At 40.8% G+C, this 72,089-nt stretch overlaps 1 protein-coding gene across 2 annotated transcripts; it reads left to right on the top strand.

The window, feature by feature from the left end:
• Positions 1-15,206: 15,206 nt before the first annotated feature.
• Positions 15,207-27,132, top strand: LOC114304919 (WAT1-related protein At4g30420-like). 2 transcript variants are annotated; one of them, XM_082924567.1, is made up of 7 exons: positions 15,207-15,660; positions 16,352-16,420; positions 16,523-16,639; positions 19,129-19,357; positions 25,414-25,572; positions 25,655-25,806; positions 26,781-27,132. In XM_082924567.1, exons 1-7 carry the CDS (start codon positions 15,482-15,484, stop codon positions 27,004-27,006), a joined length of 1,131 nt encoding a protein of 376 aa, XP_082780693.1. In that variant the 5' UTR covers positions 15,207-15,481; the 3' UTR covers positions 27,007-27,132. The 2 variants fall into 2 exon arrangements, with proteins under 2 accessions (XP_082780693.1, XP_082780694.1); XM_082924568.1 differs by lacking the exon at positions 25,414-25,572.
• The last annotated feature ends 44,957 nt before the right edge of the window (positions 27,133-72,089 follow it).

Raw genomic sequence — 72,089 nt, 5'->3', positions numbered from 1 at the left:
TTTAAGAAAGCAACTAATCGCTCGCGTCGAAGACAATGCAGAACCAATCTGGATCAAGCCAAGATCCTTCTCAGTACTCACATTAACAAACATGATCTCAATCATTAAGGGCTTAGCATGCCTCTTTTTCTCTTAATTGATCAAATTTTTTTGCAAATCCCGAGGAATTCCTTCTTCTTTGTTTTTATCACAATGTTCAAAAAGTTTTGAAAAACTCAGGTCAATGTAATGATTTCAAAGCACAGAAAAGACACAGTTTTTAGTCAAATACTGTCATCTCATTCAGAACTTCTGGCACAACTAGCATAAGGCAGAAGCAAACACAAGAGTGTGAAAATCACTGCTGTTCATTCAAATCTGTTGGTATTACTGGCTCCAAGGCAGAAACAGACTCAAAAGAAAACGAAAAGACAAACACAAAACAAGCAAGTGACGTCCGAGGTAACACCCCCGAAATCACCCGACTCCAACAAAACAGGACTGACTCGGTACAACAAGACAGACCCAACTGACTCAGTAAGAAAAGACTGACTCTGTATAGCACAACAAGACTGACCCAATACCCAAGTCAGAAAGTAAAGTATACAGCATTCGTAAATACTCAAAATAGTGCGTGTCATCCCCACAGCTGGAGTGAACTAAGTGCCATCCGCAGGTGGTTCATCCCCGATCACATGGTCACATTATCCCCTAAGAGTTTACGGATCAAGTGCCGATAGACTTTGCAGGACCCGGTGCGATGATGACCTTGTTGTCAATCAAATTTTTTATCTCATGGTGAAGACGGACGCAACTGTCAGTGTCATGACCAGTTTGTTGATGGAAAGCACAGTACATAGCCGGGTCATGCTTTGGAGGGAGAGGATCGGGCAGAGGCCGTTGTTCTAACGGTTTCAGATGTCCTTTCCTGAGTAGGACCGCTAGAGCTTTAGACAAAGGCATATAAAGTGGGGGTGAAAGCCCTCTTGCCTCGGGATAGATAGTCCGAAGTTCGGAGGTTTGGATTGGATGTGCCAACAAAGGGGGTGGCTGTTTTTAGAGTGATGGTGGTCATTCCAACTTCAGAAGATCTTGCAGCTGCGTCACCACTGGTTGTCGCATTCGAACTGCGTGTAAACGCCCTCCTGGGTTGCTCCCTCTCCTGGTTAATAAGGCCCTGCTTCATGGCATCCTCAATCTGCACCCCAATCTCGTGTAGGTCCGCAAATGTGGGAAAGGGTATGACGATCATCTTTTGCATTAGCCTGGGGTAGAGGTTGCGCACAACCATCCTTATCTGGTCTTTGTCGGAAGGCCTTGTAGTCATCATCGAGGCCTTTGCTCTTCATCTCGTCACAAACTCTGAAAAACCCTCATTTGTCTCTTGGCGGGTGACTTCAAGATCACGAGTTGTGACCTCGATCTGTGTGTTGTAGGAGTATTGAGCAACGAAAGCCTCAGCCATCTCTTTCCAGTTCTGTTTCGCAGACTTCTCCAATTTTGCATACCAGATTGCGGCTATCCCAGACAAGGTTCGGCCGAATAGTGACAACTTCTAGGTCGTGGTTAAACCCATTGGCCTCAAGACATCAGAAAACAGGTGGAGGTGCACCATTGGGTCTCTAGAACCATCGAAGCGGTCGATGTGTGGCATCTTGAACCGGTCCGGCAGAGTTACGGCCGAATCGGTGTATCCATCCTCTATGTCCGGAATGGATCTCACGCCTTGAGTCTGCTTGAACAGCTTTTCTAGCTTGCTCACTTTTAGTGTTGTGGGGTCCACCTTGAACTCAAAAGGAGAATCCGGTAGATTGGTGGGCGTGGGTGCCTTGGACAACTGAGGTAAGATTGGGGGCGGAGCCGGCCCCGTTGGGATGCCCGTATCTTCCTGGACATATGCTGTCTCCTCGAGTATTGGGACTCTTGGTAGGGGAGGAGCTTGGTGTGAAGCGGATGCTCTGGTTTGCTGTTGTAACCTGGCAATTAACTCTGCCTGTTGAGCCATGACCTCGGCTTGTTGTTTGGCAAATTCTGCTTGACGAGCAGCGTCCTGCTGCATGGTTCTCATACTCTCCTGGAGCTGACGCATCATCTCTTCCATTCTAACTGAAAACTGCTGATCAAACTGAACAAGTGTGTATCCCTTTTCTAAGGTGGAAACAAATATCTCAGCCCAACTGCGCACAGTTGAGGTGGATAATGACCGCTGAACTGAGGACTGTTAAGCGGATGATCTATGCCTGATTGGCCTTTTTGTTGCCTTACCATTGGCGAAGGAAACACTGGTTGGTCTGAACTGAATCTCTAACCTGACAAAGTCTATCAGCACGAATCCAATGTACCAAGGGGATATTGGAGCCCTCTGAAGCTATAGTTCCACGACTATCTTGCAAAAGAGAAAACAAACAGCATCTTAGCTTGATTTCACTAGAACAGGTATAAACATAGCTGAACGACTGTGCTCTCTACTGAATTCTGCCCAAAACTCTGCCTGTAAACTAATACCTTCGGGTAAAACTGATCCCCCCAAAATACTGATGCCCTCAGGCCTGATACCCAGACTTGCAAACTGATACATGCATTCCTTGTAGAGGCACACTCTAAAAGCACATAACAAGCAAAGGAGAGCCAAAACACCCCTATGTTGGGGTAGGGTTTCCCTGTCCTATTTTGTCAGGAGTTAGGATTTCACTACGCACGCAGCGGTTTCAAACAACCTACAATCAAGTAAGCAACATGTCCTAGTTTGGAATGGTCACTATGGATTCCGATATGCACTAGGTCGAATGGTCAAAAAGGGTGCCCCGGTAAAAACCGGGGTTTGTGTTCCCATCGTGGCAGAGCCCGTAACCGGTCAGCCTTATGGCACACTTCTCAAAGCGAGCCTCCTGCAAACCGTTCAGGAATAGCAGATGGCAAACACGGTGTCCTAGGCGCACCAATGCAAATACAATGCAAAAAAAAACACATAAGTGTAATCAAAACAAGATATTATGAGTTCGAGTCAAGTTCTCTAAATCCCCAGCAGAGTCACCAGAAACTGTAGACGTCCCCGAACGTCCCAGGAGGGAATCCCGTTTTGTTCATTGGGGCTTACTACAGTTTGGACTTAATGTCACGGTCCTGTATCTAATCTCGCGGAGTGCAATGCAAGACCGATGAATCATCAAAGAGTCCAAATTCGGCAAATCGTTTTGAAAAACTGATTTTTAGAAAGAAGTGTCAAACATGGACTGCTTTGCCAGATACAGAGTCGCCTCCTAAATATTTTATTTTAGGGGAATTTAGAAAACCCTGACTCGTGCCTAAGGCTACGTGTCCGTCATCACCAAAGTTGCCTCGGCTCGGGAACTTGGATACGATTGGGGAAGGTCACTTCGTGAGCACCCCCGCTCGCCCGATCAAAGATCGGCCTTTATTAACCATGATATCGAGTTTTGAAAACATTATGTGCTCTTATTGCGATTATTACCCAAGAATTACTATGTGATGCACACAACATACAAGTATAGACTGGATCGTTTGAGCTGGAACAAAACATTTCATGTTTGTTTATTTGAAAGATGGTTTGATGGTGCTACTCGCAAGTAGGCTAAGATGTGGATTTGCCACCCTCAAGCAGGCTTAAGAAAATATGATTTTGCTACTCTCAAGTGGGCTTAAAACTCTCAATTGGTGAATTGTTCCAATTCAAATAACCCAACCTTCACCCACAGGCATTCAGACAGTTACATCACATAAGCAAATAGCCTCATGGTAAGCATGCTATCATGGCAGTCACTCACACGCATGCAAGGATGCTAAAGCATAAATACTTACCGAGTACTCCAAGCCAAACGAAGAAGCTAATTAGAAATCATGCATGAATCCTAACTATGCTGAAATGCCTAATGCAACACATGCAAAAATGCAGCTAAGATAGGCTCAGCTATTCTAAAATGGCATATGAAATGTAACAACTGATACACGTATTCAACTCGGAATTGAAATAGAATGCAGTTAGTATGATACGCCGAGCCCGGTGCATGCAAGACAGATAAATGGATACAAATATGCGAGCATAAGTATGCTAATTGAAACGTGCCCTAAACTAACCATCACAAGCTGGTAAATAAAAGGGAGAAAGACGTGGGGTTAGAAGGCATGCATCACAGACACATGCACACTTATTACAACATTGCCCTTCTCGGAGGGTCCGAATGAATAGTACAGAATAAACTAGCTAATCTAAGCTAATTAAACTAATTATTACACAACATTAATTAATTAACGAATTAACTAAGTAAGTAAGGAAACTAGCATGCAAATTAAACAAAATGGACTGTCTCAGCTCTATTCCGAATGATAGGGATGCATGCATGCTCAAGTCGCCTTGTCGGGAAATCCATCGCGATGCCTCGATTTGCCTCTGTTTGCAACTGGTCCCAGAACACTGTATAAAGCTCCAGAAGGCTGCTGACCAGTTTTTGCTGCTGGTTTCCGGTTTGCTGCAACAGAGAGCGAGAAAGGGGCATGGCAAAGTATTTTCAACATATGTGTGCATGACCACCCTCCCCATCATTTCACAAGCTCCAAGGAGTGTAGTCTTTGATCCTCGTGCCACCAATTGCGTATTTCGATGCATGATGGCTGAGGAGTCGGATTGTATGACTCGATGTAAAATGAATGCACATATAAACACAACAAGTCCTAAACTCCATCATGGGTAATCCGGAGTGTCGGCGATCGAGAATCGAGGCACGTTTCATCACTTGGAGTACGAAACGTCTCTCGTTTCCCGTGTTTGGACTAAACCCTATGCCAAACACAATGCAATATACATGGCATACACAATACGATTAGCATGCAACCCTAAACGTAATGCAACCTAATCATGCTAGCATGCGAGGGATGATATGCAAACATGCAACTAGCATACACAATGCTATGAACTAAGAATGGCATACTCAATGCACATGAACTATATGGCATACGGAACAGACATATGAAGATGGACATGCACGAAGACATGAACAAGGCATACACAATGCGACGATCAAGCATGCGACAACATGGATATGGCATACATAATGCAAGATGGACTTAAACTAAAATGAATGGGCCTCGGCCACACTCAAATCAGTGGCCCTAGATGACGAAAATGAAGCAACAACACACATGCAAACATGCACAAATGCAAAGGACCAAACCTAAGGCACAAAGTGCAACTCCACCAAAGCATGGTAAGCATGAAATATGGCATACAATCACATATTTTCCAGCTCTGAAATGACATGCAAGATGGTCCTGAATCATGCAAACACCTCACACAATGCATGCTAGATGGCTCAAATACCGAAACTAGTGAAGTGGATTACACTATAGGTATGCAAAGCAATACTCAAATGGCCAAACCAGTCCCAAACAGTCCCTATGCAGGCCAAAACAGTAGCAAATATGGACTAAAATGATGGCTCGCAAAGCATGAAAATGAAGCTCATGCAATGGTCCAAAAATAAGGTTTTCATGCATAACTCTCAAACACATTTAAAGAGTGGAAAACATGGAAATATGGCATACATATAAGCTCTGAAATATGATTCACAATGATGTCAAAACATGGAAACACCTCAAAATACACATGCAATAGGCTTCAAAACTCAAAGCTAGGCAAGGGTATTGAATTACAACCATGCATAGCAAACATCATTCGACCATGAGGCCCAAAAACAGAGCTAAGGCAGTACAAAACATGCACAAAATCAGTTTAAGGCATGGCCAAAAAGTGCTAGAATCAAAGGCCAAAATAGCATTCAATGTAAGCTAGTAAAGAGGATTTGCACTACAAGCATGTGAGGCAATCAAGAGGCCACTAAACCAGCAAAATTCAGAGGTATGACATGCCAAATAAAGCCCAAAAACTCACTGAAACATGGTTAATGCATGCAAGAATGAGATGCTCATTTCATATGCTATGAAGAGGGTTATTCTACACATGTAAACTGGACATCCAATATGGCAAAACAAGCTCTGGAAAGAGCCTATGCAGGTTCTAAAACTCATAAAAAATGGCCTAAAACATGGCTTGGAAGCATGCAAATAAGGGCTCTTTTGTAAGGCCAAAAGTGCTAGAAAACAAAACAAGGAGAGAGAGGGTCACCCCTCTCTGATTTTGGCAGTCAAAATAGCATGCTAACCACTAAAAATCCACTGGATTTCAGTGGCTAAAAGGCCAAACAAAGGCCAACACAAATGCTCTAAGGCATGGCTCAAAACAAGGTAAAATGAGGCATGCAAGGGGGTAGATGACCCCCAACAACAAAGTGACCTCAAACAAACATGAAAAGGACCTCAAAACAAAACTTTTTTCAGTTTACACCAAAGCTCAAATATGCTTGCAAGTATGGCTAAAAGATGGAGCAAAATAAAACTTAAAAGAGGGAATAGTGTGTTACCCTTGTAGCTTCAGCAAAACCAGCAGCTTCTTGGACCAAAAACCAGCTCTTTGAGACCTCTCAAGACCCTCCAAGAACCTTATATCAATGGTGGAGGTGTGTGGCTATGAGGTGTGGTGTTAAAAGCCAAGAAGAAACACCCTTTCTAAGCCTAGAATGTAGAGATATAGAGAGATATTTGTGTTTTTCCTTAGACAAATTTTTTTCAACCCCTCTAAAGGAGAGGGAGGCCCTTTCTTATAGAGAAGCAAGTGGGTTCAAGCTTCTTGGAGAAGCTAGAGCAAAAGGTTTAAGCTTCTTGGAGAAGCTAGAGCAAAAGGTTCAAGCTTCTTCAAGAAGCTAAAACAAAGGTTCAAAAGGTTCAAGCTCCCTCAAGAAGTTAAAACAAGGGTTCAAAAGGTTCAAGCTTCCTCAAGAAGCTAAAACGAAGGTTCAAAAGGTTCAAGCTTCCTCAATAAGCTAAAATAAGGGTTCAAAAGATTCAAGCTTCATCAAGAAGCTAAAACGAAGGTTCAAAATGTTCAAGCTCTCCAAAAATCGTGCCAAACAGAGAAAGTTAAGCGGTCCCGAACCGAAGCGCACGGTCGACGGCTCTGAAAATCAGAAACTGGTCTCCAAACAGGAACAGTGGTCTACGACCACGAAAAGTAGCCTACGGCCACTGAGAGATGGTCTACGAGACCTCTCCCTCCCTTCGGGAAGAGAAAACAGAACCTGGTTCGCAAACCGAGGCAAAGCACAAAAGAGTCCCGAGGTTCGAAGGTAAGGCTCTCAACCGAAACTTCAGAACGAGCACAACATGCACCATCACCGAGCGCTAAATCAATGACGTCTGAATCTTAAGATCAGTCAAAAATGGGGTGTCTACAATTATACAAATTAATTTATTACAATAATTAGGGCATTTTCCCCCCTTTTCTCAATATCAACCCTAAGGTTCGATTTCACCAATTTGACAACAATAATACCATTTTTCAATGTCTTACACACATATGAGTTTTAACATTTGGAAACCCCTCTTTTATAAATTACACAACAACCCTAACTTTCCCAAAATTACCAAACAATACCATTTTTTCCAAAATACACAATGTCTATGTCAAAACTCATAGAATGGAGTAAGAATCCCTACCTCAAAATGGAGAAACCAAGTGGAGAAGATGGTGAAAATCCAAAGTGCTCCAAACCCACAAATCTTCAGATTAAAAGGAAGCCCAAGTCACCCTCTATCTTTCTTACAAAGAGGTTAGGGTAGAAACACACTATAAGTAGATCAATCCCTAGAGAGAAGGTATATAGAGAGAGAAGATGCAGCTGGTCTAGGGTTTGTATGAAAAGAGAGGATGAAAAAGTGAAGTGTAATCCCGCTGCTGTCAACTGAAATACACCAGGCTCGCTCGAGCGAAGGAGTGGTCGCTCGAGCGACCAAACACAAAGGATACTCGCTCGAGCGTAGAAAGCCTCGCTCGAGCCAACAATTCGAATCTTCAGGTCTGCAACCCAGAAGCATGCTCGAGTGAAGAAAAGCTCGCTCGAGCGAAAAAATCCAAAACATATAGCTCGCTCGCTCGAGCGAAGGAAAGCTCGCTTGAGCCAAGAATCAAAACCATCAGGTCAAAAACAGACGTAGACGCAAGCTTGAGCGCAAGACTTCTCGCTCGAGCCACCAGACACAATACCCAACTCTCGCTCGAGCGAAAGAACCCTGGATCGAGCGAAGGAACTAAAACACAGAGCTTGCTCGAGTGACAAAAGCCTCGGTCGAGCGAAGAACCAAAATTCTGGCAGCAACCATTTGTTCTCAATCACACCCAACTTGTAACAAACCTGCCCAAAACATCCTATAACTCAAATACAAAGTATTGAAGGACGGAAAACAAGATATATACAACAATGCTCAACCACGGAACTCAAGTTTAGAATACTGTACATAAAGAGGAAAACTCGGGATCGCCATAGATAGAATCGAACAAAATGTGTAGATCTTAGAGTTTTAAAGTAAAAAATTTATGTTAGAATTTGTTCAAATGTAACTCTCTTAATATTTATAAATAATTTTTTATTGATTGACAAAAAGCACCATAAACATTTAGATTGTTTTTTTTTTAATTATTATATTGAGTTATTAAAATAAGATGTATTATATGCTTAAACCAAGAATTGTTGGAAAAAAAATCGACTCAAACTAAATTTTCTAGACTCATTTTTAATATTTAATCTAATATTGGAACTCTTAAACTAACTTATCTCGGTTACAAACTGATAAATATAATTTTAAACAATCAAGACAATTTTTAATGACTACGTGAATGTCACATTGGCATAAATATTCAGTCAATTAGTTTTCAGGTCACTTCTAATATTTAGTTTAACACCACAAGTCAATTTTAATCCATTTTCACACAAGAGTTATAACTAGCAGTAACCCGTGCTATGCATGAGACTTTATAAATTTAAAAAAAAATCATTATAATTATCTTGAAGTAATTTAATATTTTATTTTGCGGTATACATGAAATTTATAAGTTAACTTTTATATTTATAACTTTTAAAATTATTTGTTTTAAAAAATTAATATATATACATATATATTTAGTGCAATTTTGATAATTTGTATTAAAAAAAAGTTAAACCTGATTAAATCAGATTAACTGAGTTATGACATACCTCTTCTTGTTATGAAAATATATAAATTTAAAAGATATAATTAAAACAAATATATAATTTTATTATTAAATATGAAGTGAAGTGATATTTAACAATAATTAATATGATGTTTCTATTATTAATCCAATAATTTAAGTTACATTTATTTTGATTTCAATTTCATAACTAAAAATACAATATAAATATAATACACATACGGATTTCTAGTCTTTATAAATAAGAATGTTTCAAAATATTTTCAAACTTTCATTATTTTCTTTTAATTTTTTTGATCTAATTTAATTTTAAATTTGAATAAAAAATTTGATTTGATATGAATTACTTTAACTTTTTCTTTAAATTTTTATTAATTTTTAAAAGAACTTTCATTCTTATCTCAATTTTTTTTTCTTTTCACCAATTTTGATGGAAAAACAATAATTTTTAACGTTTCATCTTTTTAAATTGTTATCAAATTATAATTTGATAAAAAATATATTAATGGTTGAAAATTCTTTTAATTGGAAATATAGTACAATAATATCTTGAAATAGTCAAAGTTTGAGTATGTAGTTGGTTGAAATGTACGATTTAATTCTTTCTCTTCTCATATTTGTATAAAAATTGACACTTATGACTACATCATTATAAGTTGGATTATGGAAAAAATTTTGGAGTGTCAAACATTTTCCATTTGTAAATATCTTACATATTAAAAGATGAAAAAAGAAAAAGAAAAAGAAATTGTAATTCTTGATATGTGTTTATGAGTTTTGTTTATGGACATAAACAATTAATGTTTCAATTTAAAAAATTAAAAAGTAAAAAAAAAAACTTGGTTTTTTAGAGATAAAGAAACCATCTAACTCTTCTATATACTATTAAGATGGACTATTTTAATCACATAAAAAAATTAGAAAATATATTTAGATATTATCCCTATATATTATGCTATTATATACAACCATAGTTGTAACAAATTAACTATAATATATATGAAAAGTTATATTAAGCTTTCATTTTCAATTAATTGAATTATAATTAACAAACTAACAAATAACAGTAATGGTCTAATGTGATGGAAAAAGGATAAAAATAAAGAACACAATGATATTTAAAAGTTTTAAATTTACCTAGTTATACAAAAATCTAATGTTATAGTAAAATCTTGAATTCTTAATAAATTTTCACATTTTTTAAAAAATAAAATGACAATAAAAAATAAAAAATTTGACGCTCATTTTTTTTTTTACTTCAATTTTATGGTCTTCACTAAAAAAACAAAATCCTTGGTATGGAACGGATATAGATATTTCGATTACAACCATAATCACTAATAATTAATCTCTACCATGCAAACCTGTAAACAAACACATGAACCTCACTAAAATCAAAATCAAAACCAAACCAACAGTAGAGAAAGAGAATCACACGGGAAAAAAATAAAATTAAAAAATAAATAAATTTATAGAGTGGGAGAATGTTACCTCCAACAACTTAAACCTCACCTAACTCAATCCGTTAGCTCCTCTACCAATGCTCGTGAAGTTTAGGAGTTGAGATGACTAATCAGATTATTCTTTAAATACGACTTGAAGATTGATTAATTTGTCTCATTAAGTGATTTAAAATTTTGATATATATACATCAGAAAAATAGATAATTATTTTATTAAATCATAATTCAAATTTAAATATTGTCATATGTTTTTAGATTCATATCTAAATTCTTATCTTTTTGTTTTTTTATTTTTGTGTGGTTTCTATTTTTTCAATTTATTTAAGATGGGTTGTGGGGTTCTATTTTTTTTAAATTTAATTTATCTGTGATTTCTATTTGTTTTTAATTATTATTATTTTAGGTAAGTTATGATGTGAGTTAGATATGTGATGACAAGTGAGTTTTATCGATTTAAAGTATAATGGTATGAGATATTTTCAAATTAGATTTGTTTAGATAAAATTTAAAGATTTTTAAAATTTAAAATTGGATATTGAGATACAAAAGAAAGATTTTAACTGAATAAATAAAATTAAATTTATTAATTTTATCTGTTTGTATATCTGATTTTTATTTTTATCTTTTTTTGGTTATGTTATAATATAATATATAAGATATAGATAGATATCTACAACTTTGATAAAAAATATTATCTGATTTTTTGGGGAAGAGAGAAGGAAGGCAAGTTTTAATATGTTTTTTAGAAATCGGAAAGAGAGATTAAGATTGAGAGATTATGAAATATTTTTGCTATTAAATAAATAAATTAGTCAATAGTTTTTTTTAATCTATTTTACAAATTAAAAAATCAATAATTTTAGAAAATTGATTAATTTGTCCCATTATCTTTGGTTTCTATTTGTTTTTAATTATTATTATTAAAGATTAGTGATGTAGATGGAATCAAACAAAATGTGTAGGTCTTAGAGTTTTAAAGTAAAAAATTTATGTTAGAATTTGTTCAAATGTAATTCTCTTAATGTTTATAAATATTTTTTATTGATTGACAAAAAACACCATAAACATTAAGATTATTGGTTTGTTTTATTTTATTATATTAAGTTAAAAAACATGATGTATTATAGGCTTAAACCAAGAATTGTTGAGAAAAAAAAAACCCGACTCCAACTAAATTTTGTAGAATTGTTTTTAATATTTAATCTAATATCGGAACTCTCAAACTAACTTATATCGGTTACAAACCAATAACGATAATTTTAAACAGTCAAGACAATTTTTAATGACTAAAATGAATGTCACATTGGCATAAATATTCAGTAAACTAGCTTTCAGTTCACTTCTAGTATTTAGTCAAACACCACAAGTCAATTTTAATCCATTTTCACATAAGAGTTATAACAACAATTTTAAGTAAACAATGTTTTAGGTTTTACAAAATAAGAAAAAATTAGTATATTAAAAAATATAACTTATTACTAAAATTAAAATTACGAAACTTATAAAATGAAATACATTTATATTTTATTGTAAATAATTTTTTGTAATTTATTATTTAAATTTTACCAATTAAATTATGACATTCAGATTTTTATTAAGAACTTTGGAAATACAATTAATGAAATTAGAATAAAAATCTTCGCTTAGTGTAACTCTAAGAAAAATTAATAAATTTATTTGATTATAAATCACTTTTACAACATATTTCAAATAAATTTTATATTATTATTTTAATTTAAAAACTAATTTTTAATTATTTATTTATACTTGTGCGTAGCATGAATAATATGCTGGTATTATCTTTAAGTATTATTGTAATAGTGTATATATAATCACACGTTAATTAGAATGTGTGGTTAAAAACAATATATATAATCACATTTAATTGAAAAGTGACATGAAAAATAAATATTATCATACTCAATCAAATTAAGTGTGATTAAAATATCAATCTAATTCTTTTTGGATAAATTACAAATACACCTCAGAGGTTTGATTAAAATACGAATCGCCCCTTGCAGTTCTAGAAATTACATTTCACCCATTGAGGTTTCTAATTTCATAACATATCGCCATTTTTATTAATAAATCATTAAGTCAATTAATAGTTTTTAATGATACTAGAAATATGTTTTAATTAATAATTTAAATAATTTTATTATTGTATAAGAGAACAGTTATGAATTTCTTTTTTTTAGTTAATTCTATTAAATAAAAAATTCTAATAAGGAGATATTTGTAATTTTCTAAATCACAGGGATAATTTGTACTTTAAACAAACCTCAGGGTGTGTAATTGTAATTTACCCCCTTTTTTTTTTATCACACTTCTAATAAAAGTGAGATATTTTCATTTGTCAAAATGTGATCTTTAAATGTTTTTGTAGTAATGATTATTTTTTTAGTTGGTTTTATTCAATGGAAATAAGTAGTTGTTTATATTGAAAACAAATCAAAAATATTAGGATTTAAATTGATAAAATTACAAATTTAGAGTTTATTTTGTTACGATGGTCAAACTCTAGGAATTTTTTTTTTTTTTTTTTTTTTTGTAATTTTTCGTAAAAGAATATACCCAAAAAATGAATAGAGAAGAAAAAAAAAGGAAAAAAAAAGACCTCCTGATATCTGTGTTTTTCTATTTTTGTGCAAGTTGTGTTTTAGGTTTTATTTTCCAGCACTTAGGCTATAGGTCTATTTTTAAACTTGTGAGTCAATAGATCCAAGTTTTAATCTTTTGGATCTAAAAAGACATTTACTTGTCTAAAATCACACCTAATTGTACAAATCATGCTTATCTATCTATCTAAATATCAACTATATATATACGTGTCACTTATTTATCTATCTATTTATCTAAACAACATTGATAGAGACCCCCTCCAATCACCACCCCACCACCCCACACACGTGGCGGATGGTGATTGGAGGAGAAGGAAAAAAAAGAAAAGAAAAAGAAAAAGAAAAAGAAAAAGAAAAATTGGCCAATGGGAGGGAAAAGGGGGTCAAAGAGGGTGGGAGGAAAAGGGGGTTTGAAACATTTTTCTTATCTAAATGTCACATATTTGTCTATTTTACCACCACCAACCGCCGCTACTAGCTATCATCGCCGGTTACTACGAACAACTTTCCCTACCAATTTTTCAACAATTTTTCTGATGTGTCCTTATCACAAAAAAAGATTAATTGTTAAACCTAATACCATATCCCTTCATAAATATGAATTTCTCACCAATAAACCTTTTATTTTCTCTGTGTTTTAGGTATAAGATGCCAAATTGATAAAGCATATCCTTGTCAATGGCAGCATTATAGATAAACCAAAAAAATAAAACTTCAGAGTGTAATACAAAATTGATGTCCTCATAAAACACACGTCTGTCTTAAACCTTGTCTCCATTAAGATCATCGTTTTCAAGGTTTATTAAATTATAAACAACAAATTGATTTTAATCATTATATTTCCATGTGAAAGTGAATATTCAAAATCAATTTAAAAACATTCATTTAATCCTAAAATCTAATATAAGTAGATATCCTCCAGCCCAGCGATCCATCAGTGCCAGGTTGACAAACACAACACGTCTACGACACTAATGATGTACTTTGAAGACGAGGCTTGCTGGTGACAGGGCTGTGCTTTTAACATGTAACTACTATTGGCATAAGGTGTCCTAGTCATGCTTATTTGGGCTTCAATATGGAAAAAAGTTAGGCGACCAATAATAATAATAATAACTAGTTTACTAAAAAGTACTTCAAAAAATTTCAAAAAATAAAAAATAATAAAAAAAATTGAAGGGGGAAATTATACTATTGATATATTTTTTTTAATTTAAACCAAAGTTCATGTTGGTTGCTGTATTTTTAATTTCATTAATTTATACATCACATTTTGAAATCTGTTCAATATGATCTCTCCTGTCAATTGCCATCACTAGTTTGGACCAAAAAAAAAAAAAAAAAGCACATTCAACTTATGTGAGAATATTTTTTTTTGAACAGGTATGTGAGAATATTTTGATCCCTCCAATTTCACAACTATTGTTTTACTATCTAAAATGTTAATAATAAATGAAGGAATATTATAACGGAATTAGAAGTATGAGATTTAAATTGATAAAATTTATACTATGAAAATTAAAGTGAAATTTGGCTCAAATTAAAATGACCAATGATATAAGTTACTCAAAAATAAAATATATAATGTAAATTCAAGCTTAATTTAATAGGTCGGTCACACTAAAAATAAATTTGATCAGACATTTCTTTTTTGGGTTTGGATGCTCTCAACTTGGATAATCAAAGAGATACTATTAGGCTTTGTGAACCTATTTTAAGGCCTATCTTAATGATCCGAATTATTAATATTTTTTGAGACCTATTAAATAAAATATTCAAAAATGTTCCGGATCCCCTCTAAATAGTGACCCCCATGACCCCCTTGGCCTATGATTGGCCAGATTCCTTTTTTTTTTTTTAAAAAAATCTCTTCCTCCAATCACCAACCCCACGTGTGTGCGGGAGTGATGATGGTCGGTGATTGAGGGGTCTCTACCAAAGTTGTAAAATATTAATGTAAAAAAATCAAGAAAGACGCTAAGATGGGGCCAGGCCAATGACACGTCTGATAATTTTTTTGAATTATTTTATCCCTTAATTTGTGATAAGTGTCATGTGGCTGTCAGTCAGCATTCATTACAAACAACCCTTCCTCAGGTAACATACATCCACTCACTCCAAGATGCTTCTTTCTGTGGGTGTTAAATACCATATTCCACTCTGTTACAACTCATTTGGCCTTTTTTTTTTAATGTACTGTTGCTCGTAAAAAATTTCATATTTTACACAAATGAATTGTGTGGATTTGGAGATCTATATATAAAGGCAAGTTGGGATGGTAGTGCAACAGTACTTATTTGGCACATTGGTCATATTTTTCTCTGGGAAAAAGCAAATCATAATATGGGTGGGTTAGATGATTACATGCCAGCACTGGCTATGTTTGGATTGCAAGTCGGCTATGCATTGCTTACTCTCTCAACCACGGCTGCTCTCTTGCAAGGAATGAGCCCTAGTATTTTTGTTGTCTACAGGCAAGCCATTGCTACTTTGGCCATTGCCCCTCTAGCTTATTTCACAAGGTCTGTGTTACATCATCATCATCATCATCATCATCATCATCATCATCTCTCTCTCTCTCTCTCTCTAACTGCTAATTATCGTTCATAGAGTTGACATTAGTCCAATTGCAAAAAGCATATTTTAAAAATTGAACTGAAATTAAAGAGCAAAATAGTTTATTCTTTCTCTATAAAGTGATTGAGGGGTTAACAGGAATTTTTCCTTCTACATATTATATTATCTCATTTCAAAAATCTACTTCCGAAACAAACATACTGCACAATCAAATCATTTTATTCGGAAGTTGATTTTTTATCCAAATAGTTTTATTCAGAAATTGATTTCCAAACAAAAAATAAAATAAAATGCACCGAGAGGAAATTATGTGAAAATAGAAGCTCCTGTTGTTAACATAAAATTTAAAATGATTCATTCCCTTTTGATTTATCATTTTGTCTTTGATAACTGTTCAATTTTCTAATAAATATTATCAATCGGATTAAATTGACGCTGTAAAAAATTAAAGGGCAAAACTGTTACCATTGAAGTTACAACAACCAAATTGACATGAAAAATAACTTATATAGACTACAAGTGTAATTTATCTTTGCAAATATATGGAAGTGTTTTGGGATATAAACAACTACTTTTTTGGTAATTTTTCTCTTCCATTAGACTTCTGTTAACATAACCCTTGTTTTCTTGGTGCAGGAGAAAAACTAGTAGGTCATGTTTGGGGTTGAAGAGCTTTTCCTTGATATTTTTGGCTTCTCTTGTTGGGTAAATTTTCATATGAAGTTATTTTCTTTTTTGTTCCATTTTATGTTAAGGTTTAGTACTCGTGTTTTATCTATTTATTTATTTATTTATTTATTTTCACAGTGTTACAATCAACCAGAACATCTACTTTGAGGGTTTGTACTTGGCTTCATCTTCAATGGGAAGTGCAATGGGAAATCTAGTCCCCGCCATAACTTTTGTAATAGCATCTTTTATCGGGTAAAATTGCAAAAACATGCATTCTCAATGGCCACCACATGAACATCAAAACTTTCTAGGAGGAATCTGTTCGGTCTAGATTTTGGACTGGAGGGTGCTTTTGGATCCGTGAGACCTATCACAGGTCCCATATCGATAATCTAAACTGTTCGTTTTATCGGACACTTCGTGTATTTCATCTAAAAAAAAAAATTAATTCGATTAACTTATTCAATTTTTCACTAAAAAAATATATAACAATTGTGTTTTTTAAAATAAATTATACATTTTTTCAGTGAGAAATATAATAAATTGAATAAGTTATAGTTATCGGATTGATCTAATTTTTTGTAGATGCAATACATGAAGTGTCCAAAAAAATGAACGATTCGGATTATTAAAAAGGGACCCAAGGTGGGTCTCATGAACCCAAACAACACCCTCCAATCTAAAATTTAGATGGGGAATCCTCCTCCTTACCGAAAACATCTAAAAAGAAAATAATATCTGAAAAAATACTTTTGGTTAGAAAATTGTATCTATCTAAATAAATAGTGCGTTTAATTTGTTACATATATGCATTCGCACTGAATCACTTCTTTTTTTAAATTTTAGAAAAAAGGTCATGTCCCTCTTATTTAAGCCATCTTAATTAATCATACAAATAAATTATAGAAATTTGTTTATGATATGACCATGTTAATACTTTAGACAATACTGGATAAATTCATTTTCACCATTGCACAATGCGACATATTTCAAATTAAAATTAATCGTTTTACTACATCATGTAAGTGGGGGGAAAACTTGAGAAAACAAACAAGAATTTTGTGGGATATCCCCCTTGTTAGAATATCCCTCCTCTAACAAGATCCATGTAGATTTCATTTTTTAGTTTAACTGGTTGATGAAAGAAATCAAATAACAAAAATTTGGTGTGACCATGTTCTTCATTTATTTTATAAGTCAATCTCATCGTGCCAACATATGGATTTTGTTTTAATATGCAACTTGGAATAACTTAGAGGTTGTTTGACATCTAGTTAAATTTATTATTTTTTTAAATTTGTGTCAAATGTTTTTTAATTTTTTGGTCCATATAGTGTAGAATAATCTATAAATTACAAAACTTAATTAAAAAAGGCCAAAAATGTTAACTAATTTTTTTTTTCCTCCTCTAGTGGATTTCTTTTCAATTTTTGTATTGGTTTTTTTACTTTTTTTGATCGTCTAGTGAAATAAAACCTAAAAACTTAAAACTTTTTGAAAATTAAAAAATAAAAATTCTAAAGACAAAAAAAAAAAAAAAAGAAAAAAAGAAAAAAAAAATGAACTATAAAAACTACTGTAAAAATAAATCCCAAACACCCATTTGGTGGTGTTTGATAAAGCTGAAATTGAAAATTAAGAATTGAAAACTGAATGCTGAATTTTTTACACTGAAAAACCGTTTGATAAAAATTTAAGTGATGAACTAAAAATAAGTTGTGTGATATATATATATATATATATATAAGATCAAATTTGAAATTTATTATTTTTAAATTATACATTTAAAATTTTCTATGGTGATGGTGATGGTGGTAGTATGGTGGTGGTGATAGCAATAATGATAGTAATGATAGTAAAGTGATGGTGTAGCTTATCGCAACAATAACAATGATGATGAAAGTAGGATAAGTTGTGGTGGTAGTGGCGGCATGATAGTGGTGGTAGTGGTAGCGTTAATAGTGGTGGTGGTGGTGGGGGGGTGGCGGAGACATGGTGGCGGTAACGGTTGCGGTTACAATAGCAGTAGAGATGGTAGTGGTAGTAAAACAATGGTGGTACTTATGAAAATAATAATGGTGATGAAGGTAGTGGTAATAGTGGTGGTGTCATGATGGTGGTGGTGGTGGTGGTGGTGGCAGTGGCGGTGACATGGTAGTGATGGTGGTAATGGTGGTGGTAGTGGTGACATGATGGTGTTGGTTATGGTGGTAGTGGTAGTGGTGGTGGTGCTGAGTTTGTAATAGTGTTTAAATTTAGTCAAAATTAAGTAAATTTCATATAATTTATTATTATTATTTTTTTTAAAAAAATTTAACCTACATTTGAAGAGGCACTTAAATTTTTACGTGATATCAATTGTGGTTATCAAATGAATTTAATTGATTATTACTTAATATATTTAATTTTAAGTGTTGAATCTGATTATTAAACGCTCCGTTAGTTTCAATTGACTTTTTATAACTCGGGTAAGTTCTTCTCATGTTGGCAAGAATTTGTTAAAATTTTCCTACAAACAAAATTAAAACTGCATACCTAATTGATTGGAATCAAATTTCATTCCATCCACACTAAAAATATAAGCGACGATGCTCATGTTGAAAAATATATCCATTTCATCCCTATACCTAAGGTATTTTCATTTAAATTCTTTCTTTTTTTACTAAAAACTTATTAATCACAATATGCTTTGAATTTATCCAAAAACATAACATCTTTCACAAAATGTATGAAATTACCAGACTGGAGAAACTAAATATCCGAAGCATGAGAAGTATGGCAAAGATTCTAGGAGTCGTCTTTTGTGTAACCGGAGCTGTTTCAATGGCATTGTTAAGAGGGCCAAAGTTATTGAACTTGGAATTCCTACCACCAAAATCTCTTTTGGGTACGAGAGGTGATGACTGGTTGCTCGGTTGTCTTTTGCTCTTCGGAAACAGTTGTTGCTGGTCATTATGGCTGATTTTACAGGTATATTAAGCTCTTCAAAATTCACATTGTCAGAATATTTATACACAGCGGATTAGCGGATTCAATCCATACCTTTTACGCTCAAACCAAATCCATGGATCATAAGGGTGAATTACGTGTCTCCATTGATGTTTTCGAACAATTCCTAGCAATGGAATATAACTATTAGAGAACTACCCATACTATTTACAATACAAAGGTTATCCTGTATTTCTATAGAGAGAAAGAATAGAGAGTGTAGGAGAGAGAGATAAAGATACTAATTACCTATACGGTTAAAATCTTACTCTCTAAAAAACAATACGTATATTATGTGGGAGAGTATAACCACCACAACTCTGTCTCTTCAAGAGATGAGATAGTGGGTTAATCACACTTATCCCCAAGATAAGTTAATCCAAGTCCACTTTGACTAGGTATCTTCTTATAGGTCTTGGGTCATGCCACCATGGGCAACCTAATTGGGCATGGGTTCTAAACCTGACCCAATTTCTAACAACTACCACTCGAACATGCGTTGCCATGACACCGCACCTCCTTTATCTTAATCTATCCATCAAACACGATGAAACTAGCAAACGGACCGTGCGACCGCTAAGAACACCTGCACGTGGGAGCTTTACACTAGAAACTCAAAAAGAGCCAGTATATAGACATCAACCCAAAAATAAAAATAGTATCTCGTATACCCCATACTCCTCTAATTACACCGGTCTAAAAAGCATCTCAAATCCTTCATAGAGCATGCTTGACCCTCTCATATCATGCAATATATTCACCCTTAATCCACTTCTTAATCAAAGCGATGTGAGTTGTTGGCAGTGAATATATAACAATGGTGTAATACTAGATGATCTTCTATGCGCCCTTATGCCATTTAGTTTCGAATTGACTGCTTTCCCAATGATGTTCTTTAAAGCCTAATCATACATGACCGCAGGCAATATACTAAAGTAGCCCCTTACCTTATGACATAGTCAAAGGTCGCAAAAGGGTACAAATGTGAAAGTCATATCAATAATGACATGTAAAACTCACACAGTGAGGAAGCAGGGATCCATTCTCTCACCGCATTACTCGGTCGCCAAGCACATGTAGTATGAATACATGCTACGGTGAAGTAACTCTTCCAAAGACTGACGTCATAGTCGATACACCATATAGATCTTAGTCTAGTCACTCTTAAGCGTACGAGTCGCTTTCTAGGGCCTAACACGAATTCTCTATTTGCTTGTCTTCTAGGCGCCAAATGAGATCTCATATCTAGCTAATCATAACAGGCAGAACATGTAAAGTAGGTACTGATATCCATGCTTGGTCTTTAACACGACCTCATCTTGGTTGCAACCAAAGCGACATACATAGTGGGTAATTTTAAGCCTTTCTTGGCTTCAAAATAAAATAAATCACTAATCCCATTCTTGCTCGCTCCCAAGCGCTAAAGGCGATTGCTCGTGTGGGTGAGCCAATCTTGCCTACTGACTTCGTCATCTATTAATCATTATGGCACAAACCATAATAGCATTAATATCTCATAATCTCACAATCTCACAAAAACAAGCTATCAATTGAAAAACACAACCATAGTTTGCGCAATTTTAGATTCCAAACTTAGGCCCTATCAGCACCTCTTGCAATAAGCATATACAATGGAATCCACCATGTGCGCCTCACATAAAGTGGTTCAAGATCACTACCTCTTGTGCAACTACCTCTCTATAGACATTATAGTGACCGGTTTGCATTCATTCAAGATGCGTCCAACTAGTGCATTGAATCTTACAAGGGACAAATTTATACACAATTAGTAGAGCATCCTATTGATTGTCTAATGAGTAAGGTCATGGTCTAAACTACTCAGTTGACTATTTACAAAAGATAACACTCATTATGCCGAATACACTCACATAGCGTACTTCAAGCTTCCACAACAAATGATCAAGGAATATAGGTCATCTGTTGCTCCTAGAGACAATACGAGGATTCACTCAATAGCTGAGGCTGTAGTTTTTACCAATAGGTAAGTTAATGGGTTTACAATTTTGTGTCTAGAATCATTCTAGGATATTTCTTATGTAAGTCATCAAAGATAAACCAAGAACTCCCAAAATAATCCCTAAGGATCATACATCTGAGCATATAAATTACATCACCCATGTACATCATGTCTAAAACAGAGAACTGCCAACCCTATAAATTCCTAGCTCATAATGACTAAGTAAGGAAAAACTTCTTTTGGACCATTGATCATGCCTCAGTGGTCTTCATCAATCATCGTTGGCCCATAATGGCTCGATAAAGTCTAAGAACCACTATTTGGATAACTATTTTAGGCCGTAAAAGATTTATTGGAACTAGTAATCCTTTGTGCTCCTATCTTTTCGCCATAAAAGCAGAGGGTAAATCCCTATGGATATACTTATCCAATTCTCCAATGAGAAGTTGGGTCACAATGTCCACAAAGTAAAGTTTCGAACTAATGTCAATTAGAGCCTAAGTCAAAGTAAGTCTCACTCCTTAGGAGGAAGTCTTCTCATGGTCTACACCTTTCTCAATGGTATGAATTTTCGGTATCTAGCGAGTCTTATGCCTCAAAAATGACTATTCAAATCGCACATAACTTTATAACAGTTTCACGTCATAGAGAAAAGTCAACCAAATCCTAGAAATGGTTAATCTTTAAAAATTTTGTCTTAAAATGAATAATATTGATCCACTTTCTAAAAACAAGGAACTAGAGAGCCTTTGACACTATTCTAGGCTCTTTATCATTTTGTGGAGTAATCATAAATGTTTCCCTCTCAATCACCTAGGGATGATGTGGAAAATTTTCACATTCGTTACCACGCAACTAAGAATGTAGAGTATTCTTCTCTAATGGAGCAATCCACGAGTAAACATGTTGCTCCCACTGTCCCTAGGATATTAGAAATTTCTTTCCATTCTCAACTAGGCTACATAAAGTGTCATATATAGAATTCTCTATCTTATAGATTTCCAAAACTCTATTCACGTCACCTCTTCTAAGAAAACTTTACGTGACCAAATGCGCCAATGCATATGCCCTTTTGCGGCTTTCTAACTTACTTGTGCATAGCTATTGCGAACAATGTTGCACATTCACATGAGAGAAAGAAGTCGCAAGCGAGTGGGCCTAGGAGGGCCTACTCAAACCATTCATGTCACCTTCTTGTCAATGTGATTAAGTACAATAAGCCACAGATTCATGACTAATGTTATAAAGTAATTCCAATCATCCTAATGTGTGAGTTCTCAATGACAAGTGTAAAGGTGTAGGCCCAACTAGGTAATGACTCATGACTAACTAATGTTCACTAGATCATAAAAGAATGTCATGGAGATATCAAGTGTGCCTAAGTCACAAATTTAACTAATAAGTGCTAGTCCCTTGCACCTTTAAGTCAATTTTATTCTCCATGTACTTTACTGCATCTAGTTGAAACATGACTATACTTCTCTTGCCATCTCTGTTTCTCGCTTCATAGTTAGTTGCAATTAATTCTACTATTCACATGAAGGAGAGAATAAGCTATCAATCTATGACAGCTCCTGAAGCAATTTCAGCATAAATTAGGGTAAAAAGTCTAATTCAACAGAATGCTCTCACGAGCGATGCGCCATATTCTTAGAGTCATAACAACCTTGTCAGCTTTGATCTTTTCATAACTATGATCTAATTTTTGCGCTTAGTGGTAAATTGCATTCAAAAGCGTTAGCCTAGCTAAGGAATTATACAAAGAAGCACCTCCTCATGTCTCACACTCAAGTGTGGAAACAGCAAGTGACCAGTCATTAGGCGCTAATCTTCTCACTTAGTGTTAATAGATTTTTGCATCTTCTAAGTGCTAATCTTTTAACTTCAAGTGATACTTCAATGCACACTATCATAGTGTGTGAAATTTTGCTCCATCCACTCCCATAAGTTGGGTAGAGAGCAAAACACTACTCATATTGGCTACTCGTCTTACACTTAATGACTAACTCATTTAAGCTCGCATTTCTTGGATGACGTGACTCTTGGATTTGCTCCATCCCATGATACAACATTATTACAAGTCAAATTACAAAGTCAATCCATGTAGCTCAATAGTCAGGATCATATCTAGATTTATTGAGGGCTTACTAATTTCACAACTCCAAACTCGTCAATCAACACTACTTAGCATGCCGCTAATCATAAAGTACACATTAGTTTTTATTGCACCAAACAAGGCAACAAAACCACAACGACATTTAGTTATGTTTCCTTACTTTGGCTCAATTAAGGTTTGACCTAAATTCTTCAAGACTTTCTGCTTATCTAAAAAATAGAATTAGATTGTTCACATTTGAACATCTCTACTAAGTCTAGGTCGACCAAAATTAACTTCCATATGCTAAGTCAATTAGAGGAAAAAAAGCACATTGGAATTAATTTGATTACCATATCATAATATAATTTTATCGTAAAAATCTAAATTAAATAGTGAAAATATTGCACAAGTCGTAAAATCAAAAATCAGTTATACTCGTAATCATCTCTTACACAACAAGTGACAATTATCCAAAATTTAATTTAATTCATGGGCAAAAATATTGGTTTTCGGAGGTAAATCTACAAAGATTTCTCCCAATCGAACAACCTTCCACTAACTATGGCTTGCCTAAAGTATGATAAAATATTAATTCCATACAATAGCATCTCTATGTGAAGTCATAAAAGAAAACATGCTAGAATATTTAATCATGGAATTAAAATTCACCAATATAAATAAATCATGCTATTTAAAATAACAACATATTATAAGTTCTAATCATTTAAAAGAACTTAACATGCTATATTATACTCCTCCAAGAGCAATTTAACGTAAAAATATTGAATTATTTATTAATGAAAAATATTTTATTTTTCAAAAAATTATGAAACTTTAACATGTAGAAAATTGAATTACGAGTTCAATGGTATACGCCATGCTTCAATCATAATTATAACAAATAATTTGAAAGTAATTAACATAGTTTTTAAATTTAAACCAAACAAACAGAGCCTTAATAGTGTCTAAATCAGCGCTTACCTAAGTGAATGATGTTAGCGCACGTGCTAGTGCCGATGATGTCAGCAAATTTGTCTTCTTCTCTAATGGCTCAAACTTTTATAAAAATTAGGGTTTGAGTTTTCTCCTCAATCGTAAGTCGGAATCAGGCTCTTAATATACCGTTTCGAAGGTCTTGAAATAAGGATTTTAAATATGAAATTTTCACAACATGAAAACAATGCATGTAAAACCAGCATGCAGTCAATGTTACAAAAATCATATATAAATCTTAATTTTTCTCAAAATTCGATTGTCCGATTTTTGCAAAACTTTGCAGATATGATCTAAGTAATATAGACTACAACATATATGAAATTCAGGACGATCAGAGATGGTTCGAAAAACATCAATTTTATGCACAAATCATATCTATACATATATTTATGCACAAATAACACAAAAATACCAAATATTGGCTTTGATACCCATGTAAGAATATTTATACATCGCGGATTAGCGGATTAGTGGATTTAATCCATACCTTTTACGCTCAAACCGAATCCATGGGTTATGTGAGTGAATCATGTGCCACCATTGATGTCTTCGAGCAATTCCCAACAATGGAATAGAACTACTAGATAACTATCCATACTATTCATCGTACAAAGGCTATTCTCTATTTCTATGGAGAGAGAAAGAATAGAGAGTGTAGGAGGGAGAGAAAAAAAATACTGATTACCTATACGGTTAAAATCTTACTCTCCCAAAAATAATACGTATATTATGTGGGAGAGTTATAACTACCACAACTCTATCTCTTCAAGAGATGAGATAGTGAGTTAATCACACTTATTCCTAGGATAAGTTAATTCAAGTCCACTTTGACTAGGTCTCCTTATGAGTCTTGGGTCATGCCACCATAGATGAACCAATCGGGTTTGGATTGTAAACCCCAATTTCCAGCACACATCAATTTATATTTTACTATGATCACTAAAAATCACCTATAACTTTAACTAGGTACCAGTTTCAGCAAGTTATCCTGATCACCTCTCTCTATCCGCTTGGATGTGTTTCATGGCCACATTGCAATCAGTAGCAGTTGCATTTTTCCTAGAGCCAAACCCAGAAGCTTGGAAATTACATTCCTATCTTGAACTCGGTTGTTGTTTATATGCAGTAAGTATTTTAAAAGCAATTTATTTTGTTTTATGAATGTGAAGATCATTGAATTTGAATTTTAAATGAAATTAACAAACAGGGAATAGTGGGATCGGCAGTTTCATTCTTTGTTCAAGCATGGTGCATTTCGCGTAGAGGTCCACTGTTCTCTGCAATGTTCAATCCTTTGTGCACTGTTATAGTGACCATTTTTGCTACTATATTCTTACATGAAGAGCTTTATGTCGGAAGGTATTATTATCTCAACTTCTCGTGTTTTAATTTTAAGTTTCAAAATTGAAAGTAATTCAAAGAACCATGTTTTCAAAGTTAAAAAATTATTAGGCATTAGTAGAATAGTTTATGATATTAATAATTAATATTTATATTGTTTACCTATTTTTTGTGATTTTTTTGTCTAACATCCACTGGGGAGTAATTTCTCAAAAAATAAACATGTCCATTAAATAAAAACACCTATTACTAATGTTTATGTTGAAAATGTTTGTAGAATTCTATAAATAGAGGGCTACACCTACCCATCATTTTCAAAATTGCAACCTCTTTGGTCAATTTGCCCTTTTGCTATATTATTTTCTTGGACTACCCCTTTTGCCCTTGATGTTTAAAAAAAATACAACAAATCTTACAGTTTTGACATCGTTATATTGGATTCTCTTAAGATCTTAATTCACATAACACTTGATCTTATTTTATCAATAATTCGTTAATCGGATGGATGGAAAAAAATAGTGTTATCATCTATTTTGCACTGAAATGCATAACTTTCCTTACTTATATTTATATGTTTTCACGTCATCTGCATTAGTTTGGGTCTATTTAACATTACTAAAATGGGGTCAGCATAATTATACTAAAATTGTAGGCATTGCCATATTTTTTTAAATCTCAGGAGAGGTTAGTGTAATTTACCCTATTTTCTATCTTATTTCATAATATTTTGGACATCATCAGAAATACTTGTTTGTCACTGATTGTGCAACGTGATGAATACTTTAAAATTTGGTTGCATCTTCAAACAGTATAAGACCTTGAGTAATACAACTTCAGAACAACAACTATCATGTCTCTTATCAATTTGTTAGGCTATATTCCTTAATTGCATTATTCTTTTTTCTTTATTTTTTGCTCCATGCATTTGATTACTGATAAATTTGTGATAGTTTTTATTTGTTGGTGTCTAAAATTGGTTTCTATTGCTTCAGCTTAATAGGTGGTGTTGGTGTGATTCTTGGATTATATGTTGTGCTATGGGGTAAAGCCAAAGATCTTCCAGAGTCAAAAGTTGAGAGAGATTCAAAGTTGGAAAATGATCAAACAAAAATAGTGCAAATCCTGGTAGATGAATCTGAAGAGAGGATGAGTAGTATCAAAATTGATTTGGAGGAACCTCTTCTATCTGACAAATCAACAAAAGTTGATGATAGTTAGAACTTAGAAGAATACTTCTCGAATTTCTATATTTCAGTTTCTTGTTAGTAGACTCCAACAATAACAATAGGATTATTTTTTCCCGGCATTTTTAAAAAAATAAAATAAAATTTGCTTTATGTTTAATTTGGATTACAGATTTTGTATAATTCTCTACATTCTATTCATTTCAACTGTATTTTTAGGTGTTACAAAAAAAAAAAAAAAATTACAATAACATGCATAAAGTAAAATGTCAACAATAACTCATTGGATATTCAATTAAAAAAATTCAAGTTATATTAACACATGAATTGATCTTCTTATCATAATGTTAATAGGATTCATTGGAATTTTTATTGAAAAAGTATTATTTGATATTTTTTCCAAAATATATAAGCTCACCAAGAAGGTAAAAAAAAAAAAAAGAAAAAGAACAAAAAAAGAGTTCCAAAGCGAACATTTTAATTTGATTTTAAATTTAAGTAAAAATTTTAATATGAATTATTTTAAAATTTTCATTAAATTTTTATCAAAATCTTTTTAAAAATTTCAAAATTTTCTTTCATCAAATTTGATGAAAAACAATCATCTCCAATGCCTCATGAAAAAAAATATATATATATATCATCAAATTAATTTGATGAAGGATTTGATGAGTGTAGCACGTCCGCGAACGCCCCGGGAGGGTGAGTCCCGTTCTGTTCATTTGGGGTTACTACAGCTCGGACTCTCAAATCGTCACGGTTCTTAATCTTGAACCAAAGAGTCCAAATCCGGCAAATCGTTTTGAGAAACAGATTTTTTGAAAAGAAGTGCCAAACATGGACTGCTTCGCCAGATACAGAGTCGCCACCTAAATATTTTTTATGGGGGAATTTAGGAAACCCTGACTCGGTGCCGAAGGCCACATGTCCGTCATCACCAAAGTTGTCTTGGCTCGGGAGCTTGGGTACGATCGGGGAAGGTCAGCTATGAGCACCCCCTTTAGCCCGATCCAAAGACCGGCCTCTACTAACCATGATATCCGATTTTGAAAACGTTATGTGTTCTTATTCCGGTTATTAGCCTAGAATTACTATGTTATGCGCACAACAAACAAGTATAGACTAGATTGCCTAATTTGGGAACAAGCATTGCATATCCGTTTGTTTTGAAAAGCGCTTTGGAATTTGCTACTCGCAAGTAGGCTAAAACACGGATTGCAACGAGTTTTTCCAACTCAAACAATCCAACCTTCACCCACAGGCATTCAAACAGTTTATCTCATAAGCAGCTAGCCTCATGGTAATCATGCTATCATGACAACACTCACACGCATGCAATGATGCTAAAGCATAAATACTTACATCGTATTTCGTGCCAAAACAAAGAACTCGTTAGCAATCAATGCATGATCCAAGTCCATGTTTTAATGTCTAATGCAACGCATACGGAATGTCACTAGAGTAGGCTCGGCTATTCTATGAATGACATGTGAAAATACACAAGTAGCATGTATTCAAGTTAGATTTGAAATACTAATGTAGTTAGCATGATGCGCCGAGCCCGGTGCATGCAATACTGATGAATGATGCACGCATGCATAGCATAAGGTATGCTAAATTAAACATGTCTTATTACTAACCATCGAAGCAGGTAAATAAAAGGGAAGAAAGAAGTGGGGATTGGAAGACATACACACCACTCACACACACTTATTACAGATTTGCCCTCGCTCGGAGGGACCGAAAGAATAGTACAATTCGAATAATGAATTAGCTATCCTAGCTAATTAATTATTACAGGCCAACTAAATTAATTAATTTAAGAAAGTAAGAAAAAGGGCCTCAGGAAGAGGGCTCAATGCACGCGTGCTCGGATCTTGCTCGGAAGTGCACGGCTATGCATAGTCTGCCTCTGTTTTCCTTGCTCTGCCTCTCTGAAGACTGCCAAAGTCTCAAGGATGCCTCTCTGGATACTGGGAATCACCACCGGCTGAGTAGAATTACCACCTGTAGTGAATTGTGGTCACCGGCACAAAATGAATCCATCGGTTGGTGATTTACTGCCGGTCGGCAATGTATACTGCCGGTCGGCAAAGAATGCCTGCAGAACCTGCAACTCACAGCAGCAGAGGATAGAACTTGCATGGCAATACAATTCAAGCAATGTATGCACCAATCATGTCCCCTATCATGTTTGTTACTCAAAAGGGCATGTGTCTCGATTCTCAGACCGCCAATCACGCATTTCCATGCATGATGGCCCAAAGAATCAAGTGTGAAACTTTCATGTCAAATGAAATGCAAATCAAACAAACGAACCAAGGCCCAATTCCTATCACCAAGTCAAGGAACAAGGCATGCATGCAAGATGCAATGCAACCTAGGCATGCAAGCTAAGGATGCAACATGGCATGGCAAGACACTTATGCAAGCATACAAGCAAACATGAGGCAATGCAAACTGATGAAATGGTGGACTTAGACATGATTTAGGCAACTCTAAATAGGCCTAAAACAGTGGCCAAAAACCAAGGAATTGGGATCAAACATACATACACACATGCAAGTAAGTTGGACCAACACTTAGGCATTAAATAAGCAACTCTAAGGCACACTTGAAAAGGGATATCATGGACAATTAGCATGCAACATAAGCTCTGAAAATCATGTTAAAACATGGTGCCAAACCAAGCAACAAGGCAAGCTAAATGTGCAACAATGGTCCAAGCATTCAAGGCTCACCAAAGAGGCAATGGACTACACTTAGTACAACCACACATGGCAGGACTTAGGCAACCAAAAACAGAGTTTTAACACATGAAACTAAGCCCAAAAAACCAACTAGATAGCATCTACATGGTTTGAATTTAAAGGCATGCATAAATGCTAAAACATGGAGCATGCAAGGCAAGTTTCCAAAGCTTCAAAGAGGCATCCAAGGCAAACATATGAGCATGTCAAAGGGACTGAAATAACATGTAGGATGGTTCCAAACCACCAAAATGATGCAAGCAACACATACTACACATTCACATACTTGAAGCATACAAGCTTAAATACAAAGGAGCTATACTACGCATGCCAAGATCAACCCAAACAACTATGGACAGACCTAAAACATGGCAAAATGAGCACAAAACCTTCACAAGGCTAAACCTAAAACATGCTAGAGCAAAGGCTAACAACCTAAGGCATATTAAGGCAATAACAAGGCATTACATGGTAGGTATGCTAAGTATGCATGGTGTACCAAAACCAACACACAAGAAGGTTATATCATGGCATAATAAGCATGGAAAACAGCCAAGACATGATCAATACACACTCTAACATGATGCTCCCTCAAGAGGCCAAAAAGGGTCCCTTTCAAGGACAACAAGGAGAGGGGGTGGCCCTCCCCTTTTGGAGACTTCAAGGCACCATCTCCGCCACTGAAATCCCTCAAGATTTCAGTGGTGAAGAGGCCCAAACACCAAAGTCTCGAAACTTGCACAAAAAAAAAGCACAAAAAGGAGCCTTACAAGGCTTAGGAGAGGTCAAACAAACCCAAACCACAAAACACTCTTAATAAACAATCAAAAGGGCTAAAAAATAGAACTTTTTTGTATTATACAATAAGCACGAAAATAGCTCTAAGATAGGTAGAAAAGCAATGCAAAAATGGGGAATAAAAGGGAAGTTTCTCACCCTTGTAGATCACCTTCACAAATGATGCTCTAACAGCCCTCCTTGGCTTGAATCCAGCTCCAAAACACCAAAACCAGCCCCTTAGAACCTCAGTAGCCAAAGAAGGTGAAGCACTAGGTGTTTGTGTGCAATAGTATGGACTAAAACACCTAGAACACAAAAAGAGAAAAAGAGAGATAGGAGATATGTATGAACCCTAACCCTAAAACTAGAGCTTCTCTCTGTGTTTTTCTCTCCAAAATTCTCTAACCTAAGCAAGGGAGAGAAGGGCTCCTCTTCTAGAAATCCCCCTTTCAAAGCTTACCAAACAAGCTTGCTTAGAGGGAAATCCCTCCATACACGTGTATGGAGGGGAACAGAGTTGGTGGCAGCTATCACAGCTGGCACAAAATATCTACACAAAGTAGATGAACAGTGGTCGGCTACTCAAAATTGCCATTTTGACAAAAATGAGTGCCGACCGGCAACAAATAGTGCCGACTGGCAATATACATTGCCGACAGCAACAAAATACCAGCCGATGGCCTCTGGCCATGGCCGGTGATGTGTGGGGATGCCTTACAAGGCATTCCCTGCCCCTCCAAGGCAAAACAAAAGTGTTTGGTGCAAAACCAGACACTAAACAGTCGAGTTCGGAGATCCTGAGGCAAGGCGCGTAGCCGAGACCTCCGGGAACTCCAAACAAACACAAGCATGGATAATCACCAAGTGTTCCAATGGTGACGTCCAAGTCTTGAGGATGGTCAAAAATGGGGTGTCTACAGTTGCCCCTCTTTGACAGAACTCGAAAGTCATAAAAATGACGGGAGTGAATGTCAAAGCCCAGAGATGACCCATTTTTGACAAGGCCGAAGACTTAGACAAAAGCATACAAGCTACAAATAAAGGTATGCGCCCGAGGGCAGGGGCAAAATGTAAGACAATGCACAAAGCCGAGCATAATACATGATCATGCAAGAAACATAGGGACGTATCCCGGTGTTTCGAAAATGTATAAGCATTGGAACGTATTCCAAATGCTCTTAACCAAAGAGGGAGAAACGTAGGGACATATCCCTGTGTTTCGAAACGAATGAGAAACATAGGGACGTATCCCGGTGTTTCGGAAAAAGAAGGAGAAACATAGGGATATCCCCCGGTGTTTCGAAAAAAGAGAAGAAACATAGGGACGTATTCCGGTGTTTCGGAAAGAAGGGAGAAGAAACATAGGGAAGTATCCTAGTATTTCGAAAAGAAGAGAGAAACGTAGGGACGTATCTCGGTGTTTCGGAAAAAGAGAAACATAGGGACGTATCCCGGTGTTTCGAAAAAAGAGAAAGAAACATAGGGACGTATCCCGGGGTTTCGGAAGGAGAGAGAAACATAGGGATGTATCCCGGTGTTTCGGAAAAAGAGAAGAAACATAGGGACGTATCCTGGTGTTTCGGAAAGAAGGGAGAAGAAACATAGGGACGTATCCCAGTATTTCGAAAAGAAGAGAGAAACGTAGGGACGTATCCCGGTGTTTCGGAAAAAGAGAAACATAGGGACGTATCCCGGTGTTTCGGAAAAAGAGAAAGAAACATAGGGACGTATCCCGGGGTTTCGGAAGGAGAGAGAAACATAGGGACGTATCTCGGTGTTTCGGAAAAAGAGAAAGAAACATAGGGACATATCCCAGTGTTTCGGAAAAAGAGAAAGAAACATAGGGACGTATCCCGGGGTTTCGGAAGGAGAGAGAAACATAAGGACGTATCCCGGTGTTTCGGAAAAAGAGAAAGAAACATACGGATATATCCGGTGTTTCGGAAAAAGAGAAAGAAACATAGGGACATATCCTGGTGTTTCGGAAAAAGAGAAAGAAACATAGGGACGTATCCCGGAGTTTCGGAAGGAGAGAGAAACATAGGGACGTATCCCGATGTTTCGGAAAAAGAGAAAGAAACATAGGGACGCATCCCGGTGTTTCGAAAAAAGAGAAAGAAACATAGGGACGTATCTCGGAGTTTCGGAAGGAGAGAGAAACATAGGGACGTATCCCGGTGTTTCGGAAAAAGAGAAAGAAACATAGGGACGTATCCCGGTGTTTCAAAAAAAGAGAAAGAAACATAGGGACGTATCCCGGAGTTTCGAAAGGAGAGAGAAACAAAGGGACGTATCCCAAAGGTTAGGGACGTATCCTAAAGATTAGGGACGTATCCCAAGGATCAGGGACGTATCCCAAAGGTTAGGGACGTATCCCAAGGATTAGCGACGTATCCCAAGGATCAGGGATGTATCCCAAGGATCAGGGACGTATCCCAGTGTTGCGAACAAGGAGGAGAAACATAGGGACGTATCCCGTTGTTTCGACAAAGGAGAAGAAACATAGGGACGTATCCCGTTGTTTCGGAATGGAAAGAGAAACATATGGACATATCCCGTTGTTTTGGAATGGAAAGAGAAACATAGGGACGTATCCCAGTGTTTTGGAGAGAAAGAAGAAACATAGGGACGTATCCCGTTGTTTCGGAAAGGTAGGAGAAACATAGGGACGTATCCCGGTGTTTCAGAAAAGAAGGAGAAAGGGAAACGTAGGGACGTATCCCGGTGTTTCAGAAAGAAGAGAAAAGAAACGTAGGGACGTATCCTGGTGTTTCAGAAAAAAGAGAAAAGAAACGTAGGGACGTATCCCGGTGTTTCGAAAAGAGAGAGAAACATAGGGACGTATCCCGGTGTTTCGAAAAGAGAGAGAAACATAGGGACGTATCCCGGTGTTTCGGAAAGAGAGAGAAACGTAGGGACGTATCTCGATGTTTCAGAAAGGAATGAAAAACATAGGGACGTATCCCAGTTTGACAAGGAACGAGAAACATAGGGACGTATCCCGGAGTTTCGCAAGGAATGAGAAACATAGGGACGTATCCCGAAGTTTCGCAAGGAATGAGAAACATAGGGACGTATCCCAGTGTTTCAAAAAGAGAGAGAAACGTGGGGACGTATCCCGGTGTTTCGGAAGGAATGAGAAACATAGGGACGTATCCCAATGTTTCAGAAAGAAGGGAAAATATAAGGACGTATCCCAGTGTTTCCGAATAAAAGAGCGTGCAAAACAATGCAATGCAGGTGCACAAGACAGTGCGATAAAATACACTTTCTATGCAAGTATGGGGGCATTTTCTATGCAACATTGAAAGCATATTTTATGCAGAAACATAACGATGCGCGGCACGCATGCAACTGAAGTGTATATGAAAGTTCACATTCTATGCAATGGAAGGGCATCAAACATGTACTCTGGTGCCTCCGATTTACCTTTCGGAGGACTTGGCAACACAACTCTGCTCGAAAAAGGGACACCCTGTTTACATTGGCGAGAGATGACATTTGCTGCTACTTTAATTGCCATTCTGACTTGAAGCAGGCTTAATCTTGAGCTTGAGGTAGAGGCACACCCATACTTCGGGGTAGTGACAAGGCCTGAAGAGGTACATCCGGAGTACAATCACGGAATTTGCTGAAGGTGAAACACACTCAGATGCCTCGATTTTTCCTCTTTTCTTTTGCTTTGTAGTCTGGAACCTATATAGCTTCCAATAGGTCCTTGTTTTACTGTTCTTGCATGACCTGGGTTGAACCCTGCGGTTTTAAGAAAGAACAAATTCTTGTTTTGCACAAACGTGAAGAATGGCACAGCACTCTAAGCACAAAACGATTTTATTTTTGAAGTTAAGAAATGAGTTCTTAATCGGGTATTGAGCCTACGACTGAACACAGCGCACTACGACTCAACAACGGAAAACAAAAGGTAAACAACCTAAACACATCGAGACACGCTCGGAACGACTCAAAGCAAGAATCGAGACAAACAAAACAAAAGACACGACATACAGACGTGCATAGGGAGCCTGTTTCACCGGGTATTGTTTCCCACCCTTTCTCATTTGTGATCCTCGCATTACTCAGCCCTCAAGCTCTATTTGCCCTTTTCTCACTTTTTCTCTCATCGCACATCTCTCATATTCTTTAATCTCTCATTTTTCATCCCTCCCCAGGGTGGTTGATGAATAAACTGGAAGTTGCGGGGTCTTGCCCCTAGCATTTCGCTAGATTCTTCTTCTTGTTCACAACAGTGAGTTTCTTCCACAGAGGGGCTACGCTACAATTGGGTGTGTAGCAAATCTGCAGCTGACATCGGTTGACGATGCTCTGCTGGGAAGTTCGAACATGATCAGATCTGTCCAGATGAGGGAGTGGAATATCTCGCCCCATTCCAGTTCGTGCTTCGCACTTGTCTTGATACCTCGTTGCTTGGAGGATGAGAGAGCTTTCAGCGCTTTGTTGTTGACTTCAGTTGTGCCCTTTTCTGGCAAGTAGAGTGCCCTTTCTGGCAAATGCATTGACAACAGGGAAAAGACAGGAAGCCTGACTCAACTGTGCCCCTAGTTCATTATTTTGACCATTTTTTGTTTTGGTTTTCTACTAAAACAATTTTGAGCAACATGAGAGTTAGATTAACACACTTGTTCAATTTTTGATTTGAAATCATGCAAGTCAGGCTATGAGCACTGAAAATTTTCCTTTTTTGGGTCCAAGAAATGGTCCAGTTTTTGGAAAAGATGAAACAATTTTCGAGAAAATTAGTCAACCTCAGTAAAAATTCTCAAAAACTATTTTTGCAAATGGCCAATGCTTAACAAGTGCGGAACTTACTCTTGAGACGTACAACCTCAGATCTGGACGAAAATTGCCCCCTTGCTCGAAGAGAGCTGCATGGCAACGGAAAGTTGCCCCTTGTTTGAACGGCACCGCAGTGCATTGAATGGCAACGGAAAGTTGCCCCTTGTGTGAATGGCACCGCAGTGCATTGAATGGTGTAGACACCCCATTTTTGACCGACCTTAAGACTCAGACGTCACCGATTGAGCACTCGGTGATATTACATAATGTGCTCGTTCAGAAGTTTCAGAGTCGCGGCCGTGAGCCCTGCCTCCGGACTTCCGAACCCTCTTTTGTGCATTGCCTCGGTTTGTGAACCAGGCTCGGTTTTTTCTGTTTCCTTTCCTGAGGGAAGGGAGAGGTCCCGTAGACCATCTCTCAGTGGCCGTGGGCTACATTTGGTGGCCGTAGGCCATTTTGCCCATTTCGGAGCCCGGTTTCCGGTTTTTCGGGACCGTTGGCCATGTGCCTCGGTTCGGGACCGCCTAACCATCTCCGTTTGCTCTGATTTTCGGCATACTTCTTATTTACTCCCTTTTGAGGGACATTGGGGTCTGAGAGACCCACTTCGTGCTCGAATGCCACTTTCGGTGCTTAATAGGCAATTTTCGGGGCCTCGAACTGCGCGTTTTGGCCCCCGAGCATTCGTTTTGCATCGGTTTTTGTTCATTTTTGGCATGTACCTCTGTTTTATCACCGGGAAGGCCATAGAAGGGTGGGAGGCCAGTAATTGTTTCCACAACCAGTTTTTGCTCCTCTGGCGCCCTCCGACGCCCGTTTTTCTCACTTCCGAGCTAATGTTGAACAACCTGGGCCCTTTTTCTTGAACTTTGAACCACATATTTGTGATGTACACACATGGGAGGACCCTAAAAGTTGGTGGTCAGCCACTAATGTTGCTTGACCCATTTGAACCCCTCCTTCCGAGCCAATGTTGAACACCCTTGGGCCACTTTCTTGAACTTTAAACCACATATTTGTGTTGTACACACATGGGAGGACCCTAAAAGTTCATGGCCGGCCAGAAAATCCAATTGAACCTTTTGAACCCCTCCTAAAAATGGCTTGTTCTCTCTCTTGTTTTAGAGTTTCCAAATTCGAACCACAGGGTTGTGATGAGGAGACCTGGGAGGCCATCTTTTTGTGGTGGCCGGCCACTAACTCAACTTGACCTTTTTGACCCCTAGCCGGCCGGCTAGGGGGGGTGGCCGGCCGGCCACCTGTAGCTCCAAAAGGTGGCCGGCCATGTTCCTTACAATACACACTTTACAGCTGTATAGCTGTATCCCCCAGAAAATATCTCAATCCGGGGGATATTTTTTGGGGGAAAACTTGCTTCCTTTTCCCCCACCTTTTCCCCACCTTTACTCCCTTTTTTTGTTCCATATAACCAGGGGCCAGCATTTGAAGAAGGTGTTACAAAAAATTCCATTAAGCCTTTTGCATTATATCTCCCTCTATCTCTCTCATTTTTCTCAAAAACTCCTAAGTTCTACCCCATTCCTTCATCACCACCAAGCACCACCACCACCACTCCATTTCCAGCAGCAAGGAGGGCTTCTCAGAGGCTAAAGGTGCTGCAACTTGGTCCAAGAAGCAACCAAAGATTGGTCTACAAGGGTGAGTTGCCATTTCCCCCTTTTTGAGCTTTTTTTTGCAATATTTCTTAGCCATATATGCTTACTGTTTTGAGCTCCGGCCCTAACTGAAAGTGGCCTTATTTTGAGCTCTTTTTCACTTTTTCTTAAGGGCTCAACCCTGTTTGAGCCCCCCACCTTGCACTTGCTTCAATATCTTCCTTGAATGCTATTTTCTTGTATGCTTTGGCAGCCTATTATGCTTCCATTTTTGGGCATTTTACAGAACTAAAAATAGGCTTATTTTGAGCCCCTCTTCAACATTGAAGAAGGTCTCAACACTGTTTGGGACCTCCATGCTATACTTGCCTTTATATTCTCTTTTGGGTCCCATTCTTGCATGCTTTGGCAGCCTATTATGCTTCCATTTTTGGTCATTTTACAGCACTGAAAATAGTCTTATTTTGGTCCATTATTCATGTTTTATTAAGGGCCTTTCATGGTTTGGGACCTCCATATGCTACTTCATGTTATATCCCTCCTTGGTCCCCTTTTTTTTTGCATATCTTGGCAGCCTATTGTGCTTCGGTTTTTAGTCATTTTACAGAACTAAAAATAGTCTTATTTTGGCCCATTCTTCATGTTTCATTAAGGGTCTTTGGCTGTTTGTTGAATATTTTGTATGCTTTGTATTATAGCCACTTTTGAGCCTCATTTTGCATTGCATTTCTAGCATGTTTGTATACTGATTTTGGGGCTGCCATAAACTGTAAATGTGCATATTTTTGGTCCCTCTTCAGTGTTGTAGAAGGGAATTTTTCAGTTTGGGTTTTACATATACCACTTGTTTCATTGCCCTCTCTTGGCCTCTATTTTTGCATGCCATTGTTGCCCTATCTTTAATTGCTGTTTGGCCATGATTTGTACTGGTAAAATACTATTTTTGGGGCTTCCTTGCTACTGTCTATTCATTACATGTCCATATTGTGCATATTTGGTATAGCTATAGGCCATTTCGGGTCCCGAAATTCATGTTTCGGGACTATTCCATGCATCGGGTGTGTTTTCGCCTCATTTCGGGGCTGTTTTCCCCCGCATTTCAGTGCTAAAATTCCATTAGCATGTAAGCCCATATCATTTTAGCCATATTGCATTGCGTATGCCATTGCCTCGGTTTGCGTGCCCGTGTGCACGCATTTCGAGGCACTTCATTTTCATCCATCGGCCTCTTATGTGAGTACGGCTGAGGCTCTCTCATGTTAGTGTAAGTCCATGTTGCATTCTATATGCCATTTTAGCCATATTGCATTCCGTATGGCATTGCCTCGGTTTGCGTGCCCGTGTGCACGCATTTCGAGGCACTTCATTTTCATCCATCGGCCTCTTATGTGAGTGTGGCTGAGGCTCTCTCATGTTAGTATAAGCCCATATCATATTTCTCTGTCATTTACATTGTGTATGTCATTTTCTCGGTTTGCGTGCCCGTGTGCACGCATTTTGAGGCATCTCATTTTTACAGCATAGTGCATACTAGGTTGTATCTTAGATCGCATTTATGCATTTTCTCGGTTTGTGTGCCCGTGTGCACGCATTTCGAGACATCTCATTTTCATAGCATAGTGCATACTAGGTTGTATCTTAGTTGCATTCATGCATATCATGCATATTGCATCGTGTTCGGGATAGGAGATAGCCCGGGCACGGGAAACGAGGTGCGTTCCGTACTCCGAGTGACAGAACGTGTCTCAATTCCAAGTCACCGACACTCCGGATCATCCATGATGGGGCTAGGTTCTTGTTGTGTTGACACGTGCATTCATTCTATATTGAGTTGCATATTTCGGCTCCTCGGCCATCATGCCTCGGTATGCGTGATTGGTGGCATGAGGATCGAGGCATGCATATATTTGTGAAAATACATTGCTATGCCCCTTTCCTGCTCTCTGTTGCAGCAAAATGAAGAATTAGCAACTTTTCGGAGTCTGGCATGCTTTCCAAGAATAACTGCTAAACAGAGGCTAATTGGGGTATCCCAGTGGATTTCCGCACAAGGCAGCCCAAACATGCATCATCCATCAGGAGCAAGGCAGTCCCTGGCTTGCACGCCAGTTTTACAGTTTTCTTATTTAATTTGTTAATTAATTAGGAATTTGTACATTATTTGGACTGTATCATTTGGACTGTAATATTCTTTTATTCGGGACTGTATTATTTATTCGGACCCTCTGTGCGAGGGCAATACTGTAATAAGTGTGCGTGAGTGTGATGTATGTCTTCCAACCCCACGTCTTTCTTCCCTTTTATTTACCCGCTTATGATGGTTAGATTAGGGCATATTTAAATTAGCATACAGTATGACAGCATGTTTGCATCATTCATCTGTTTTGCATGCACCGGGCTCGGCGCATCATACTAACTGCATTGTACTTTCAATTCCGAATTGAATACATGTTAGCTGTAGCATTTCATATGCCATGTTTAGAATAGCCGAGCCTGCTATAGTTGCATTTTGCATGTGTTGCATTAGGCATTTTTGTATACTTAGGATCATGCATGATTTCTAATGTAGTTTCTATTTTGGCTTGGAGTACTCGGTAAGTTTTATGCTTTAGCATCCTTGCATGCGTGTGAGTGAATGCCATGATAGCATGCTTACCATGAGGCAATATGCTTATGTGATATAACTGCCTGAATGCCTGTGGGTGAAGGTTGGGTTATTTGAATTGGAATAATTCATCAAATGTTTGTTTTAAGCCCACTAGATAGTGGCAAAACCATCTTTTCTAAGCCCACCCGAGGGTGGCAAAATCTGCATTTTAGGCCTACTTACGAGTAGCAAACCATCTTTCAAAAAAACAAACATGAAATGTTTTGTTCCAATTCAGGCGACCCAGTCTATACTTATATGCTGTGTGCATCACATAGTAACCTAGGCTAATAACCGGAATAAGGACACACAAAGTTTTCAAAAATTAATATCATGGTTAGTAGAGGCCGATCTTTGATCGGGCGAGCGGGGGTGCTCACGAAGTGACCTTCCCCAATCGTACCCAAGTTCCCGAGCCGAGGCAACTTTGATGATGACGGACATGTGGCCTTTGGCACCGAGTCAGGGTTTCCTAAATTTCCCATTTTAAAAACATTTAGGTGGCGACTCTGTATCTGGCAAAGCAGTCCATGTTTGGCACTTCTTTCAAAAATCAGTTTTCTCAAAACGATTTGCCGGATTTGGACTCTTTGGTTCAGACTTAGAACCGTGACAAATTTGAGAGTCCTGAGCTGTAGTGACTCCAATATGAACGGAACGGGAGCTCGTTCCTCCCGGGGCGTTCGGGGACGTCTACAGTTTCTGGCGACTCTGCTGGGGATTTAGAGAACTTGACTCGAACTCATGATATCTGTTTTTGACTATACTTGTGTGTTTCTTTGCATTGCATTTGCATTGGTGCGCCTAGGACACCGTGTTTGCCATTTGCTATTCCTGAACGGTTTGCCGGAGGCTTGTCTTGTCAAGGCATGACCATAAGGCTGACCGGTTGTGGGCTCTGCCAGTATGGGAACACAAACCCCGGTTTTACCGGGGCACCCTCTTTGACCATTCGACCTAGTGCATATTCGGATCCATAGTGACCATTCCAAACTAGGACAGGTTGCTTACCCGTTTATAGGTTGTTTGAAACCGCTGTGTGCGTAGTGAAACCCTAGCTCCTGACAAAATAGGACAGGGAAACCCTACCCCAACATAGGGGTGTTTTGGCTCTCACTTATCTGTTATGTGCTTTAGAGTGTGTCTCTACAGGAATGCATGTATCAGTGTATGAGTTTGGGCATCAGGCCTGCGGGCATCAGTTCAGTATTGTGGGTATCAGGCCTGCGAGCATCAGTCAGCATTTGAGAATCAGTTATCTGCAGGTATCAGATTCAACTTTTGGGAACAGTGATTCAGGGATAATAACCAGTGTTTGAGGACAGTGTGTATTCAGCTTATCGACTGTGTGTTGTTATGCCAGACTGTGTGTCATGCATTTATTTTAAGCTGTTATGCTGTCCGTTTATTTGTTTATTTATTTCCTTTTCGCTTTATTTATCTTTTGCTAGGTCAGTTCTAGCACAATTGCTTCCAACCCAGCAGGCATTCCCCAAGCACTTTGGACACGAGGTCGTCGACTCAATCGATCTGAGGATCTAATCGACGGACAGCCAGTGTTCCATTCTCTACCCCCCGTTACCAGAAGAAAGCCGAGAAAGTGCAGTGTGTCAGAACAGAGGTTGCCAGAGCAGTGGGTTACTTCATCAGAGGACTGTAGGACTGAGGCCTCAATTACTGCTATAGAAATAGACATACCAGTTAGTCAGATGGATCAGCAAAATACATCAGGGATGGAGGCTCTAATGCGCCAGATGCAGGAGAGCATGAGACAGATGCATGATGATGCTGCCCGTCAAGCGGAGTTCTCCAAACAGCAGGCCGTGATCATGGCCCAACAGGCCGAACTAATCACCAGACTGCAACAGCAGAATGCGGCATCTGCTTCACACCAAATTCCTCCTCCGGCAGGGGCTCCATTACCTAAGCAAACACCTACTGTTCAGAATGCTCCGCCAAACACCCAGAACGCCGTGCCAAATCTCCAAAACTTACAAGAGGACACGAATCTTCCAACGGGGCCAGCTCCGCCCCCGCTTCCGCCACAACTGTCCAAGGTCCATACACCCAATCACCCGGACTCTCCATTCGAGTTCGAGGTTGATCATACAGCTCTGAAATTGAGCAAACTTGAGAAGCTCTTCAAGAAATCCCAAGGGGTCAAGGCTATCCCGGATATCGAGGACGGATATACCGACGTGGCCGTAACATTGCCCGATAGGTTCAAAATGCCTCAAATTGACCGCTTTGACGGGTCCGGGGACCCCATGGTCCATCTCCGACTGTTCTCAGACATCTTGCGGCCAATGGGCCTAACGCGACCACAGAAGCTTTCATTATTCGGCCGAACCCTGTTGGGTGTGGCCGCCCACTGGTACGCAAAGTTAGAGGATGAAGTGAAGAAGAATTGGGATGAAATGGCTGAGGCCTTTGTCGCGCAATATTCGTACAACACTCAGATCGAGATTACAACTCGTGATCTCGAAACGACAAGGCAAGAGCCCAAGGAAACTTTCTCAGACTTTGTAATCCAATGGAGGGCAAAGGCGTCAATGATGACTTTGAGGCCCACGGATAAGGACCAAATCCGGATGATTGTGCGCAATCTCCACCCAAAGTTGATGCAGAGAATGATTGTAATCCCCTTTCCTACTTTCTCAGATTTACACGAGATGGGGGTGCAAATCGAAGATGCAATGAAACAAGGTCTGTTTGACCACGATAGGGAAGAACCGAGGACGACTTTCAACCGTAACAACAATGCGGGCCCGAGTGGCGCTGCAAATACAAGAGCCTCGGAAGTCAGTATGGTCACCACCACTCCCCCTCCCCCTCCAAGGCCCATGGCTGCCACACCCTTCTCCGGCGCGTCCGGAAGCAACACACAAACCACCAGATTCCAACCTCGAGGCCAAAGAACCTTCATCCCATTATATATGTCCCTGTCCAAAGCTCTAGGGGTATTGATCAGGAAAAACCATTTGAAACCCCTAGAGCCGAAGCCACTACCGAATCCACTCCCTCCCTCGCATGACCCAGCAAAGTACTGCGCGTATCACCAACAACACGGTCATGACACTGACCGTTGTTTCAGATTGCATCATGAGATCCAAGATCTTATCGACAAACAGGTGATCGCGCCTCCCGATAAACCCAATGTCACAACCAATCCTCTCCCACCACATAACCAAGCTCCCCCTCCCAACAGAATCAATTTTATCCAAACTGGGGTCGCATCTTACGATCCCAGTATCTATATCACCCCATCCCACCTACCCAAGCCGGAGGTGTTCCTCCCCGGTTGCACTGACTTCTTGTGCATGGTGGACATCTCCAAAACCCAACCAGAACCGACGGTGGTGACCGTCGAAGATGGGGCAGGGCAGATTTCGGGAGAGAATGAGATTGTTGAATCTGGGACTGGACAGAGTTTTGCTGGAGGAGCCTATGATCCAAGCGAGTACATCCTATCAACGAGCCGAATTGGGCTAGGTATAGAATTACCAGAGACAAGAGAGCTGTGCACGATCCGGCGGGATGGATCTGGGCTAGGGGCAGATGATCTGACAGCCGTAGAGGAGGACTTTGCCAACCTGCAGTTTTTCGATGACCAGGAACCGGGGGATTCGACAATCAACTGGTTCGACTATGAGGAATCGGTGGAGGCCACTGGATGGCTCGAGGATCAACCAGATGAAGTGGGGGAAGCCCAACCAGAACAGAGCCCGGCAGGGGCGGGTGTATCAGCTGTGGTCGGAATGGCCGGAAGTCAAGTTGTATCACTGGAGAGCGCCGGTGCTAAGAATTCTGCTCGAGACATGGGCATTATGGATACGGGAATTGTTGAATAACCAGCTGTACTGATGCAGCTGGAACGAGAAAGGTTTGAGGATGCCGAGATAATTAGGAAAGCTAAGGGCCCTGAGGGGACTGAAAGTGCTGTGTGCACGAAGATAGAGAATGCTACGAGCATGTGGACAGAGAGTACTGCGAGTGCAACTGAACCGGAGCCAGACAGGTGTCTGTTGGCTGCCGACAGAATGTGGTGGGAAGACGATGACTTATGTCTTGCCCACACGGATGAAGACTGGGGAAATAATCAACCGGATGACACTTGGTACCTCGATGAGGTTGACCAAATGACGAGAAGTGGGCGGTACTTCAAACCCCCACACCTGGACCAACCCGAGGCATCCGGGAAGGATAGAGAAGCGAAGAAACAGAAGGAGAAGCAGATTGAAGAGGAAGTTGTGATAAAACAGTTAAAAAAGATACAAGCAGACATCTCCATCTGGGGACTGCTAATGGCATCACGAGTACATAGGGAAGCTGTCCTGTCTGCTATGGACAAGTCCAAACTCTCCATAGATACCACGCCTGAACAGCTGGTTGGGCTGGTTTTTCCGGGAGGAGGTTCCCCAGCATTAACCTTTTCGGACAAGGAACTACCGCCTGAGGGCACAAATCATAACAAACCTCTCTATATTTCTGTGGAATGTAGAGATAAGTGGATACCGGTGGTACTTGTTGATACCGGGTCTGCGATTAATGTCTGCCCGACCAGAACGGCATATGCAATCGGGTTGAAGCCCGTGGACTTCGTCCCAACTACTCAAGTGATCAAAGCATACGACAATACCAGCAGAGAAGTGATGGGGACTGTTAAAATTCAAACCAAGGTTGGTCCAGGACAACACAGCATTGAATTTCATATCTTAGACGTTCCCGCAACCTTTAACCTACTTTTAGGGCGACCGTGGTTGCACCAGGTCAAGGCAGTCTCTTCCACTCTACATCAGATACTAAAGTACCCTCACGGGAAAGGGGTAGCGATCGTTTTTGGGAATTCATCAATCCATCCGCCGCCGGAAGTGTCCATACCTGTCTTGGAGATCGAACACGGCATGGAGGATGTGTTTTTATCGGGGTTTACTTTGGCCGAGGCTCGAGTGGTGCAGAAAGTCATGGATGTGAATGAGGGTATGTACGTCAGTGCTCAATCTGTCTACCTCATGAACAAGCTACAACATATCCTCGGAATGGGATTAGGAAGAAGCGGCCGGAAAGGCGTCGCGGCATCGGCCGAAGTGCCACACAACCCTCACACCTTTGGATTGGGTTATCTGCCCACCAAAGAGGACTGGGTGAGAAAGGGGAAAGAAATGGCCGGAAGAGCCAGAGCAAAGAAGGCTGGGAAGCCATTTGAGTTAGTGCATAGGCCCATCTGGGGTACCCTAAACGGACGCTTCGTCCGGGAGGGGGAAGACTTTCCATTCTGCGGCTTCCCAGAACCATGGCTGAACGCGGAGAGGAAGCGCGTGCCTGGTTTCGAAATCTTCTTCGACTTACGATTACCTGGGGATGACGTTGCCGAAGCGCAGACAGACCCACCAACTGAGGTTGAGCAGTGTAAAGCAGTGGATTCTGAGAGCACCGAGCTTGAAATGGGGGTAGCACTGGCGTGTCTACTTTCAGATCCTTCGATCGACCAAGAGTGCTTGGGGGATAACTCTTCGGTTTCCATGATTGGAGATGAAATAGCTGCGGGCTTTCCAGCGCCTATCTTGGATGCATCTATCGCACCTTCTCTCATCTGGCAATATGAAGAAGGCTTTTTATCTAGCAGCACCGAGTCAGGTAGTGAGCCGGAATCTGATTCCACCGAATCTTGTGCGTTGGAATCAGGCTCCAGCTCGGCTAAGTCTGAGTCCGGTATTCCTGGGGGTGATAACCCGGATGCCACAGTCCTGTCTAGGTCATCATTTTCATTTTCTTTTGAGTCTGTTGTAACAGAGGAATCCGACGGCTTGGAAATATTTAATGAGAATGATGTGGATGTGGTTTCTGAGTATTTTTCTGTGCCTTTGATTTATTGCTTAAATCAGGATTTTCAAAATTTTGATGAAAACAACGAGAGAGAAATTCCTCCGGTTTTGCAATGGTTAATTGATCAAGAGCAGGAAAGATTTGTTAAACCCTTAATGGATGAAATCACTACTGTGAATGTTGGTACTGAGAAGGACCCGCGGCTGGTCCAGATCGGGTCCACGTTGTCTTCGGAGGAACGCGAGCGCTTAGTCGCTTTATTAAAAGATTTCAAAGATGTTTTCGCGTGGTCCTACGAAGACATGCCTGGAATCGATCCTGAGATTGTACAGCACCGGATCCCTCTTGACCCCGAGGCCCGACCTGTCAAGCAGAAGCTCAGAAGGATCCGCCCTGATTGGGCCATTAAGATCAAGGAAGAGGTCACCAAGCAAATCGACGCAGGCTTCCTGCTGGTATCAGAATACCCGACTTGGTTGGCCAGCATTGTTCCGATGCCAAAGAAGAACGGCAGAATTCGGGTCTGTGTAGACTTCAGAGATTTGAACAGGGCCAGTCCGAAGGACGACTTTCCCTTGCCGCACATTGATGAATTGGTAGATTTCACGGCAGGGCACGCCTTGCTTTCATTTATGGATGGCTTTTCAGGCTATAATCAGATAGTAATGGCACCCGAAGACCGGGAGAAGACTGCATTCACTACCCCGTGGGGTACATATTGTTATAGAGTGATGCCATTTGGGTTAAAAAACGCTGGAGCTACTTATCAACGGGCAGCAACTACAATATTGCATGATATGATCCATAAAGAGGTCGAGGTGTATGTGGACGACATGATTGTCAAGTCCAAAGAAAGAGAAGGCCACTACACCGCCTTACAAAAATTCTTTCAAAGGATCAGAGAGTTTCGGCTGCGATTGAATCCTCAGAAGTGCACGTTTGGTGTTACAGCAGGGAAGATGCTAGGGTTTCTGATTACACAAAGGGGCATCGAGGTCGACCCTTCCAAAATCAAGGCCATCTTAGAAATGCCACCACCAAGGACTGAAAAGGAGGTGCGAGGCTTTCTAGGTAAAGTGCAATTCATAAGACGGTTTATCTCTAAATTAACCTTGACTTGTGAACCACTTTTTGGTCTCCTGAAGAAAGGAAAGAAATTCCAATGGGACAGCCGATGTCAAGCAGCTTTTGAACAGATCAAAGAATATCTACAGAACCCGCCCGTGTTGTCACCACCAGAGCCGGGGAGACCGTTGATATTGTACCTTTCGGTAACTGAGACTACCATGGGCTGCATGCTCGCGCAGGAGTCAGAAGACAAAGTGGAAAGGGCCATCTACTATCTGAGCAAAAAGATACTGGATTACGAGACCCGCTATACACCGCTGGAAAAGGCTTGTTTGGCCTTGGTATGGGCTACCAGGAAGTTGCGGCACTACCTGTTAGCTCACTCTGTAATGTTGGTTTCACGTTTGGATCCCATCAAATATCTTTTCGAGAAACCAGCACTTACGGGTAGGCTAGCTCGTTGGCTGCTATTGCTCTCCGAATTTGATTTGAAGTATGTAACGCGCAAGTCAGTAAAAGGAAGAGCGGTAGCAGAGTTCCTTGCCGACCACCCGGTTGAGGGGGATGAAGCAGTTGAGTACCTATTCCCAGATGAAGCCATTCTGCACGTCGAAGATGAAACTTGGACGATGTACTTTGACGGAGCGTCAAACCAGTATGGGTATGGGATAGGGGTGTTGCTGATAGCGCTTGACGATTCCCGTATCCCTTTAGCATTCAAGCTCCGGTTCAAAGTCTCGAACAATGAAGCAGAGTATGAGGCATGTATTGTTGGCCTGGAGGCAGCCCTAGAACTAGGGGCAAGACGGTTGGACGTCATTGGGGACTCAAACCTAGTTGTATCTCAAGCAAAAGGAGACTGGAAAGTCAAGGAGGAAAGGATGATAATTTACCACCAAACCTTGGATTTTTTAATTCCTCGGTTTGAGAAGCTAAATTTCACCCACCTCGTAAGAGAGAACAACAGGTTCGCAGATTCACTAACAACTCTATCTTCCATGATAGACATCCCGTCCGGAGTCCGGATGCGTCCAGTCATTATCGATCAGAAGTTTGCGCCAGCATACGAGTCGATTTCCACCATAGATGAGGCTCGAGACGACAACCCCTGGTATTACGACATCTGGAACTTCTTGGAAAAGGAGACGTATCCACTAAGGGCAAATGCCAAGGATAAGAGGGCCATTAGAAGAATGGCTGCTTAGTTCATCATCTGCGGGGGTAAGCTGTACAAAAGGGGTCATCTGGGAATGCATAAGCTCTGTGTAGAGGCTGAAGAGTCGAAGCACCTGATGGAGGCCATCCATGGAGGGGAGTGCGGTGCACACATGAATGGAGTAATGCTGGCCAGAAAGATCCTCAGACAGGGCTACTACTGGTTAACCATGGAGGAGGATTGTATTAGTTTTGTTCGGCGATGCCACAAGTGTCAAATTCATGCAAACCGCATGAACATCCAGCCGTCAAAGCTGTACAACATGACTTCGCCATGGCCTTTTTCAGTTTGGGGAATTGATGTGATCGGAGCTGTTACCCCGAAGGGGTCAAACGGGCATGAGTTTATCCTGGTAGCGATAGATTATTTCACAAAGTGGGTCGAAGCCCAATCATACGCGGTGTTGAAGGCATCGCACGTCGCAAAGTTGATCAGAAACAACATCATCTGTCGCTACGGGGTGCCAAACGAGATAATTTCAGATAATGGTTCCCACTTCAAGAAAGAAATGATAGACTTGTTGGAAAAATATAACGTGGCTTTCCATAAGTCATCTACATACCGACCGCAAACCAACGGAGCGGTCGAGGCCGCCAACAAGAATATCAAACATATACTGCAGAAGATGGTGGGAACCTACCGGGATTGGCCAGACAAGCTGCCATTTGCTCTGTGGGGCTACAGGACTTCAATCAGAACTTCTACTGGAGCGACTCCGTATTCATTGGTCTATGGAATGGAGGCTGTTCTACCCATCGAGATTGAGGTTCCGTCGTTACAAGTATTGGCTGAGTGCCAAATAGCCGAAGCAGATTGGCAGCAGAGCAGATTTGAGGAACTCATGCTCTTTGATGAAAGAAGACTGAAAGCACTGTACCACATTCAAGGCTATCAACGCAGAATTGCCCGGGCTTTCAACAAGAAGGTTAAGTCCAGGAATCTGAAAGAAGGAGATTTGGTGCTCAAAGACAACCGAGCTCCCATCCACGACCCAAGGGGCAAGTTCAGACCCAATTGGACTGGTCCTTACATCATCAAAGCTATCTGGTCAGGTGGAGCTGTGGTTCTGATGGATCTAGATGGCCTGGAGTTTTCACAACCGATCAACATGGACAAGTTGAAGAAATATTATCCTTGAGAGGCTCGCTAGGCCGAAAACCCGAAAGGGCGACCTAGGCAAAAGTTAGAGCACAAAAAAGTGGAAAATATAAAAACTGAGCTCGCAAAGTTGAAAACTTGCAAAGGGCGGCCTTGGCAAAAGTTAGAGCGCAAAAGGAGAGTGAAAATACTCGAGTGAACCTGAGCCTGAACTACGTAAGGCTTGATTCCCATCTTTGGGATACGTAGGCAACTTCACCTTGAAGTTCAGCCATAAACTTTTCCCCGATCAACTCTGTCCATTTTGATCATCTCAGTCATCTTTATCCATCAGCATTTATCGCGATCTCCGGTACAGTGCTATTTAGACTAGGGGCAACTTTCCGTTGCCGCGACGGTGCAAAGTTACTCAGATTAGGGGCAACTTTCCATTGCCATGAAATGCCGCATTGTTCTTCAGACTAGGGGCAACTTTCCAGTTGCAGGGATCTGGGGTTGTGCATCTCAGTGACAGATCTTCGGCGTGTCCAGTTCTGATCCACATCGAAAATAGTTTTGAAAAGTTTTAATAAAAGTCGACTTTGTTCAAATTAATCTTTTTACGACTAAGACCATTTTTGGACCAAAGCGGAAAATTTTCAGTACCACAACCTTCAATTTCATTGATTTCAAAACAGAGTTCTCCTGCTCTTGCATTACAATCGAGGTTGCTTTTTTATTACATTCATAAAGAAAACTTGAAAATACTAATAAAGCAATAAATTTGGGGCATAGTCGAGTCAAGTATCTCTGCGCCCCCTCCCAGAGCTGGACGAAGCATCTGATGCCAAGCTAGGCCTAACCTGTGCCTCCTCGTTGAGCCAATCCAAGCACTCGTCAGACAAAGTGCAACTGAAAGTGGGAGCAGGAGCCAGGAGCTCTCTAGTCCTCCATGCTGTGGCATATCGAGCAAGCTGTGCACCTCGGACCGGGAAAGCAGCCGGGTACTCAATCCCCTTCGGTGGGCAGATCTGATCGTGACCAAACTGGCGCAGGAACCGGAACGGAAAATAGAATACGCAGTGGGTTAGACCAATCAACTGGATCCCAATCAGCCGGGACATACTATAGCTCATTGCCGGGAGGTTGAGCCAAGGGCAACGCCAAGCAATGCGGTCTGCGGACAAATTGCACATCCAATCAAACCACCACCTTTCGTCAAGAGCATTGACTAGGCGCTGCCGAAAGAAATAGCCTCGAGCCGAGTAGGCTGGGCAAGAGTCCACAACCTGCAACTTGTCCATTAACCATACCTGGGGAGGGATGGCAAATGAGAGAATAAAGAATAGAGAGGTGTACGATGAGAGAAAAGTAAGACAAGGGTTTTGTGAGAAAAAAACCGAGCCTGAGGGTCGAGTGATGTGAGCAAATATATATGTAAGGTTGGGTGGGAAACATTACCTGCAGTAGCAGTGGACTCCCAGCAAACCTAGTCGTCTCCCGGCGATAGACAGAATCCAAGCCCATCAGCGTCTTAGCCAAGGTCATGGCGATACAGCTCTTTCCTTCTCTCAAGCCTTGGGCAACTTCAATCAGACGGATGCTAGCTCCGCCGAAGCTCGAGGAAAGCAAAAAGTGAGACAACAAACACAAGCAGAGGGCGTGTTTCCGGAAACTTTGCCAATAATGGTTGCTGCGGTCATCGGCGTTGGAAAAGCGATGGATCAAGCCGAGAATATCCAATTCCCCACTGCAGATCAGAGATCGAGCATCATGCGCCGTGAGCCCACACATCCGCCCTAAAGCCTGGTCATGGCCAAAACGGAGCTGGGGCAAGATCACTTCAGAGCATTCAGACTCCATCAAAACCTGAAAATCTTCGAAAGTGGGACATACCTCTTGGCCGCCGAAGCTAAAAACGTGCGTCACTGGGTTCCAGAACCTTGCCGCGGCATGGAGAAAAGGGAGATGTAGCGGAGTACGGCTCAAACCAAAACCCCGGAAGTTCAGCTTTTCCGAGCCATCTAGAGAAGAGATCCAAGATGTGAGATTTTCTGCGAGAAACGCCTCCATCTTTGTGTAAAACTAAGATGAAATGAATGTTCCCGAAGTTGAGGCTTTTATAGAGGGAAAAACACTATTCAGGAGGACACGTGTCAAAAATTGGGCGACTGCAGGGATAAGTGGCCGGCCGGCCACCTTTTCTGGCAGGCCGGCCATTTGCTTTTTACAAAACTGGCCGGCCGGCTCCCCCTCTCCATAAAATTGGCCGGCCGGCTCCCAAAGGTGGCCGGCAATGCTCCAGTGTATCTCCTTGGCCCTGTTTTACCCTTCGAGGGAAAGTTTCAAGCATTTCCATGCAACGGGAGAGTCAAAGGCCAACATTTCCCTCTGTTTCGGATGCGTTCCGGTGCCCAGATCATCCGAAGTACACTTTGTTGTTGTTGAGTTTTGATTATCGAGTTGTTGTTTTGATTATCGAGTTGTTGTTTTGCTTATCGTGTTGTTTGTCGAGCGGACGTGTTTCACGTTTTTGAGTCATTGCTCTCTGTTTAAGCAATCTTAGTTTAAGTCTTGTTTATTTGCGTTGTCAACGCTATTGCATTTTGTTTATCGAGTTGTAAACTTGCTAAAGTTCTGTTATATCTTAGTAAGTTGAGTTTCTTAGTTTGTCGCGTCGGTTCACTACCTGACTTGGTGATTACACAATGCACATTCCCATTCAATTTTATTTTTGTGCGAAATAAAATGATGCGACACGATGCTAAAAGTTTAAAATACAAACACCTTTTCAAAAGCTGTTTCATTCCATCATGTTTTACAACGAACAAAGGTACAAGTTTTACAAAAAATAAAACTGCCTAACAATGTGCAAAGTGCTACAAACTACTAGCAAAAAGAAAAATAAAGCAGGAAACAGCAGCATCAATGTCCTCGGGAGCGGGAATGAGAAGCACTCCTCATCCTCTTCTGCGGGACAACCTCTGCACCATCATCATCATCCGGGTCGGAGCTGTCATCTTCAGGATCCCCCTCAGCCTCGCTTCTGTTTCCCGAACCAAGACCGGAGCCCCCCTCCTTAGCAGATGTCTCTGACTGGCGATCGGTAACCTCCTCCTCCTCCTCCTCCTCGGGCTCCGCCTCTACAACGTGTGCCCTACGTCTGCGGGAGGACCCTCCTCGAGCTCCTCGAAAAGGCCTGGATGGCCCAGCTCCTCGGAAAGGCCTGGATGGCCCAGCTCCCTAAGAAGGCCCAGATGGCCCAGCTCCGTAAAAAGGCCCAGATGGCCCAGCTCCCCAAGGAGGCCCAAGTGGCCCGGCCCACGGCTGAGCATATACAGGAGGCATCTGAAAATGAAAAGTTCAATACATCAGTTCAAATATGAAAATTAGATACGAGTACAGTATGTGAGTGGGGTGTGTGTCGGATGTGATGTACAATGCAGGAGAATGTTCAAAACCAGTGTGTCATCAGAAGTGTGATAAATACAAGAAAGATGAACGGTACCTGCACACCCATAACGGATAGGTGTGTCTCTCTCCGAAGGACCATGCCCTCAAGTGCGGCCATCACCCCGAGGATCTCGTCCACATACTTAACCGGAGGCTGCAGATACAAAGGCAAAACTATCAGTAAAGGAATGAATGTCTAAGTACCCGATTGATAAATCAAAGCTATAAATCATACCGGTGGTGAATCAGGATCCCTGACATATCTATGGTCAGGAAGTGGAGGCTCTAGCGGAATCGGGTAAGGAGTCCCAAAACGCCATCCCGTCAACTCGGACGGCATGTCCGGCCATCCAGGATGAGGATAAGTCGGAGGAATCGGAGGAACCGATCTACCCCCACCCCTCGATGTAGCAGCCCTACTAGTAGAAGGGGCGTTTGCAGCCCGAGCCCGGGCCTGGCTCGAAGATGACGTATCAGCAGACCTCGTCATCGGGGTGCGAACCCCCGCCAGTGGAGGCATCAAATATGTATGACAGTAAGTGGCGTAGTCCCCCTCCTCGAGGTGCAACAGGGCATCACTACCCAGCATAGCGCCGACTACCTCCTAGTGAGAGAACCTATCAGCAGTCCGCATACTGACTGGGGGTGCTGCGGGAGGGTCCTGAGAAGTATACCCCCATACCTGACGCAGAAAGCGGTCCCCCAGAAACCATGCTCTACCAACAGGTCCTTCGAGCAGGAACCTGTACTGGGAGGTGCCCGATCCTCCGGGATACTGAAATCGGAGACCATCGCCCAAGGGTGCCCAAGGCTGCCATGTAATCTGCAGATAACAAGTGAATAAACCAATCAGAAATTAGGAACGTGCAGGGCAAATCAGAGATAAAAATGGGAAGAACTGAGGGTTCTGAAGTACCTCCGATGGGCGCACAGTGTCAAAATACTGTCGCAGATAAATGAGAGTCTCTCGGGGTCTCGGCCGGTGCGGGCCCTCGAACACCAGTGAATATGGGGTCATGGGGGGCCCTGCCACCTCCAACTCTGGGGCTAATACCGGGAAGTATACGTAAATCCATAACTGAGAAAAGCAGTGCAGAATGTAAGTACAAAGTGCTGAGGGCAAAATACAGACTGTAAAGTGCGCTGTGTGTGCAATGTACAAGTAATGAAGAGCAGAAATGTAAATCAAGGGGACAGAAAAGTACCTCCCAGGCTCTCCAATAACCGCCAAGTAAGTCTCCCTGCCCGCGGGAGGTGGCACTCATGTAGTAGTAAAGGGTAGCCAGGCCGGCGCCACCCCAGTCGTATCGACTGACCTGTGATAGGTCAACCAGAGCGCTCAACAGATATAGCCTGACTGTGTTCCCTTTATCGGCAAACAGAGTAGTCCCGAAGAGGAACATAAGGAAACCGCGGGCATACTGCTCTGTCTCCTTAGGAGTCTCAGGCTCCATCTCCGCCCGTCGGAAGTGAGAAGAGAACCAAGTGTATCGAACTCTCCCGGAGACTCTGTCGACAGGCGGGCGAGCACCCAGTAGATATATCCAAGCGGCCTCCCACTCGCCCATGTCCTCGTCATAAGGAATGGACCAACCTCCTATGTCCAGGCCGGTCAATACCGCAAAATCTAGAGGGGTCATAGTCATGTCCCCAGTGGCAGAGAAATGAAAGGAGTTGGTGGTGTCCCACCATCTCTCTACCAAAGCCGCCATCAGTGTCCTCCTGGCAGGACAACGTGACAATCCAATGCAGAAGGCCCCGAACCCTGCCAAGTCTACTAAATCTCGGACAGCCTCTGGGAGCTCAACATACCAATCCCGCGCGGCGGTGGAGCCATACCCCCGTACACTGCGAGAACCAACCTGCATTCAGAATGAATACATGTGTCAGTATAAAATGAATGAGCTGTATGCCAATGAAACGAATGAGCTGTGTGCCAATGAAATTAATGAGCGGTGTGCCAATGAAATGAATGAGCTGTGTGCCAATGAAATGAATGAACTGCGTGTTCGACTTCAATCAGTGTGGGCTGCGTGTTCACTATCAATCTGGGCTGCGTGTTCAGGAAATTAAAGTTTGGGCTGCGTGTTCAACTTTCAATCAGTGTGGGCTGCGTGTTCACTATCAATCTGGGCTGCGTGTTCGGGAAATTAAAGTTTGGGCTGCGTGTTCAGGAAATTAAAGTTTGGGCTGCGTGTTCAACTTTCAATCAGTGTGGGCTGCGTGTTCAGGAAATTAAAGTTTGGGCTGCGTGTTCAACTTTCAATCAGTGTGGGCTGCGTGTTCACTATCAATCTGGGCTGCGTGTTCAGGAAACTAAAGTTTGGGCTGCGTGTTCAACTTTCAATCAGTGTGGGCTGCGTGTTCACTATCAATCTGGGCTGCGTGTTCGGGAAATTAAAGTTTGGACTGCGTGTTCGACTTCAATCAGTGTGGGCTGCGTGTTCACTATCAATCTGGGCTGCGTGTTCAGGAAATTAAAGTTTGGGCTGCGTGTTCAACTTTCAATCAGTGTGGGCTGCGTGTTCACTATCAATCTGGGCTGCGTGTTCGGGAAATTAAAGTTTGGGCTGCGTGTTCAACTTTCAATCAGTGTGGGCTGCGTGTTCACTATCAATCTGGGCTGTGTGTTCGGGAAATTAAAGTTTGGGCTGCGTGTTCAACTTTCAATCAGTGTGGGCTGCGTGTTCACTATCAATCTGGGCTGCGTGTTCAGGAAATTAGAGTTTGGGCTGCGTGTTCAACTTTAAATCAGTGTGGGCTGCGTGTTCACTATCAATCTGGGCTGCGTGTTCAGGAAATTAAAGTTTGGGCTGCGTGTTCAACTTTCAATCAGTGTGGGCTGCGTGTTCACTATCAATCTGGGCTGCGTGTTCAGGAAATTAAAGTTTGGGCTGCGTGTTCAACTTTCAACTAGTGTGGGCTGCGTGTTCACTATCAATCTGGGCTGCGTGTTCAGGAAAGTAAAGTTTGGGCTGCGTGTTCAACTCTCAATTAGTGTGGGCTGCGTGTTCACTATCAATCTGGGCTGCGTGTTTAGAAAATCGGAGTTTGGGCTGTGTGTTCTACTCTAAGTCAGTGAGTGCTATATGTTCACCATTTAATTCGGGCTGTGTGTTCAACAAATCAGTGTGTGAGCCGTGTGTTCATTTCTTAACTAATGTGTGCTGTGCGCTCGCAATCAATTAATGAGCCGAGTGTTCAGAAATTCAAGTGCTTAAGCTACATATTCAGGATGCAAACAAAGTACTATGTCATAAGCTAAACTGTGTGTTCAAACATGGCAAAAAACACGAAATTCACGAAAAATGCGAAAAATGAAGTAAATACCTCTCGTGCCTCGTAGAAGAGGTGATGCTCTGGCTCCCGCAGGAGTAGATCTCCAGGTGCTCGCTCATCAAAACCAGTAAAATGACGAAAAACGGCCCGAGGGAGGACATGTGCTGGCGGAGCATACCTCCCGGGAATAAAGGGGCGAACCCTCGGGGACAAAGTCATGGGATCAAAATCGTCCCCGGCACCTGGAAAGCCTCCACCATGAGGAGAATGACCCGCCATTTTCAGAAAATCTGCAAAAGGAGCAAAAATGAGCGAAAATGAGCCAAAATTGGAAAAAGTCAACAAAAGTCAACTCCCGAGAAAATCTTCCAAATATTGAGACAAACTCACCTCAAGTGGCGAAAATGAGAAAAGAAGCTTCGAAACCAAAATTTAATCAGTTCAAGGGGCTTGAAACTGAATATTTTCGCGAAAACAACTTGCGTAGGGCGTTGGAAAACGCGTGTGGAACTCAGATCTGGAGAAGAAAATGGTGTAGGAGACAAGAGAAGAAGACCTCTCGGCTGCATTTATAGGCTCAAAGTCTTGGGATGAAGGAGCATAAAGAAAGGAGGTGAAAGGACCAAAATGCCCTCGGATTTGGGCATATGGCCGGCCGTTTCCAGCCGGCCAGCCATTTCCTTTTTGGAAAACCGGCCTGCCAGCCATTCTCTTTTTGTAAAACTAGCCGGCCAGCTCTCATCCCTCATAAAACTAGCCGGCCATGTCCCTCACAGGCTCACCTAGCTCCCTGCAAATTTTGAGGAAGATTGGAGTTCCCGGGACCTGAAAAAGTTCAAGAAAAGTACACTTCCGATCGCGAAATTGCTCCGCCGGAACTTCAGCTTCAAGTTCTGACATGTGTCTCATCATTATTCATCAAAATCAAGATGTATCCTTTTGAATATGTTGTAGTCTTTCCAGGAAATTGAATCGAAGGCCGTCATCGAAGTCGTCTTCGCCGAAACACGCGTTTCCTTGCTCGTCATTTCATAACAAACGAGCACCATGATTTATGCTCGTTTTGCACTATCATGCACATAACTTGCATTCTCATGAGCATACTTGCGTTATTATGCACATTTCTTGATATTGCCATACCTCTGTGCTTGAGCATGCGTTGTCACACACTTTCCTTTCTCGCATCACGATGCATTCACTCGCCGGCACTGCGTGTGTCAAACTTTCAGGATCACATTGAATATATGTTGTTAGCATATTGTGCTTGTTGAATTTATCTCTTTTACAGGCACGATATTGTATGTACGGTTCATTTGAGGCTGGTGCGACCAGACGAATCGCGCAGGTATCGTATCTTCTCCGTGTGAGACGCGACGAGAATTGAACAATTCTCCGCATTCTTAACTGCATGAAATGTAGTTGTTGCTTTGCATTCTTGCTTAAAACTGTCGCATCTATTTGCGAATATTTGCTTCATTACAGCTTGCTGCATTTGCATGATCATTGAGTTATGTTCGGCTTCTTGCACATCGCTTTGCATTTTGCCCCCCTGCCTACGGGCACATCTCTGTTTACTTTGTACGTTTGTCTAAGTCTTCGGCCTTGTCAAAAATGGGTCGTCTCTGGGCTTTGACATTCACTCCCGTCACTTGTGACTTCCGAGTTCTGTCAAAGAGGGGCAACTGTAGACACCCCATTTTTGACCGACCTTAAGACTCAGACGTCACCGATTGAGCGCTCGGTGATATTACATAATGTGCTCGTTTAGAAGTTTCAGAGTCGCGGCCGTGAGCCCTGCCTCCGGACTTCCGAACCCTCTTTTGTGCTTTGCCTCGGTTTGCGAACCAGGCTCAGTTTTCTCTGTTCTTTTCCTGAGGGGAGGGAGAGGCCCCGTAGACCATCTCTCAGTGGCCGTGGGCTATATTTGGTGGCCGTAGGCCATTTTGCCCATTTCGGAGCCCGGTTTCCGGTTTTTCGGGACCGTTGGCCATGTGCCTCAGTTCGGGACCGCCTAACCATCTCTGTTTGCTCTGATTTTCAGCATACTTCTTATTTACTCCCTTTTGAGGGACACTGGGGTCTGAGAGACCCACTTCGTGCTCGAATGCCACTTTCGGTGCTTAATAGGCAATTTTCGGGGCCTCGAACTGCGCGTTTTGGCCGCCGAGCATTCGTTTTGCATCGGTTTTTGTTCATTTTTGGCAGGTACCTCTGTTTTATCACCGGGAAGGTCGTAGAAGGGTGGGAGGCCAGCAATTGTTTCCACAACCAGTTTTTGCTCCTCCGGCGCCCTCCGACGCCCGTTTTTCTCACTTCCGAGCTAATGTTGAACAACCTGGGCCCTTTTTCTTGAACTTTGAACCACATATTTGTGATGTACACACATGGGAGGACCCTAAAAGTTGGTGGTTGGCCACTAATGTTGCTTGACCCTTTTGAACCCCTCCTTCCGAGCCAATGTTGAACACCCTTGGGCCACTTTCTTGAACTTTGAACTACATATTTGTGTTGTACACACATGGGAGGACCCTAAAAGTTCATGGCCGGCCAGAAAATCCAATTGAACCTTTTGAACCCCTCCTAAAAATGGCTTGTTCTCTCTCCTGGTTTAGAGTTTCCAAATTCGAACCACAGGGTTGTGATGAGGGGACCTGGGAGGCCATCTTTTTGTGGTGGCCGGCCACTAACTCAACTTGACCTTTTTGACCCCTAGCCGGCCGGCTAGGGGGGGTGGCCGGCCGGCCACCTGTAGCTCCAAAAGGTGGCCGGCCATGTTCCTTACAATACACACTTTACAGCTGTATAGCTGTATCCCCCAGAAAATATCTCAATCCGGGGGATATTTTTTGGGGGAAAACTTGCCTCCTTTTCCCCCACATTTTCCCCACCTTTACTCCCTTTTTTTGTTCCATATAACCAGGGGCCAGCATTTGAAGAAGGGGTTACAAAAAATTCCATTAAGCCTCTTGCATTATATCTCCCTCTATCTCTCTCATTTTTCTCAAAAACTCCTAAGTTCTACCCCATTCCTTCATCACCACCAAGCACCACCACCACCACTCCATTTCCAGCAGCAAGGAGGGCTTCTCAGAGGCTAAAGGTGCTGCAACTTGGTCCAAGAAGCAACCAAAGATTGGTCTACAAGGGTGAGTTGCCATTTCCCCATTTTTGAGCTTATTTTTGCAACATTTCTTAGCCATATATGCTTACTGTTTTGAGCTCCGACCCTAACTAAAAGTGGCCTTATTTTGAGCTCTTTTTCACTTTTTCTTAAGGGCTCAACCCTGTTTGAGCCCCCCACCTTGCACTTGCTTCAATATCTTCCTTGAATGCTATTTTCTTGCATGCTTTGGCAGCCTATTATGCTTCCATTTTTGGGTGTTTTATAGAACTAAAAATAGGCTTATTTTGAGCCCCTCTTCAACATTGAAGAAGGGCTCAACACTGTTTGGGACCTCCATGCTATACTTGCCTTTATATTCTCTTTTGGGTCCCATTCTTGCATGCTTTGGCAGCCTATTACGCTTCCATTTTTGGTCATTTTACAGCACTTAAAATAGTCTTATTTTGGTCCATTCTTCATGTTTTATTAAGGGCCTTTCATGGTTTGGGACCTCCATATGCTACTTCATGTTATATCCCTCATTGGTCCCCTTTTTTTTGCATATCTTGGCAGCCTATTGTGCTTCGGTTTTTAGTCATTTTACAGAACTAAAAATAGTCTTATTTTGGCCCATTCTTCATGTTTCATTAAGGGTCTTTGGCTGTTTGTTGAATATTTTGTATGCTTTGTATTATAGCCACTTTTGAGCCTCATTTTGCATTGCATTTCTAGCATGTTTGTATACTGATTTTGGGGCTACCATAAACTGTGAATGTGCATATTTTTGGTCCCTCTTCAGTGTTGTAGAAGGGAATTTTTCAGTTTGGGTTTTACATATACCACTTGTTTCATTGCCCTCTCTTGGCCTCTATTTTTGCATGCCATTGTTGACCTATCTTTAATTGCTGTTTGGCCATGATTTGTACTGGTAAAATACTATTTTTGGGGCTTCCTTGCTACTGTCTATTCATTACATGTCCATATTGTGCATATTTGGTAAAGCTATAGGCCATTTCGAGTCCCGAAATTCATGTTTCGGGACTATTCCATGCATCGGGTGTGTTTTCGCCTCATTTCGGGGCTGTTTTCCCCCCGCATTTCAGTGCTGAAATTCCATTAGCATGTAAGCCCATATCATTTTAGCCATATTGCATTGCGTATGCCATTGCCTCGGTTTGCGTGCCCGTGTGCACGCATTTCGAGGCACTTCATTTTCATCCATCGGCCTCTTATGTGAGTACGGCTGAGGCTCTCTCATGTTAGTGTAAGTCCATGTTGCATTCAATATGCCATTTTAGCCATATTGCATTGCGTATGCCATTGTTTCGGTTTGCGTGCCCGTGTGCACGCATTTCGAGGCACTTCATTTTCATCCATCGGCCTCTTATGTGAGTGTGGCTGAGGCTCTCTCATGTTAGTATAAGCCCATATCATATTTCTCTGTCATTTACATTGTGTATGTCATTTTCTCAGTTTGCGTGCCCGTGTGCACGCATTTCGAGGCATCTCATTTTTACAGCATAGTGCATACTAGGTTGTATCTTAGATCGCATTTATGTATTTTCTCGGTTTGCATGCCCGTGTGCACGCATTTCGAGACATCTCATTTTCATAGCATAGTGCATACTAGGTTGTATCTTAGTTGCATTCATGCATATCATGCATATTGCGTCGTGTTCGGGATAGGAGATAGCCCGGGCACGGGAAACGAGGTGCGTTCCGTACTCCGAGTGACGGAACGTGTCTCAATTCCAAGTCACCGACACTCCGGATCATCCATGATGGGGCTAGGTTCTTGTTGTGTTGACACGTGCATTCATTCTATATTGAGTTGTATATTTCGGCTCCTCGGCCATCATGCCTCGGTATGCGTGATTGGTGGCACGAGGATCGAGGCATGCATATATTTGTGAAAATACATTGCTATGCCCCTTTCCTGCTCTCTGTTGCAGCAAAATGAAGAATTAGCAACTTTTCAGAGTCTGGCACGCTTTTCCAAGAATAACTGCTAAACAGAGGCTAATTGGGGCATCCCAGTGGATTTCCGCACAAGGCAGCCCAAACATGCATCATCCATCAGGAGCAAGGCAGTCCCTGGCTTGCACGCCAGTTTTACAGTTTTCTTATTTAATTTGTTAATTAATTAGGAATTTGTACATTATTTGGACTGTATCATTTGGACTGTAATATTCTTTTATTCGGGACTGTATTATTTATTCGGACCCTCTACGCGTGGGCAATACTGTAATAAGTGTGCGTGAGTGTGATGTATGTCTTCCAACCCCACGTCTTTCTTTCCTTTTATTTACCCGCTTATGATGGTTAGATTAGGGCATATTTAAATTAGCATACAGTATGACAGCATGTTTGCATCATTCATCTGTTTTGCATGCACCGGGCTCGGCGCATCATACTAACTGCATTGTACTTTCAATTCCGAATTGAATACATGTTAGCTGTAGCATTTCATATGCCATGTTTAGAATAGCCGAGCCTGCTATAGTTGCATTTTTCATGTGTTGCATTAGGCATTTTTGTATACTTAGGATCATGCATGATTTCTAATGTAGTTTCTATTTTGGCTTGGAGTACTCGGTAAGTTTTATGCTTTAGCATCCTTGCATGCGTGTGAGTGAATGCCATGATAGCATGCTTACCATGAGGCAATATGCTTATGTGATATAACTGCCTGAATGCCTGTGGGTGAAGGTTGGGTTATTTGAATTGGAATAATTCATCAAATGTTTGTTTTAAGCCCACTAGATAGTGGCAAAATCATCTTTTCTAAGCCCACCCGAGGGTGGCAAAATCTGCATTTTAAGCCTACTTGCGAGTAGCAAACCATCTTTAAAAAAACAAACATGAAATATTTTGTTTCAATTCAGGCGACCCAGTCTATACTTATATGCTGTGTGCATCACATAGTAACCTAGGCTAATAACCGGAATAAGGACACACAAAGTTTTCAAAAATTAATATCATGGTTAGTAGAGGCCGATCTTTGATCGGGCGAGCGGGGGTGCTCATGAAGTGACCTTCCCCAATCGTACCCAAGTTCCCGAGCCGAGGCAACTTTGGTGATGACGGACACGTGGCCTTTGGCACCGAGTCAGGGTTTCCTAAATTTCCCATTTTAAAAACATTTAGGTGGCGACTCTGTATCTGGCAAAGCAGTCCATGTTTGGAACTTCTTTCAAAAATCAGTTTTCTCAAAACGATTTGACGGATTTGGACTCTTTGGTTTAGACTTAGAACCGTGACAAATTTGAGAGTCCTGAGCTGTAGTGACTCCAATATGAACGAAACGGGAGCTCGTTCCTCCCGGGACGTTCGGGGACGTCTACAAATGGCAACGGAAAGTTGCCCCTTGTCTGAATGGCACCGTAGTGTATTGTAATCAGTCCTCAGAGCGATGATTGCAACCGAACTCCCGGATACAGAAAAGACAAAGATGACTAGAACAATCACATGGACACAGTTGAATTTGAAGTATTTTACGACTGGACTTCAGAATGAAGTTGCCTACGTATCCCAAAGATGGGAATCAAGCCTCACGTAGTTCGGGGTAAGGTACACTCGGGTATTATCCTCTCTTTTTTAGGCTCTAACTTTTGCCAAGGCGCCCGTTGCGGGTCTTCGACCTTGCGAGCTTTGTTCTTCTTTTCTTTTCAATTTTTTTCATTTCTTTTTCTCTTCTTTTTTTTTTGCATTTTTTTCTTTCTTTTTTTTTTTTGTATTTTTCTCTTGCTCTAACTTTTGCCTGGGTCGCCCTTCTGGGTTTTCGGCCCAGTGAGCCTCTCAAAGGGTAAAAGTGTAACAAGTCCATGCCAAATGTTTTTAGGGTTTTGAAGCCATCCGTATCCAGGAGAGTGGCTGTTGTATTGATTTACTAAAGGATCCATCTTCGGCTCTTCGAGCATATCTGACATTTTTGCCCCTAGTTTGAGGGGGGGCTTCTGATCTAGCTTTACAAGCTTCCTTTGATCTGATCTTCTTGATCTGACTTTGGTGCCCCTTGTTTGAGGGCTGCTTCAAAATGGCCACACAGGCCTCACGTTGTGGTTGACCGTTGAACGTTCTGAACTCAGGTTCAAGGTTTGAAAGTGAGGGGTCGAATCTCGAGGCTGAGAGCGATCCTAAGCTACACAATCTCAAGTGTGATCCCACACAAGTCTTCGCAGGACCGCGCAAAATATTTTTTGAAATTTTTTAAGAAAGCGACAAATCGCTCGCGCCGAAGACAGTGTAGAACCAATGTGGATCAAGCCAGGGTCCTTCTCAGTACTCACATTAACAAGCATGATCTCAATCATTAAGGGCTTAGCATGCCTCTCTTTCTCTCAATTGATCAAGTTTTGCAAAACCTGAGGAATTCCTTCATCTTCGTTTTTATCACAATGTTTCGAAAAAAGTTTTGAAAAACTTAGGTCAAGGCAATGAATTCAAGGCACAGAAAAGACACAGCTTCTAGTCAAATACTACCATCTTACTTAGAATTTCTGGCACAACTGGCACACGGCAGAAGCAAACACAAGAGTGTGAAAATCACTGCTGTTCCATTCAGATCTGTTGGCGTAACTGGCTCCAAGGTAGAAACAGACTCAAAAGAAAGAAAAAAAAGACAAACACAAAACAAGCAAGTGATGTCCGAGGTAACACCCCCGAAATCACCCGACTCTAACAAAACAGGACTGACTCGACACAACAAGACAGACCCGACTGACTCAGTATGAAAAGACTGACTCAATACAAAATGACAAGACTGACCCAATACCCAAGTCGGAAAGTACAAAACTAACATTCGCAAATGCTCAAAATAATGCGTGCCAAACGCCACATCTTGGAATAAACTGAACGCCGCCCGCGGGTGGTTCATCCCTCGATCACATCACATTATTCCCCATAAGTTCACCGATCAAGTGCCGATAGACTTTGCAGGACCTGGTGCGGGGATGACCTTGTTGTCAATCAAATTTTGTATCTCGTGGTGGAGACGGACGCAACTGTCGGTGTCATGACCGGTCTGTTGATGAAAAGCACAGTACTTAGTCAAGTCATGCTTTGGAGGAAGAGGATCGGGTAGAGGCTGTTGGTCCAACGGTTTCAGATGTCCTTTCCTGAGTAGGACCCCTAGGGCTTTAGACAAAGGCATAAAGAGTGGGGTGAAAACCCCCTTGCCTTGGGGTAGATAGTCCGAAGTTCGGGGGTTTGGATTGGATGCACCAACAAAAGGGGTGGTTGTTCTTGGTGTGGTGGTGGCGACCATGCCCACTTCAGAAGATCTTGCAGTTGCGTCACTGCTGGTGGTCGCATTCGAACTGCGGGTAAACGCCCTCTTGGGCTGCTCCTTCTCCTGATCAATAAGGCCCTGCTTCATAGCATCCTCGATCTGTACCCCCATCTCATGCAGATCCGAAAAGGTAGGGAAGGGGAGCACGATCATTTTCTGCATTAGTTTGGGTTGGAGGTTGCGCACAACCATCCTTATCTGGTCTTTGTCGGAAGGCCTTGTAGCCATCATCGAGGCCTTTGCTCTCCACCTCACCACAAACTCTGAAAAACCCTCATTTGGCTCTTGGCGGGTGACTTCAAGATCACGAGTTGTGACCTTAATTTGTGTGTTGTAGGAGTATTGATCACCGAAGGCCTCAGCCATCTCTTCACAATTCTGTTTCACAGGGTTCTCCAATTTCGCGTACCAGATTGCGGCTATCCCAGATAGGGTCCGGCCAAACAATGATAGTTTCTATAATCTAGTGAGGCCCATCGGCCTTAGAATGTCTGAAAACAGCCGCAAGTGCACCATGGGATCCCCGGACCCATCGAAACGGTCAATATGTGGCATTTTGAATCTGTCTGGCAGCGTCACAGCTGCATCGGTATACCCATCCTCGATGTCCGGGACGGATTTCATGCCTTGAGCCTTCTTGAACAACCTTTCAAGCTTGCTCATCTTTACCGCCGTTGGATCTGTCTCTAACTCAAAAGGGGAGTCCGGTAGGTTGATGGGTGTCTTGGATAGCTGGGGTAGAACCGGGGGCGGAGCTGGCCCGACTGGAATGTCCGTATCATCCTGGACGTGGGTTGCCTCCCCGAGTATGGGAACTCTTGGCAGGGGAGGAGCCTGGTGCGAAGTAGATACTCCAGTTTGCTGCTCCAATCTGGCAATTGTCTCTGCCTGTTGGGCTATGACCACAGCCTGTTGCTTGGCGAATTCTGCTTGACGGACAGTGTCTTGCTGCATGGCTTTCATACTATCCTGGAGTTGGCACACCATCTCTTCCAGACTCGATATATTGTTCTAATCTAACTGAGCAACCGGTATATCTGTGTCGGCAATAGACTCGGAAATCTCAGCCCGACTGCTCAAAGATCACTGATCTGGTAGCTGTTGTACTGTTGGTCTGTGCCTGACTAGCCTTCTCTGGCCCTGATTACCCTTGAACTGAGTCTATAACCTGACAAAGTCTATCAGTACAAAACCAATGATCCTCGGGAGATATTGGAGCCTTCTGAAGCTATGGTTCCAGGACTACCTTGCAAAAGAGAAAACAGGCAGCATCTCAGCCCAATTTCATCAGAACAGGTATAGGCATAACTGAATAACTGTATTCTACTACTGATCACTGTTTCCCAAAATCACTGCCCTAAATCTGAATTTGATACCTGCAGATATAACTGATTCTCAAAACACTGATGCCCACAGGCCTGATACCCAGACTTGCAAACTGATACATGCATTCCCTGTGGAGGCACACTCTAAAGCACATAGCAGATAAGTGAGAGCAAAAACACCCCTATGTTGGGGTAGGGTTTCCCTGTCCTATTTTGTTAGGAGCTAGGGTTTCCCTACGCACGCAGCGGTTTCAAACAACTTAGCATCGGGTAAGCAACCTGTCCTAGTTTGGAATGGTCACTATGGATTCCGAATATGCACTAGGTCCAATGGTCAAAAGGGTGCCCTGGTAAAAACTGGGGTTTGTGTTCCCATACTGTCAGAGCCCATAACCGGTCAGCCTTATGGTCATGTCTTGACAAGACAAGCCTCTGGCAAACCGTTCAGGAATGGCAGATGGCAAACACGGTGTCCTAGGCGCACCAATGCACATGCAATGCAAAGAAACACATAAGTGAAATCAAAATAGGATATCACGAGTTTGAGTCAAGCTCTCTAAATCCCCAGCAGAGTTGCCAGAAACTGTAGCACATCCGCGAACGCCCCGGGAGGGTGAGTCCCGTTCTGTTCATTTGGGGTTACTACAGCTCGGACTCTCAAATCGTCACGGTTCTTAATCTTGAACCAAAGAGTCCAAATCCGGAAAATCGTTTTGAGAAACAGATTTTTTGAAAAGAAGTGCCAAACATGGACTGTTTCGCCAGATACAGAGTCGCCACCTAAATATTTTTTATGGGGGAATTTAGGAAACCCTGACTCGGTGCCGAAGGGCACATGTTCGTCATCACCAAAGTTGTCTTGGCTCGGGAGCTTGGGTACGATCGGGGAAGGTCAGCTATGAGCACCCCCTTTCGCCCGGTCCAAAGACCGGCCTCTACTAACCATGATATCCGATTTTGAAAACGTTATGTGTTCTTATTCCGGTTATTAGCCTAGAATTACTATGTTATGCGCACAGCAAACAAGTATAGACTAGATTGCCTAATTTGGAAACAAGCATTGCATATCCGTTTGTTTTGAAAAGCGCTTTGGAATTTGTTACTCGCAAGTAGGCTAAAACACGGATTTCAACGAGTTTTTCCAACTCAAACAATCCAACCTTCACCCACAGGCATTCAAACAGTTTATCTCATAAGCAGCTAGCCTCATGGTAATCATGCTATCATGACAACACTCACACGCATGCAAGGATGCTAAAGCATAAATACTTACATCGTACTCCGTGCCAAAACAAAGAACTCGTTAGCAATCAATGCATGATCCAAGTCCATGTTTTAATGTCTAATGCAACGCATACGGAATGTCACTAGAGTAGGCTCGGCTATTCTATGAATGACATGTGAAAATGCACAAGTAGCATGTATTCAAGTTAGATTTGAAATACTAATGCAGTTAGCATGATGCGCCGAGCCTGGTGCATGCAATACTGATGAATGATGCACGCATGCATGGCATAAGGTATGCTAAATTAAACATGTCCTATTACTAACCATCAAAGCAGGTAAATAAAAGGGAAGAAAGAAGTGGGGATTAGAAGACATACACACCACTCACACACACTTATTACAGATTTGCCCTCACTCGGAGGGACCGAAAGAATAGTACAGTTCGAATAATGAATTAACTATTCTAGCTAATTAATTATTACAGACCAACTTAATTAATTAAATTAATTAATTTAAGAAAGCAAGAAAAAGGGCCTCAGGAAGAGGGCTCAATGCACGCGTGCTCGGATCTTGCTCGGAAGCGCACGGCCATGCATAGTCTGCCTCTGTTTTCCCTACTCTGCCTCTCTGAAGACTGCCAAAGTCTCAAGGATGCCTCTCTAGATACTGGGAATCACCACCGGCTGAGTAGAATTACCACCGGCAGTGAATTGTGGTCACCGGCACAAAATGAATCCATCGGCTGGTGATTTACTGCCGGTCGGCAATGTATACTGCCGGTCGGCAAAGAATGCCTGCAGAACCTGCAACTCACAGCAGCAGAGGACAGAACTTGCATGGCAATACAATTCAAGCAATGTATGCACCAATCATGTCCTCTATCATGTTTGTGACTCAAAAGGGCATGTGTCTCGATTCTCGGACCGCCAATCACGCATTTCCATGCATGATGGCCCAAAGAATCAAGTGTGCAACTTTCATGTCAAATGAAATGCAAATCAAACAAATGAACCAAGGCCCAATTCCTATCACCAAGTCAAGGAACAAGGCATGCATGCAAGATGCAATGCAACCTAGGCATGCAAGCTAAGGATGCAACATGGCATGGCAAGACACTTATGCAAGCATACAAGCAAACATGAGGCAATACAAACTGATGAAATGGTGGACTTAGACATGATTTAGGCAACTCTAAATAGGCCTAAAACAGTGGCCAAAAACCAAGGAATTGGGATCAAACATACATACACACATGCAAGTAAGTTGGATCAACACTTAGGCATTAAATAAGCAACTCTAAGGCACACTTGAAAAGGGATATCATGGACAATTTGCATGCAACATAAGCTCTGAAAATCATGTTAAAACATGGTGCCAAACCAAGCAACAAGGCAAGCTAAACATGCAACAATGGTCCAAGCATTCAGGGCTCACCAAAGAGGCAATGGACTACACTTAGTACAACCACACATGGCAGGACTTAGGCAACCAAAAACAGAGTTTTAACACATGAAACTAAGCCCAAAAAGCCAACTAGATAGCATCTACATGGTTTGAATTTAAAGGCATGCATAAATGCTAAAACATGGAGCATGCAAGGCAAGCTTCCAAAGCTTCAAAGAGGCATCCAAGGCAAACATATGAGCATGTCAAAGGGACTGAAATAACATGTAGGGTGGTTCCAAACCACCAAAATGATGCAAGCAACACATACTACACATTCACATACTTGAAGCATACAAGCTTAAATACAAAGGAGCAATATTACGCATGCCAAGATCAACCCAAACAACTATGGACAGACCTAAAACATGGCAACATGAGCACAAAACCTTCACAAGGCTAAACCTAAAACATGCTAGAGCAAAGGCTAACAACCTAAGGCATATTAAGGCAATAACAAGGCATTACATGGTAAGTATGCTAAGTATGCATGGTGTACCAAAACCAACACACAACAAGGTTATATCATGGCATAATAAGCATGGAAAATAGCCAAGACATGATCAATACACACTCTAACATGATGCTCCCTCAAGAGGCCAAAAAGGGTCCCTTTCAAGGACAACAAGGAGAGGGGGTGGCCCTCCCCTTTTGGAGACTTCAAGGCACCATCTCCGCCACTGAAATCCCTCAAGATTTCAGTGGTGAAGAGGCCCAAACACCAAAGTCTCGAAACTTGCACAAAAAAAAGCACAAAAAGGAGCCTTACAAGGTTTAGGAGGGGTCAAACAAACCCAAACCACAAAACACTCTTAATAAACAATCAAAAGGGCTAAAAAATAGAACTTTTTTGTATTATACAATAAGCACGAAAATAGCTCTAAGATAGGTAGAAAAGCAATGCAAAAATGGGGAATAAAAGGGAAGTTTCTCACCCTTGTAGATCACCTTCACAAATGATGCTCTAACAGCCCTCCTTAACTTGAATCTAGCTCCAAAACACCAAAACCAGCCCCTTAGAACCTCAGTAGCCAAAGGAAGGTGAAGCACTAGGTGTTTGTGTGCAATAGTATGGACTAAAACACCTAGAACACAAAGAGAGAAAAAGAGAGATATGAGATATGTATGAACCCTAACCCTAAAACCAGAGCTTCTCTCTGTGTTTTTCTCTCCAAAATTCTCTAACCTAAGCAAGGGAGAGAAGGGCTCCTCTTATAGAAATCCCCCTTTCAAAGCTTACCAAACAAGCTTGCTTAGAGGGAAATCCCTCCATACACGTGTATGGAGGGGAACAGAGTTGGTGGCATCTATCACAGCTAGCACAAAATATCTACATAAAGTAGATGAACAGTGGTCGGCTACTCAAAATTGCCATTTTGACAAAAATGAGTGCCGACTGGCAATATACATTGCCGACAGCAACAAAATACCAGCCGATGGCCTCTGGCCATGGCCGGTGATGTGTGGGGATGCCTCACAAGGCATTCCCTGCCCCTCCAAGGCAAAGCACAAGTGTTTGGTGCAAAACCAGACACTAAACAGTCGAGTTCGGAGATCCTGAGGCAAGGCGCGTAGCCGAGACCTCCAAGAACTCCAAACGAACACAAGCATGGATAATCACCAAGTGTTCCAATGGTGACGTCCAAGTCTTGAGGACGGTCAAAAATGGGGTGTCTACAATGAGTTTCAATTTGATGAGAAAAAAATGACTCTTCCTTGATTTGATGGATATTTGGTAAAATGATTGGAGATAAATTTTGGATACTTATTTTATTAAATTTAAATTTAACAAAAGAGAAGATGAAGGATTAAAAATGCTCTAAGGCTATCAAATTAGAGTCAACTAGTCTGGATCGATTTTGGATCATGAATTTGTTGATGGTCTTATTCTAATAATTTAATTAGGTATTTTTTTAAGTCTTAGGGTTGTCTGGGACGTGTTTGGCTATACAAGATGCATATCATATGCACAAGTTCTCACAAATATACGTAAGTAGTGATTTTTCAAACTTTTGTATATTTGTGAGAATTTACGTAATTTTGTGAGGTAACTTATATATGTTTGTGAGAACTTATGCAAGTGCATATGGTATATGTATTTGCACACTTAAGAATTGCTCGCTCTGCAATAGCATAATTTTTTATCTTTTTGAGTCACATCACTTCTCTACTTTTCTACACATCTTTTCCTAAAAAATAAAAAAAATGTACTTATTTAGATTATCTTAAACAACCCCTTAATTTATACTATGCACATGAAAAATGAGATTGATCTAATAATTGTAACTCATGATTTAGTTACATTTGTGTTAAGGGTATGTACTATATGCATCTTATAACTAAATAAGAAAATAATATAATTTCATACTTTCTGAGTCATAACTAAAATTAAAAAATAAAAGTCATAACCAAACACTATGAGGCATAACCAAAGATCTCACGAGTTATAACTAAAATAATGTCATAATTAAAAAGAAAATGACATAATTAGAGGTACATATGGCATACTCCTTTCAAAAGGTATGTACTATATATAGTAAAATTTCTCTTAAAAAATAGACCAAAATTATAATTCTAAAAATAGATCATTCATTTTTTATAAGATAAATTACACTCCAAACTCAAGTAAAGAAAAATTACAAAAGTAAATACCCTTAACGCAAATGTTACATTTATGATAAAATAAATGCACACTTTAGGAGACACTTAATTTTTTAAGTAATAGTGTAACTCAATTAAAAACTTATAGTGTACATTTATAAGTTATAGTGTCTCCTAAAGTTATAGTGTATACTTTAGGAGACACTTATAAGTTATAGTATGTAGTGTAAGTTATACTATTATGTTCATTATGAGAGATGTGGTGTAAGTTATACTATTAAGTTCGTAGTGTACACCACTATAACTTGATAGTATAACTTACACTATACTTAATATTCATCATGAGAGATGCGGTGTAAGATTCATTATGAGAGATGTGGTGTAAGTTATAGTATATGGTGTAAGTTATACTATCACTACAAGAAATAACAGTTTTGCTGACCAAGATATTAGTCGCCAAAGGTCGCATTTTTAGTCGCTGATACCATTTAGTGACTAAATTTTTTTTTCGCCAAGTTAGTCACCTAAACCCTGTCGGCGATTGTTTTAGCGACTAACGTGTGTTTGGTCGCTGAAAGTGAAACATTTGGCTACTATTTTTTTTAGTTGGCAATGTTACCTTTTAGCTACTAAATTATTGGTCGCCAATAGTCAATTATATTTTTTAAATTATACATTTACCGACCAATACTCAAGGAATCGGCGACCAAACCTTTTAGTCGCCAAAAGCTCATTCATGAAAAAAAAAAATAAAAAAATTACACTCACTAACTTCTCATCAGCTCTTGTGAAGATTCGAACAATCAACCTCCCACACCATAAATCTTATCACACTCTTTCCACTACGCCTCTACAACACCATATGATTATATATGCAACATATATTATTTATAGTTTATAGACCCGTATTAATATAAAAGTATATACATAAAGATAATTATTTTTATTGAACATAATTTATGTAAAAATAAATTATTTACTAGAAAAAAAAGAAGACCACTTTTGGCGACTAAACTTCTTTTTAGGCCCCAATTCTATACTTTTGGCTACTAATTTTTTTAGTCGTTAAAAAATTTAATTCCCGCGTTAAAATTACAACTTTTGGCGACTAAACTTCTTTTTAGTCGCCAAAAAGCCTCACTTTTGGCCACTAAAATTTTTTTTAGCCGGTAAAAGCATCACTTTTGACGACCAAACATCTTTTTAGTCGCCCAATGCCTCACTTTTGGCTACTAAATTTTTTTTAGTCGGTAAAAGCATCACTTTTGGCGACCAAACATCTTTTTAGTCGCCCATTGCCTCACTTTTGGCTACTAAATTTTTTTTAGTCGGTAAAAGCATTACTTTTGGCTACTAAAATATTTTTAGTCGGTAAAAGCCTTATATCGGTGACCAAATAGATTGTTAGTTGCCAAAACCTATACTTTTGGCTACTAATTTTTTTTAGTCACCAAAAATTTTACTTTTGGCTACTAATGCTTTTTTAGTCGCCAAAACCTATACTTTCAGCGACCAAAGGTGTTTTTTTAGTCACCAAAGATGTTTTTTCTTGTAGTGTATTAAGTTCATAGTGTACATTTATAAATACATTATGAGAGATGTGGTGTTTGAGAATATTCTAG

Source organism: Camellia sinensis, chromosome 4 (genome assembly GCF_055761805.1).
Source record: "Camellia sinensis isolate YWXY chromosome 4, ASM5576180v1, whole genome shotgun sequence".
NCBI classification, from domain to species: Eukaryota; Viridiplantae; Streptophyta; class Magnoliopsida; order Ericales; family Theaceae; genus Camellia; species Camellia sinensis.
The sequence above is the reverse complement of the archived record's forward strand: the minus strand, read 5'-3'. Positions and strand labels throughout refer to the sequence as shown.

What these genes read in the sequence shown, in the direction of transcription:
- LOC114304919 (XM_082924567.1), top strand. Translation starts at nt 15,482, where the DNA reads ATGGGTGGGTTAGATGATTACATGCCAGCACTGGCTATGTTTGGATTG. An exon ending in GTAATAGCATCTTTTATCGG is followed by an intron (nt 16,640 to 19,128) that starts GTAAAATTGCAA and finishes TGAAATTACCAG; the next exon opens with ACTGGAGAAACTAAATATCC. An exon ending in TCGGTTGTTGTTTATATGCA is followed by an intron (nt 25,573 to 25,654) that starts GTAAGTATTTTA and finishes ATTAACAAACAG; the next exon opens with GGAATAGTGGGATCGGCAGT.